The sequence below is a fragment of the Scleropages formosus genome, chromosome 19, assembly GCF_900964775.1.
Source record: "Scleropages formosus chromosome 19, fSclFor1.1, whole genome shotgun sequence".
Lineage (NCBI taxonomy): Eukaryota > Metazoa > Chordata > Actinopteri > Osteoglossiformes > Osteoglossidae > Scleropages > Scleropages formosus.
Window position 1 is genome coordinate 7,080,597 of NC_041824.1, and position 72,089 is coordinate 7,152,685.

The 72,089-nt window shown below is 40.6% G+C and overlaps 1 protein-coding gene and 1 long non-coding RNA gene across 2 annotated transcripts; one reads left to right on the top strand and one right to left on the bottom strand.

Moving 5' to 3' along the window:
* The first annotated feature begins 22,113 nt into the window (after positions 1–22,113).
* On the top strand, positions 22,114–32,232 carry LOC108927761 (uncharacterized). The gene is made up of 3 exons (XR_001965617.2): positions 22,114–22,615; positions 26,965–27,072; positions 32,127–32,232. It is a non-coding gene; the product is annotated as an uncharacterized LOC108927761 (long non-coding RNA).
* Positions 31,708–48,457, bottom strand: LOC108927760 (presequence protease, mitochondrial-like). The gene is made up of 27 exons (XM_018741289.2): positions 48,139–48,457; positions 47,685–47,790; positions 47,485–47,591; positions 46,366–46,517; positions 45,349–45,463; positions 44,621–44,717; positions 43,806–43,966; positions 42,823–42,949; positions 41,902–41,990; positions 41,065–41,193; positions 40,816–40,929; positions 40,322–40,418; positions 39,806–39,940; positions 39,553–39,691; positions 38,245–38,361; positions 37,273–37,402; positions 35,876–35,996; positions 35,620–35,696; positions 34,714–34,879; positions 33,956–34,056; positions 33,677–33,797; positions 33,463–33,510; positions 33,250–33,362; positions 33,019–33,144; positions 32,239–32,384; positions 32,059–32,161; positions 31,708–31,935 (listed from the first exon to the last, which is right to left on the bottom strand). Exons 1-27 carry the CDS (start codon positions 48,303–48,305, stop codon positions 31,842–31,844), a joined length of 3,198 nt encoding a protein of 1,065 aa, XP_018596805.2. The 5' UTR covers positions 48,306–48,457; the 3' UTR covers positions 31,708–31,841.
* Between the last annotated feature and the right edge of the window lie 23,632 nt (positions 48,458–72,089).

Consider the following 72,089-nt stretch of genomic DNA (forward strand, 5'->3'; position numbering starts at 1 on the left):
ATGTTCCTCTTATGAGTACCATTTATTTAACTTAAGAGAAAATCAAAACATGTTTGACATTCCAAATGAATCGAAAGGTGATGCTGCAGAATCTTTCTTGTCTGTAAATTAAACACAGGGAGAGTTCTCTTTTCATACCTTTCCCCCCCCACAAGGAATTAGTAGTCAAAATATTATCTCAATCTGTATAGTATATAGCAATCTGTCTGATTTTTTAATATATTATGCTTCTTTTTTTTACTATCGTATATGTTTTCTGTTTTTTTTTTTTTTTTTTTTATTTATTTCTCTGTTCTTTTGTTCACCTGTTTCTTTGTTGCTAATCCAAGGTCTCTTATGCAGGTGCAGGACTGTCAACTGTGAGCCCAGTGTTACAGTTTCACTTTTGCTTTGGACGGTTTAATCGATTTTTCTCTTCATATCTATCACCCCTGGAAGGAAATAGACGCTGTCCGAAGCTGCGACTTCTGGGTCTCAGCGGACCACTTGGCTTGGCAGGGGTCCGGCAATCAGAGATATTTGAAGACTCCCCGGTGCGACATGTGCTTTTGCACCTGTGCCGCCACTGTTTCCTGCACCATCCTCACTGTGGTATTTGCCCTTTCCTTAGCACCTCAGTCAACATGAGGTTATATCCAAGTTATGATTTGAGGAACGTTCTGAGCGTGTAAATATCATGTGTAAATTCAGAAAATGTATAACGTAAAACGATTCCAGACCAGCACGGAACATCAAAATGTGGTGTTCACATGTTGACCTCAAGTACAGCTTTGCTGGTTTCCCTCACCATCCTCTGCTAATTTTTTTGTCAATAAAAAAATAGATATGCCTATATGGGCTTGAAGAACTCAACTTTAAAGAGTTCCATTTATTACGCTGTGTTCGTTTACAAGGCATTTCTTTGCATTTATGAGGACTAAAATTTGGATTTTGTGCATCCCCCCCAACCCCCCCGACAGCTGAACGGTACAAATCCCACCATGAGCTCTTCTTCTCAGTTACAGTTTGTCTTGTTCTGCGTTAAATTCTCACCCTCCATCAGCCCTTGTTTACTAGTTTCACCTGTTATAATATCAGTGATCATGTCCCCGTTTGGACTGTCCAAACCATGTCCACTTGTCCACTCAGTGTCACTTCATTCCCGTTGTTTTCATTGATTTCTTTTCTCTTTGTTTTCTTGTTTTTTGCTGTATTAAGTGTTGAATACATAAACACTGTCTCATATGTATACATATGTGTTTTGTTTGTGTTTAAGTGTACAGTACATAATAGGTACGAAAGAGCTGAATGAGTGCAGGTAGACAGTTTTACAGTATTATAGAGTAATTAATGAAGGAAACTGCACTGCCACGTTGTTATAACTAATATTAACTCTCGAAGCAACTGTGTATTTTAATGGGAGTTGGTGATACTTCAGTATAAATGGGTGTGAAATTTGGGGCTTTAGAATGCATCGAAATATTTATCAAAATATTTGCCATTGAAACGATTGGTATTTGTATCTTCCAGTTATGAAAATTTACCTTACAAAGGGAATGTTCAAGACTTGATGCGACTATGAGTCCACAGCGTACATCCACAAAACAGCCCTTGCTATTATCTAGTAAGGGCTTGGAGTATCATTAGACATTCCCAGCCACCCCCACCCATCTCGCTGTGTCTCGGGGATCTGAGAGTGTCCCTGGGTAATAATTGCTGACACGTCAAAGCCAACATTGCGGGCGGAGCCTTTAATAGTTTTCATTTTTCTTCTTTACGGGTTGGCCTTTCTTCGTGCCATTATGAGTGATCAGCACATGCCCACCAGCGCGAATATTTGTAGGGCCGCTCTCCCCGTCTGACCTCCATCCCGCAGGACGCCTTGCTGACCATTATTTTCCCCCGTGTCTTCCTCTACCTCCCATCTACACCATTTCCCCACACAGACAATTTATATAAAAGACTTTTCCTCAGCTTTCATCAAACTCAGGTAGCAGGACCCATTTCGTAACATTAATTCTCCCCTTTGCCAACCAGCACATCAATTCAGTACTTTATAAACTATTTCAGGAATCCGATTTATCAGGCCTGACAGAACTTTGCGCAGAAATAAACAGCGGTGCTGCGGCCTGGCTCAGTCAGTGGCCCCTATTTATCATTATTTATTTCTGAGGCCTAAAATTCTCTGACATTATTAATAGTAAGATGAATCGCTGGAAAACTCCAGAATCTGTGACCAACGAGGCTGAAATAATCCATTTCGGTGAAAATGTCTGTGCGGAATTGCATTCCCTGATGGGTCGGCTCTCTGTCATTAGTGTCTCCATATGCATGGGTGGTAAAGTACTGAAGCATGAAGTCTCGAAAGAGTAAGATACTTCCCCAGCAATTCCTTTTTCCCACCAGCCGCCACCACCGCCACCGCCTCCGTAGAGCGGACTGCGGTACGCTTTAACACCTCTGCCGATTTGAATTTAAATGTGCTAATTTTGAGCCTGTTGTACTCGATTACCTTTAACTTGGCTCCAGGTGAACTCGTGTCACGAGGCAGGCGTGGCCGTATCAGATCGCCATTAGGGTCCCATTACTCAGACCCTCGGGTGAACACTGTTGGTCTGCTCGACCGCTCCTTCAAGACCCAATGGATGGATCAGAAAGTTTGGTTTAGAAGCTGAAGTTAAATAGTGAGTAATGGAAAGTCGAAACAACTCAGACTGAAATAAACAGTCCAAGAATCATTGACAGCGGTTTCTTCATGTTGCGTGTATTAAGTTACAGTTAACATCATTTCAGATGGAAGTCTGTGTATCTTTCTATGTATGACACATATACTATACGTGTCAGACAGATGGTAGCATAGCGGTTAGAAGTGCTGCTTGTGGACCCAAAGGTTGCAGGTTTGAGTCTCACCTCCAGCTGTAATAGCCTTGAGCAAAGTGCTTATGCTAAAATTACCTAGCTGTATAAACAGGCAAATGAGTAGAAGCAGCTTTGGAGAAAAGTGTCTGCATTATGAATAAGCATAACTGCTACTTGAAAGTATGTGAACCATTGTGTCCTGTGGTTTTACCACAAAATTATTATTTCATGAAAAGCAGTTTTTCTCGTTTGACATAATAGATGTGTGATGACCAATTCCATATGTTTACATTTGTTTACATATGTTACCTTAGAGGAAATTATGTCAAACACACAAGTAGTGCAGGTGCAAAAGTAAGTGAACCCCAAGTTGCATTGGTAAAACCAAATAGCTCTATCTATCTATCTATCTATCTATCTATCTATCTATCTATCTATCTATCTATCGATCTATCTAATTGATACTGAAAAAATCAGCCAAGAGATATACGTTAAAAATTTGACTTGGTTAACAGCCAGACAAAAAGATTCATGTGAATCATTTTCATATGAGCAGGTCAAGTTGCAGCCTGCCTACCGCAGCCTGATTGCTGAAATAACAGGGCAGTTAATTCCAGAGGTTTCCTTAAAGATTGATGGGCACACTTGTAATTTCTTCTAATTTCCAGTTCACATGGGAATTTGAATGGAAGTAGCACTTTTTTCCAAGAGCCAGCCAGGATTCTTTTATTTCCATGTAGGCTAAATGGGAGGAATCTTAACAGCCCATTAAGCAGACCGTCCGTGTCATAAAAGTGCGCGGCTCCAGTGCAGTCACTGCCGAGCAGCAGCCTGTCTGACGCCAGCAACGTGCTGACAAAAATCACGGGCTCATCAGCACAGAAAAAAAAAGTTTCTTTCATTGGTAAATTACCCTCAGGCTGTCTGCTTTTAAGTCCAATGTGCAAGTAAACAACTAACGTGGAAAGAATCAGAAAACCAGCAATGCAACATTAGCTTCTGGCAAACAAAGCCTCAAGTTGTCTTGGTCAGATGATAATATTATTTTGAGTCCCTAATTGTATCACATTTCATATTCATTTTTTATAAATCTGTAGCAGCCCAGTGTAAGCTTAGTTAGTTGAGTTCACTCATTGCAGCTAAAGATTCAGTTCAGCTTAGTTTCCTACTGTTTGTCTTTTTGAGGGTCACGATGGAAGCAAGTTGAACAGCAGGCCCAGACCTTCCTTTCTCCAGCCACAGTCTTTAGCTCTATTTGAAGGTCTCCAGGTGTTCCCAAGCCAGGCTCTACAGTATGTTCTGGGTCTACCCTGTGGTCTCCTCCAAGAAGATCATGCCTGCCTCAACTCCAGCAGGACCCAACGGGAGGTGCTCTTACAACATGCCCACTCCACTTCAGCTGGCTCCTCTCAACCCGAAGGAGCAGTGATTCTATTCCGAGGGTCTCCCAGTTTGCCCAACTCCTCACTCTGTCACGGAAGGTGAGTCCAAAGATCCTGCAGAGAAAACTCCTTTTAGCTCCTCGTATCTGCAGTCTCATCCTATTAGGCATTCGCCAAAGCTCAAGACCGTAGGTGAGGACAGGGATATAAACAGAGCAGTAAACAGAGCTTCGTCCAAATCTCAGTTCATGTTTCCCCACCAACAACTGTTACAGTGAGCCCAAAACTGCCGGCACTGCACCGATCTGTTTTTCAGTCTTCTGCTAGCCTTTTCCATCACTTGTCAATGAGACCCCAAGATAGTCGAGCTCCTCCACTAGGGGCAGTAGCAGCCCACCGTTTTCTGGGAGAGGATTATGACCTCTGATTTGAAAGTGTTTATTCTTATACCTCCTACTTCATACTTAGTAGAGAACTGTTTGAGTGGCGTCAAACATCATGATCGGATGAGTCCAAGAGGACAATACCTTCTGTAAGCAGCAGACATGCAACCCTTGGTCCTCCCACCTAGACACCCCCTAAGCTTCAACTGCACCTTGACATCCTGTCCATGAACATCAGAAACTGGAATGGAGACAAAACTCAAACATGGTGGTGTTTGATACCAGAATTGCCTGAGTTCGAGTTAACATCAAGAACACAGACACAAGTCATATGATGATCATGGTGGCGGTGGTGACGATGATGATGGTGATGGTTGATGGTGATGGTGTGTGCGGTTCGGTTTGCACCTTTCGGTCTGCTCGAACCCCGTCCCGTTCGCACGGCTGCCCTCGCTCCTTCAGTCGCCCTCGTCACTCTTTTTAATGAGCTTTTTCCCTGCAATGGAGATTTCCTTCAAGTGATTAAAACATTTAATTAATGGAGACTAATAAATCCTCTTCTCCACAAAAAGAAGGTAAATCCTTCATTGCTCTGTCACGTACACACTTGGAAATTATAGAATTTCGACAGCGAAAAAAATGAGAAACTGTTTCAGAAAATATTGTTATCCTGATGTGCGGCACAAAAGTTTACCGCTCTGCTTCGGCAGAGGTTCTTAACACGATTTAAAAAAGTGAAAAAAAAAAAAAAAAAAAACACAAACAAGAAAATAGAATGAAAATTTAAACAAAATAAATAAAAATGTAACTTAATATAGCTAATAATATAAAAATAAATAAATATATCACACACAGTGTCTAACAACCACTTGTCCCAAGTGGGGTTGCGGTGAACCAGAGCTTAACCCAGCAATGCAAGGCGCAAGGCTGGGGGGGCGGGGGCGTGGGACACACCCAGGATGGGACGCCAGTCCGTCACAAGGCACCCCAAGCAGGACTCAAACCCCAGACCCAAAAGAGGGCAGGACCCAGCCAAACCCGCTGCACCACCGTGCCCCCATTAAATAAATATATAAATAATATAAGTAATTTTTATGTATCGCAAAGCATTTACAGACTGCCAACTACTGCCATCACAGTACTTCCGAAAAAGAGAGGACATTCAGGATGCAGGTAGTTTTGTTCTCTTTAAGGGGGGTGTTCACTGTCCCAGTATATATAATATATGGAAGAGTAAATAATACCATATAAGCACCACGCAAACATGTTAACATGAGTCTATCACAGGTTCTGCACACTGCTGTGCACCGTCAGGAGCTCAACAGAACCTGGGCTGGAGCTCATAGTTTCCAGTCTTTAGTTTCCCTCCCTACAAGATTTCATTTGTAATTACAAAATGAAGTTTACAGTTTAAAACATGAAACATTTTTTGTTTTGGATGTAAGTTAACGTGTGAGTTTTGGAATGGGATATAATATAGGTTTAAATACATAAATGTTTGTGTATTTCAATTTAAAAAAAAAGTATTAGTCAGAAGGCGATCAGGAATCATTGATATTCCGAGTTTTATACAGCTACTAGTGTGATGAACATTGGTTTATATGGTAGAAAGAAACAAACTAACTGCACTTAAGTATCATGCATCTGCACATATGCCTCTCTTTCTCCGAATGCAATGAACACATTGTATTTTCCATGAGATGTACGTCGCTTTGGAAAAAAGTGTCTGCTAAATAAATACATGTAAATATAAATGTACATATACATAAATACAGATAAATTACTGTTCTTGCACTTCTGCGGTAGAACAACATGTATTGCATTTCACAGTTTGCTATGTAATAGTAATGCTGGTGATATGCAGAAATTCTACATCTCACATTTATTCCCTGTGTCTTATAAAACAGGGAAGTTCTTTGATTGCAATTGATTCAGATAACTAGCCTTGTTTATGCAGTAGTAGCAGTGATAATAATAATAATAATAATAATAATAATAATAATAATAATAATAAATGCTCTTTTTTAGACAAGGACACACTTCTGAATACACCCCAATCCAGGAATATTACTTATCATTTAATTTTTTTTCAAATTTTCACAGCAAATTCACACAATTTAATCATGTTCTGTGATTTGAGTTATTGCAAAGATGGTAGAAGAGTTTTTATTGAAAGAATTACAGCTGCAGCAGAGTGTCTGCCTGCACATTTGCAAATTTTAATGACATGCCCAAATTGTCGCACGATTGCTCTGTTGAGTCTGAAAGCAATTTTTCCAGAAACTTTCCCTGGAGTTCCATTCAAGGTGAGGGAGAAACTGTGTATGAACATGACACTGTACTTTAAAAGTGCTGGAAAAATACACAGGCTGCAGCAGTTATTAATTCCTACATGTACTGTAGTATTGAAGGAGATTAATTTCAGTTAATGATATAAAAGTTAACCGTGAATGGTTTTGTTATTGCCGCTATAAATATTTTCACCAAGACAGAGACCACAATAGATACATAGCCCAATGCAGAGTTGTATGGTTGAAATTTTCATTTACTTGTATTCATTTCACAGACCCTTTTCTCCAGGGTGATGTGCATCTAAGAGAACAATAGAAAAAGTGCATTACATCGACAGAAGGAGAAATTTGGATGCAGAGACGTGATTGCAGAGCACAGTTTATTTGTCACAATTAACCATATGATCCAGTGGACATGACACAAGTCACTTTATTATAGGCTTTCCATTATTAAACAAATTGTCACGAAATATGCTTGAAATACATCCTTCATAAATCGAGACATAAAGCAACTGGCTATGAGATGGAGTTTTTAATTACATTTTAATCAAATTTTTAGCGTGGACTTTGGTAGGTAAAATAGTACCGCACTTTTCCTCGCCGACACCTTGTTTTTAATGTTCTGCTCTTCACAATCCCCGTCTTAGTGAACATTCAAAATGCCAAAGTTATGATTCCTTCTCATCTCACGATAATATACCTTGTAGTACTATTCCTTAAATTCAATATTAGAATGTTGAAAAGTATGCCACAATAATAGCCAATATTTAAAATGGGTAAATTAATCATAAGGCCCTTTGTTTTTCTTATAATGTGGATTCAGCGCCCCCTGCTGGTAGGACGACGTACTCACATGCCCACCAGCAGCCAGATTATTGCTTTCTCTCATGTAGTCAAATACCATGTATTTAAATTTGTACCACAGGAACTGACAAAAGTGTGCAAAACCACATCCATGCTCTCATATGGTCTTTGTTCAAATTCATTTTATTAATTTACTTTGGTTTTACATATGTACACATGCCTCCTTTTTTTCCAGAGGTTTATATACAAAGCGCTCTTCTACAAATGAAATAAATATTTGTGTAGAGTCCTTGCTGTGTGTACCCGAAAGAAAACTGCATACTAACCATGTCTGCAGGTACCTGGTAAGCACCTTGACTGAAAGCACCACAGCAGGATGGGGATTAGAAACAGGGACCTTCCAAATACACATCAGCAGCACCGACCACTACGCCCCCTGCTGCCCAGAAATTTTAAGCTGTTCTGAACCTTTAGCTGACTTTATTTGAGATCATATATATTAATTTTAAATGAAATCTTTCCAAACATCTTTGAATATGTTTATGTGTGTGAGAATGACATATTTATACACATAACTTTTCTTGCATCTACCTTTATGTAAATTTGCAGTGCACCTTGTTATCCGTACTATGTTCTGTTTGTGACATTTTAACTTAAAAAAATAAAAAAACACAATTTTTTTTTTTTTTTTTTGACATAGATTATTTTTTGACGTAACCAGTCCTCGGTGGTGCTCAGCAGCGCACGGGCTCTTCCAGCTCAAACGCTCCTCTACCACCGAGAAACACGGTTCGCTTCCGCTGCATCACGAAGTCGGCCTGCAAATGGAAAAAGGGCAAAAATGCTGCTTGAGGTCGAACGAAATTTTCCTGCTCGAACAACAGAAGCGTACGGATCACGTGATCCGCCACATCCCGCCCCCCGCTCTCCGGGCGCCATTGCAAAATAAATTAAACATGAGTCGTTGAGCATGCTAAATGGCTTGCAACACATAATCATCTAAATAATAATGAGGCAATCATTAAAGTGACCGAGATGGATGGTGTAGTATGGCTTTTTATGGAAAAGGTAATGGTGCAAATTTGATACGGGGAAAAGAAGGGTAAAAAGCGGCTTTCTGGGTAATTCGTCCTTTCAAGTCACCCCTTTTTACCCCGGAAGGACCCGCAGTGGAAGCACTATAAGGACAATGGAGTGATTAACCTCATCAGAGCCATAGTGAGAGAGAAAGGGGCCAAGCAAAGTAAAGCCATTTTTTACCCTATGCGCAGCTCTAATAGTCGGCCTTCTTACGGAAATCAGCTGGGCAATTTTCTGTGCCTGCCCGCCACCTCCGATAGATCTGAAGGCGATTGGCAATCCAAAAAAATGAGAAGTCAGCCCGAATTTTCTGCTATTTATGCGTTTACCCTGTAGTTCAGTTTTTTGCTTTCTTTTTTTTTTTTTTTTTTTTTTTGTGATACATTTTAATAGAGATATCCCTCATTTAACATGGTAAATTCATTCCATGAAGTCACCCAATTAGATCAATTCCTGTTATCGGGTTCCAGTTACAATTATCCCTTATGGATAAAAAAAATAAATCCATTCCCGGATGAATTTTGTGTCACCCAAATTAAAAAAATTGTCCGGCAAACAAGGTATCTTTGCATGGAAATGATAAAAGCGAGACATTTTATAACATTAGTAACGAAAACTATTCATTTTCACATTTATTCATTTCGCTCAAGTTTTTCTCTAGATCGACTTACATTTTTTACATTGTTACTAACTAGCTACCTACAATTATTTACCCATTTACAAAGCAGGGTAATTTTTACAGGAGAAATTTAGGGTAAGTGCCTTGCTCAAGAGTACCACAGCAGTAAGTGGGATTCAAGTCTGCGACTTTTGGTGCTAAAAATGGTACTTGTAACCACTGCGCTACCAGCAGACCCATCTTATCATTTATTATTCTATCATTTATTATTAAAATGATTAAAACTGGTACCATGAACAGTGCAGCAGAGGGAATCATTTTTGGACCTTCCAGTCACTTTTAGACTCTGGTAAACCATGAGAGAAACAATTTATTTAGAATAGCGTTGGGGTTCTTGTGTTATAAAAGCCTTTTGTATGATTTTAATAACGGTGTTAATATTTACATGTTTCTGTAATCTGTTTCTTAAAGTTTGCTCCTAATTTTCTGTTTTATCTGTGATTTAGATTTACCATAACTGATCTTGTGATTGGTTGAGATTGTCTTACATTTTTTTTTATTTATTTTTATTTATTTTGTACTTATTATTTTATTTTTATTTATTTATTTATTATTTATTTTAAAAATACAAATTTGTGCATGACATTAGCAGAAAGAGACATAGTTTCAGACATGTGATTCTTAAGTAAACCTAGTTTACTTACTTGTGGGAGGAAAGAGAAAGTAAGAAGTATAGGAAGTACAGTATTCTCTGTAAAGTCTGCACTTACGATACACCATTTATTATTTCCTTCTGTTTTTAATCTATATTTCTTCTATATTCCATATTTTATCTATATTCATCTCAAATCTTGGCACAGCAAGGGTCTTCACTGGGCTGATTTGATGGAGTAATTTTATCTCAATCCTCCTTAGCCTTATTAATTACATAATACTTGTTGGAAATAGATACAGCAGTAAGTGTTGCTGTGGAAGAAGTATAGAATCCATGTGCTTTGCAGAGTGAAACACATAGTAGGCAGTGAGTGAAATACCTGTTGCGGATGCAAAATTACTGTGTTTCAAGGGAAAAATGCCAGTGTACTGAATAATATACCTATTGTATAAAAAGTGATTTTTTTTCATAGGTTGTAGTGGTGGTTTTTCAGTGAACTGGACACCATTATGTATGAGGGAGGGTGTACACAGCTTTACCGTAATACCTAGTGGAAGAACCACAGCCTGTGCTCTTTGACCCATTGACCCAGTGTAAATAGTGTACCTAGCAGTGTAAGTCACCCCGGTGAATAAGGTGTGTGGGCTGATAACACTACATAGAGTCCACTGGAAGTCGCTTTGGAGAAAAGCATCTGCTAAATAAATGTAAATGTAAATGCACTTTGTAGTTGCTCATTGAAGTAAATATGATTTTTTATGCAATTCTGTATCTTACTCATACTGTATTTTTCATCACAGGTAGTTGTGAAATATGACCTGTAAAATATAACCTCCAATAAATTTGCGTCGCACTTTAATCGAATGCAGCGTTCAGACTTGCAAAGAATAGACAGTTCAGGAATCTGACATAACGGTGGTTTGAAGGAACAGCTTTGGAAACGCAGTTTTTGGATGACAGACGTTCCCAGCGAAGGTATCCTGAGGAAGGGACAGCACGTTCGTAAGGTAAAATGCCGCTCATGTATCAGCGTAATTTCAGTTGGCCTCACCGTCAGCAACACCGCACCTGAGTTCCGTTCCGGAGGGGTACATCATTTACGTTTATCTGCGGGCCACAGACACTTTCAACAGCCTTGCGACTTTATATCCATTTTCCCAAGGGATTAATTGCTATAAATGAATTTTTATACCTATTCTTTTGTCATTGGAAGGGTCTTTGTGGTAATGATAGTTTTTATATTATTAATTCAAATTATATATGGTCGTTTTTTTCTCAGCCTGCCCAGATGACCTTCTTTGCTAAATGTATAACTTTTTCATTTTTAATGGCATTGCTTACTGCTGAGTAAATGAAATAACTGCATCTTAGCAGACGCGTGAAGCCTGAGGTTCATCTTCACTTGCACCTTTGACAGCTCTTCTAGGCAGCACGTACTGCCTTATAGCTCTTACGGGAGATTTATATCTGAAAAGATGCCGTTCGAAGAGGGTCCCCTTCTGTCGATGTTTATTTTATTTCTTATTATTTTATTTTAATTTTCTGCAAACATCATTTCATGCTGGAAAGGTTTTATTTGGTTTTGAAAGGTCTTAATAACAAAACATTGTTTTTTTTTTTTTATTATTCGTGTTCTGCATCTTTTTTCGATATTTTGTAATACTACAATTATGCAACTTCCCTTTGTGGGTTAAACTGTAAAGGAACAATACGCATCAGTGCAAATGAAGTTGCACTTTATACTTCATTCCGCATTTTTTTCTCAGGAGAGGTGCATTTAGAAGGCAGTTTTTTTTTTTTTCCAAAACAGCATCGTCGGCACTGGAGACACAACTTTAGATTTCAGGGCAAATGGCGAACAAAGGGGGACTGAGCTGCTCTGGCTGCGGCAGTTTGGGAACACAAGACAATTACAATTAATAATTAATTCAAGCAAATGTCACAGTGAGGATTTACAATTAGCTGTTGGACATTCAGTGTCAGGTTGGCGTTGGGTGGCTTATTGGGTCCGGAATTAATAATTTGCTAATTGGGCCCATTTTGCTAAAAAAAAAAAAAAAAAATTTCATTTATATTGATTTATTCAGGTGGCACTTTTCTCTAAAACAACTTACAACTATTTACCCGTTTATAGAACTGGGTCATTTTTTTTAACCGGGGCAATTTAAGATAAGTACCTTGCTCAGGGTTATTATAGCGGGAGGTGGGATTCAAACCTGCACCTTGGGGGTCCAATGGTAGCAGCTCTAACCACTACGTAACCAGCTGCCTCTCTTATACTTGTTGATGCAAAAAATGTAAACATGTTTATTTATTAAAGAAAATGTTGTGCTGAATTGCCAGTTGGTGTTTTTAAAAAGCGAAATATGCGCATTACAAAGAATGTGCGGCACCGTGATGGCGATAAAACTTGGCAGCCAGCACTCGGCTGTGTCTTTCCTTACCGTTACAGCATATTATTCCCGTCAAACCTGCAGCGCATTTTTGTTCGAAACAAGGTTCGTGTGCGAGCGTCTGATAAGAAGGCCTCCGGAAACCGTTTGGCTGCCACGCCTTGGAAAAGCGATCCCTCACGTGTCCTAGAGGGATTCCCATGGCCTGGCGGCATCGACCCTGTCAGTAACGGCTCTCGCTCGTTCGCCGAGCGCAGGAGACACTTCCCAGTTACCGTTCTTCTCCAACACTCACTTATTGTCGGCTTCAAAATCCACCAAGACGTGGAAATGGAAACTTCCCTCCCTGTAATTTTTCGTCCTTTTTTTTTTTTTCCTGGAAATTAATTGTGGGTATTAATATGAAAGTTGGAAGAATTTTAACTCACACACAGAGAAACTGCTTGTCCCAGGCAGGGTCTCGGCGAGCTGGGGCCTAGCCTGGCGGCGCAGGGTGCAGGCACCCAGGACGAGATGGGACGTCGGTCTGTTGCAGGGCACCCCAAGCAAGACTTGAACCCCAGACCCACCAGGGAGTAGGACTTCCCCAAGCTTAACAAGGAAAATTAATTTGATAAACTGGGCACTTCAGTGTGAAGCATTTTCCAAAAAAACAAAGACAATGAAGAGGAAGGGGTCTGTTCAGTCTTGAAGTGTTGAAGGCTCACCTAGAATTACTGTTATAATATCATAATTATATTAGAATTGTTACATCGAGAGCACTTTCCACTTGTCACTTTCCTCAGTCCTTCCTAAATATATTAGTGCTGGACTATTCCTGTGTACTCTGCACCATTGTTATATAATAATAATAATAATAATAATAATAATAATAATATGGGACTATCTTATGTTTGATTCTAGGAAATATCTTTTGGAACAGGATTGATTGGTAGGAAAATTTCAGTATTGCAGCTTCTCCTGGTCACTACACAACAGTGCAAAGCTTTTATAAAGTGTCATTATGTAAAGCAAAAGAATGTCTAACTTTATTAAATCCCATTATTAAATTTTCCCCTGATTTTCCTCATTCAATACGGATGTTAAAATCAGGAATAAAAATGTACAGAAAATTCATAGAAAACTGGCCAGAGTATTAAACCAAATGCACTTTTTGAAAGTGTGAAAAAGCTAAAAGTGTGATTTTTGCACGTGGAGGAGTTTAATGTTTTGGGTTCGACCCTAAGCTTGTATTTGTAGGCAAATAATAGTAAATAAAGGATTCACGGCCAGGCTGCTAATGTGCTGATGAAGTTATCCGATATGGGAGCCGCAAACGAATGGCAAACCCAGCGCCACCGGTGATTTCCCAGCGGTGCGCCGCCAAGCGCTCTGCGATAATTCTGTGACAGGCCATATTTATTGCATCGCCATGTTGAAAAAGAGCCGACGTAATTTTGAAGGAAGACCAGCGACATCCCAGAAGGCCTCAGCAAATGGGTTAGTATCATTCAGGAGAGATGGAGAACAGCCCACCTGAGAGTCGCCACCTGTCAGACCATCAGACCCCCGGAGAGAGCCTCTCTCATAGATGCCCTACAGGTAATTTTTTTGCTTGGCCACATCGGGGGAACCTTCCGGCATAAATTTTATGTTTTTCTTTCTGATTTTGATGTTTTGCTGTAGATTTTCATACTACTTTTTAATTTCATCTATAGCATCAGTAGATAAGATACATGACCTAATTCTTAATTATGTTAATGTTACAAATATTATCTGTCCATCCATCTGGACTGATGGTACACCAGTCTGCCTTATTATTATTATTATTATTATTATTATTATTATTATTGTTGCTGTTGTTGTTGTCATTTTATCTTTTTCCAAGGTGCCTTCTGAATAATAAAATTTGTAAAATAAGCGACATGGAATTATTTATGCATTTTTACAGCACAGCGATTTCTACTGGAGAAATCAGGGATTAGTACCTTGCTCAAGCCGAAAGAATAAAGTTCAGGGCAAAGATGGTTGGTTCATTTTTATTCATTACAAAAAAAAAATATATATAAATAAGCTCATTGAATTCATACACGTTCACAATCATTATTTAAAATTTGGAAAAGTATATAAAAATTTGTCAGAGCCGTATGTTGTAAGCAACAGGAACATCTTCTCTTTTATTTTGAAATTGTCCTGCTCTTTATGTATTTATTTATTCATCGTAGCTATTCCCAGGTGATGTGCTTGACATGCAAACTCCCACCAGATATGCAGTTTTCCTGTAAGACCATCCACCAGCTTCCTTCCCATTCATTCCTGGCACCTGCCTTTCCAGGTACAGGACCGCACCCACTGAGTGGAAGGGACCGTGTTAAGTTTCTGTTTCGGAGAACTGCAAACGTGACATTTCCACACCCTACCCATGATCAGTCAGTTACACTCACACTTTTTGTAAATTCATAATAAATAGTAGCTCACACAAATACATGTATCTGAAAGCCTTATAATTGCCATGTTACAACTTTACACACACTGTCAGAAGCCGCTCATCCTAAGCAGGGTCCCGGTGAACCGGAGCTTAACCCGGCAACAGAGGGCTCAGGGCTCAGGGCTCAGGGCTGGAGGGGGAGGGGGCACACCCAGGATGGGATGCCGGGTGGCTGCAGGGCACCCTAGGCAGGACTTGAACCCCAGACCGACCACAGAGCAGAACCCAAGCAAACCCGATGCGCCACCATACCCCCCCCCATTACAACTTTACATCTAGGCAAATACATAATTACTGGCAATTACAGCCAATCAAGTGCTATGCAACAGATTATGGGGTTCGAACCTGTAGCCGTTTAGTGCTACTGGGTTCAGTAATTTTTCAGTTACAGTAATTAAAGGCTTTAGGAAAAGAACACGTTTAAATAGGTTAAAGGTCCTGGTATTTTCACAAACAGTTACTACAGTATCTTGTCCTTCTCTGTTGTAAACTGTTGTTTTGCATATGGTTGCATTATATTTCTTATTATAAGATGGGTCTTACTGTTATCCCGGTAAAGGCTTGGGAAAGACGAACCAAAACGTTGAACGAAAAGGGCAATGTGACACACAATGACATTGCAGATCATTACAGAACGTCCAGAACATTCAGCCCATTAAATCCTCCAGCCTACTCCTCATGCGCACTGTCCTGAGTCATTGCCCCCTTTCAAATAGCTGGGGGCCAGTGTCCAGTGTGTGCTTAAAAAATGAGTCATGAATTATGAATGTTTGATTTCCAAAACGCCTTGCTGGCAGACACTGTCCTTCATTTTCCGTGAAGACTCACCTTTTAATTCTCTGTTTAGACCCCTGTGTAACATGCACATATATTACATTGGCCTGTGCTCTTTCTCCTTCTTTTGTGTAAGAGGCCTCATCATAAATAAGCAACAATTTTGCTCATTCATATACCTACGTTAATCAGTATAATTCATTGTAATTAAAATTAAACTCTTAAAATTGTAATGTTCAGTGTCAAAGTTCTTTTGAGTCTCGATGATAAGGCACAATAAAGCTTTAAAGACTGTTTATTACAGTTCTGCAGAAATTTCAGGTGTTATACATTGCAGATATAGGGGCTCTGTCTTCCCATTCTTCACAAAACTTGCTTATACAAAACAACAAAGACCATCCAACGACTCCTTCATCCAATCCCAATTAAGTATAATTTGATCAAATAATAAAAGAGGTTCTTTCTTCTGGATCTTTCTATAGTAGGTCATGTAACAGGAATATAAGAAAAAAGCATACAAGTAGTATATAATGGGGAAAACAATAAAATGTACGAAAAAGAATACCATATAGTGTTAATAATATAATAAAGAACAATCCAAGAAGAGCTGATTAATAAGCAATAATCAATATATAAGTAGTCACATTGATAACTGAATAGTAATAAAGAGTAGTACAATTAAGAGTAAATAATAAAATTGTACACTGCAATATAATATTTAACTTTTGTGCACATGCTTATGAGTCACATGTAGAATGGATGTTCCAAAGGTATGTGACATAAATGAATAACAAGCAGTGTAGACACATTTATTTCTTTATTTGAAACCTTTGTATATGATGACTTACAATGTTAGATTTGTTTAATTACCTCCACTTGTTTGCCCATTTCTATAGCAGGGCAAATTTTACTACACAAATTTACATTTGCATTTATTCATTTAGCAGACACTTTTCTCCAAAGCGACGTACATCTGAAATTCTGGGTAAGAACAATGATAACACTGGATAAATGTCATATTTAAATTACATTTATTCATTTAGCTGATGTTTGTCTCTGTCTTTGTAAACTGCTATTTTAAGGTTCTTACGTTATTATTATTATTATTATTATTTAAATGGAACTCTTTAGGATCAGTACCTTTCTCAAGAGTACTACAGCAGGACATGGGTCTCAAACCTGGGACTTCTCGCTCCAGTGGCAGTTGCTCCAACTCCTATGGTACCTACCCCTACCCCCACAGGTAAATATCAAATTTTTACCTTTTTTTTTTAATCAAATAAAAAAGATTAAGATATTTACCAATCAAACACCTTTAGTATAATCCTGTCCCCTGAATAACTGTTTGCAGCAATGGGCTCTTTCGAAAAATGTTATTGATATAGAATGGTCCACAGCTGTATTTTACTTTGTAAATGAACACACGGAGCTTTAGACAAGCTTTTGCAAACCTGCTTAAGGTGTCTCTGGTTGAGGAATTTGACTTTCGGACAGTGAGAAGTGGCTCCTGTTATGTGGCTTCAGGGAAATTGCACTGTATTCCCTCGACCTCTCGCACCCGTCGCCTGCATGTTGACACAAGCTGTTTGCTACGTGGGCAGGAGAAGGAAACTTTTTAAATCCTACACCCACTCACAGCACATATTGTTCCTTGTTTGTCGGATTGTTATGGTTACTGTGGATGTGCCTTGTGGTGTTTTTTTTTTTTGACATCTGTCCCAGCACCCAGATGATTGCCAAGACTGCCTGCTAAAGTAACGTAACCTGAAATACCCTTGTAAGATATTTAAAAACGGACATCTGAGTGAATAGTTAAATTTGTAGGTTTCTTTTACACGAAGGTGTCAGCATTGCAAAGAACTGGTAATAATAATTCACCCATGCGTCCATTATCCATGACTGCTTGTACAATAGAGGTCATGGTGGTCCAGAGCTTATCCTGGAAGCAATGGGTGCGAGGCAAGGTACACCCTGGACAGGACACCAGTCCATCATACGGCAATCACACACACTCATTAAATCATACACGCAAAGGGGCAATTTAGAGCAGCCGACCCACCTGAAACATCTTTGGACCGTGGGAAGAAACCAGAGCACTTGATGAAAACCCACACAAACACGGGGGAGAACATGCAAAATGGACACAGCTAAGCAGGATTCAAACCCATATCCCCCTGCTGCGTCACGGTGTGTTAATTCAGTTCTGTATTTTGCTGTGACAAAATATTGGTTTATCGTGTTACACGTTATATTTTCTCATGCACATACAAAGTAAAACTAATGAAGGTGAAATGGAAACAGTGAATCGAATTCTGAAATCACGTGATTATCTGTGGTGGAAATAAAATGAATGAAAAGCACAGGATAATGTCATTTCTCCTACTCACTGCCTTCTATACGGTTACTGTATGCACCTGCTCTATATTTCCCATCAGCAACGGAGCCCTTTTACGGTTCCTCATTATGCAATAGATGACAGTTATTCAGTAGAATTGGGTTACAAACTATTTGCCCCTTTGGCAATGAACCAATCAGCTACTGCAAAGTATAGAACTGCAGGTTAATAGTGCACATTCGCTGGCATGTCTTCAAAAGCAGGTATTCTTTTACTTTCATTTTCACTTTGACACTGACAGTTTACATTTCCTGCGCAGGTAAAGCATGAGGAAACCCTAGGGTTGCTACCGATGCCAAGTTGACATGATATTGTCATCAGTGATGGAGCTCATAGATACAGGCAAAGTCTGTGGCCAAGTAAGCTTGAAAATCTGTTAACAGGTGCACCGATACATGTGTATAATTTATCAGAATAATAAATAAATGAATAAGAACTAAGCATTAAACAAAATATTAAATATTAACACAATAACAATTAAACCAAATAATTTAAAAACACTAATGTATTTGGAGCGATGTAATATCAACAGCCCTGCTGAAATTTAAATATTGCAATAATGCCCCCTTTCACGGACAGCACTTTGCCGTGGTTTTTGCTTCCATTGTAGTAAATAAAATTAATTTGATTTTCTTTTTCCAGAAACTTTTTTCAATGCCTTTTTTTAGCTTAACAGAAATATATGAAAAGTTCATTGCCTTAATTGAAATCAGTTCTTCTGTTTTATTACTTGCTTTCATAAAGCTTTACATATATTTAAATATACATTTTGCCATTAAAAGCTGTATGTATGTTACCATTTTAGTCTCCACTGACACTAACAGGTGTCATCTGAAATGTAAATTCTGATTATATTTACTCATTTAGCTGATGCTTTTCTCCAAAGTGACTTACAATGTTCACATTATAATCATTTACCCAGCTGGGTAACTTTAAGAAAGGTACCTTACTCAAGGGTACTACAGCCCAAGGTAGGGATCAAACCTGCAACTTTTGGATGCAGAGGCAGTAGGTTGAACCACTACACTACCAGCTACCCCCACACAGATAAATTTTGCTTTGGGAAATGAAATCACCCATCCTGACAATGCTTTGGCATTTTTGTGACCTCATTAGCCTAATAACCCACTAAACAGCCTTGACACTGCCACAGTTTTCCATCATTCTGGGATTTCACACCTGCACACAGGTGTGCCTCATCAATCACAAATGATGCCACCTGGTTTCACAATGTGTAAGCAAGATAGTTGTGATGTCATCAAAGATGCAGCACATTGATTATATAAAGTAGCAAGGCTGTACAGCTCATAGTACTACAAGCCATTCAGACCATCTGCATACAAGCAAGACAGAAAGAAGACAATCAACAAGGTAAATGAGTTTTCTGATACTTTATAATGTAAAGTTTAGTATGTTATTACTTTGTGGTACATTAGTGTATGTGTTTTCTTTGCAAAGAACAAGTGTAACTTATGCTAATTGTAATGCAATTAATGTCTACAATAAGATGTTACCTTATTCATAGCTAATCAATATATTTATTCACTGTAGGAATGATGTGCTGGAGCCGGGTTGCCCTCATCTGTTTTCTAGTGTCTGTGCTTCAGGCACAGAAAGACTGCATGGAAAAGATCAGATGGGGTGATCTTCTGGAGGACTTGAACAGCTTGGTAAAAATTTGGGTTCAAATACATGAGGTCTCTCTCTGTGTAGCTTTTTTTTTTTTAATATAACTGTAACTCTACTCCTTTCAGAGTGACAGCATCTCTATCGACTGCAGTGTTCACTATGATAGGGCGAGCCTCTGTGATCCTCAAGAAATGTTGAAGAAGGTAAGAGCTTTTTCTTGTAAACTTTAATCAACTTCACTTGGCCAGCAGGTAGCTAATCATTCACAGCCTAAGTGTGAAGCTTCTGGGTTTGAATCCCTTTCCTGCTGTAATGTGCTTGATCCAAGTATGTACTTGGAAGCTATGTCTACCATGCAGTACAAATGATTAGCTCTACAGTGAGTCATCCATGATAACATGGAATGTTACATGTCTGAGACACTGCAGTGCTGGCCTTCATATTATACACTCCTTAAAGGATACAAGAGAACATACTTGTGTGGTCTAAAATTTGCCTGTACAAATGGTACAACATATTGTACCTCTTGCAGGTGGAATACAATGCAGTCTTGTTGGCCAATGTCATGAAGAAAGCAGAGATCACCTACAAGAAACATGAGAAATCCCGTAGCCTTGTGGATGGACTGATGCATGCTCGCAGCACTCTTGACTGTGTAAGCTTTTTTTTTCTTTACCAAGATGAGCTTGTTGCATAATTGTCATATGTGGCCTTTGTGAACATCACCTTCTGTGCCTCAAGGTTCATATTTTAAGAAACTGAAAATGTTCCCTCAGGCACATCACTTGCTGGACACAAGCCTTGAGCCAGTCGATGTCTGCTTTGAGAAACTAGATCTTTTTCTTGAGGCAAAGCAGGTACAGGTATCTTCTGGTCACTAACAAATCACCTATCAGTGTATGGTTCAAGAACTCTCGAAATCATATAACATATGAAGTATACCCTTCAGTGATCTTGGCTGCATTGCCCACACCTAAACCCTGTTGCCTTTAGATGTGACTCAACTGAATGAGTCTCCAATCTGACTGGACTCAATGGCTTTTGCATGACAGATCTAAATTGATACCATCTTAAGCTGGTTTAGATCACTTTCATATCTAAATATGAGCTTGATTGTGTCCACTGCAGGTGCTGCCATCTAAGTCAGATGTAACTGACTTTTTTTTTTTTCTTTCTCTTCTCCATCCAGAGCCACTCCCGCTGCGCCTGGGAAATAGTGACGGCCAAGATGCGGGAGATCCTGCAGAGACTCGAGAGGCGCGCGATCAGGAGGCGCTGACGCGGCAACGACGGCCACGCGCACGGAGACACCGTTGCCTCATCTTACGTAGCCAGTCGAGTTGAGGAATGCAAACGTTTTAATTGATGTTAATCTTATTTTAATCAGTTTTAGGTGCCTATAGTTTATGGAATATTTAAAAGCCAATAAAGTCTCGATCTGAAGAGCAATATTGCGTTGTCGAATTTAATTTGAGCGTAGCGCGAGCCGCGTACGCAACTCAGTGCCACTGCACCCCCACCTCCCCATACAGTATCTTCAAATTTCAACTCATGTAATGAATTGAAATATTTGGCGATGCTAACTTATCGTACAACTTAATCCACCAGGCACTTTTTGCAACGCGAAAAACACCAGCGGCGCAAGATCAGACGCGAGAGTCAATTCACAGGCGCCGCTGATCTTCGCTGTCCAGTTGCTGGAAGTCACAACAGGAATACCTTCCTTTCACAGTAAGGAAGGGTGAAAGTTCACGCCTTTACCCCCAGAAAAAGGGCATTTGCTATTTCTGTCAAGCACCTGCTCGATAACAGCATTCGCAAATCGTCGAAAAGCTTTTCCTCGGACTTTTGCCAAGTGCTGTAAAGAGCAGTTCGTCTAAAAGCGCTTTAGCTGGACAAACAAGTTGCTTCAAACGTCCATAACACTCATGACTTCCCCCTTGAATATCTTCAACACAAATCTTACACGACAGAACACAGCGAACGGTTGCATCCTCCTCCGTCTTTAACTCTTCAGTCGAGGGGAGGGCCTAATTCTTCTTTCTGTGAGAAGGTATATGGTGACGTCACGTAATCCGAAACTGTATTGGCTGGTGACGTGTCAATCACTGTCGTAGAACACAAGGATTCACAAATCCGGGATCTCGCTCAACTGCAAGCGCGTGGCGAACGGGAAGGAACTACAGTCGGAGGGGGCGGGGCCTCGGGCACCTGCATGGTTTTGTCCTGGTGGGTCCTCCCGCTGACTTAATACCCGGCGTGTATCGACATCGCCTGTTTCATCTTTGAAGAGCAAGAACTATAGCGCAAAGCGTGACTTATATTGATGATAATGAGAAGTTTTTTTCGAGAACCAATAGGAAAAGTATGAGCTATACAAGTGCGGTGACGCGCAAGGTTAGAAAGTTCCGCTGCAGCAATGTGATTGTCGGCGGGGCGCGAGCGTGTCATGCGCCGCTGGTCGGCAATACGTATCGTATCGCCGCTGGTAGGGGGTGTAAAATAATAACGAAGTGACGTAACTCGGTAAAATATAGTGTTGTGGTGTATGTGGGAAAATGTCAGCCGTATGTATGACTGTGTGCTCCGTTCGCACTCATAACGGTTGAAACGTGTATTCCAGCAACATCTTTGACTGAGTTGAGTTGTTGCATCGTAGGAAACTGGACGTAACTAATGTTCAGCTGAGTTAAACTTGTCACGTCCTGAAATAAGAACACTTTTCATCGTTGAGTGTGAACTGTGAAACAGCCTACAAACCAGTTTTTTTTTTTTTTTTTTTTTTCCTCGTCCAACGGACCATTTATTCCGTATAACGGCATTTTTTTTCCATTGATGGCCGTTTTACTTCCACGACATACTGATACTGTACTTCCCTCTTCACTAAGGGGTTCTTCACTGTGAGGTGAGCTTCCCAGAAAACTTATTGCCTATGCTTTCTCATTAGGTAACTACTCTGAACTGTAACATTTTAATGATGATTTTAAATAAACGTACCGAGAGCCAGTTTTCATCACGAGGGGCCGTGACGCCATGCACCGCCCCTCCTCCTCCCGCCACCGGGTATACATAGCACCGGACCCCCATGCTGGACCTTGCGGGTGGTGAGCCCACACGGCCCCCCACAAAGCCTTTTTGGACTGAGCCCGGCCGGGCTACGTGGGCTGCCCGGCCACCAGGCGCTCGCCTAGGAGCACTACCCCCAGGCCTGGCTCCAGGGGTAGATCCCGGTGACCCTATTCCGGGCAGGGTAAAGATTTTCTTTTTTACTTTTTTCCTGGAGGTTTTTGGATCGTGTTAGTCTGGATCTTCACGGTGGGGATGAGGATCAGCACCTCAAAGTCTGAGTCCATGGTTCTGTCACCGAAAAGGATGGTATGCCCCCTCCAGGTAAAGGGAGAGAATTTGCCCCAGGTGGAGGAGTTCAAGTATCTTGGGGTCTTGTTCACGAGTGAGGGAAGAAGGGAGCGTGAAATCGGCCGCAGACTGGGAGCAGCAGCAGTAATGCGGTCGCTGTACCGGACTGTAGTGGTGAAGGGGGAGCTGAGCCGTAAGTCCTCTCCATTTACCGGTTGATCTACGTCCCTACCCTCACCTATGGTCATCAACTCTGGGGGATGACCGAAAGAATAAGATCGCGGATACAAGCGGCCAAAATGAGTTTTCTCCGCAGGGTGCTGGGACTCACTCTCCGTGACAGGGTGAGGAGTTCGGACATCCGGGAGGAGCTCAGAGTAGAGCTGCTATTCCCTCACATTGAGAGGAGCCAGTTGAGGTGGTTCGGACGCCTCCCTTTGGAGGTATACCAGACACGGCCAACTGGGACGAGGCCCCAAGGTCGGCCCAGGACCCGCTGGAGGGATTCATATCTCTCAGTTGGCCTGGGAACGGCTTGGGATCCTCCAGGTTAAGCTGGAGGAAATTGCGGCTGGGCCTCTCTGCTCTCCGTGTCGCCACCGCGACCCTTTTAGAACAAGTGGGACAGAAGATGGATGGATGAATAAACACTAATTGCTTATTCCTTAAATGTACCAGCATACCTAAACAAATCTTAAGGAGTCTTAACTGGTTCATTGATAAATTTTGCGAGGGACCAGAGGTCTAATCGTTAAGTTCACTTTCAGGTAAGGTGGGAGGACTGTGCCAGATTTCCCATAAGGCATTGCAGTGGTGTGCGGATATGAAACTCTTACTGTCTTTATTGGAAATTTTGCAGGTGTTTTGAAAACACACATCTAAATGGGTGGCAAAGCGAGTAGCTCTGCTGTCTCACAGCACCTGGGTGGTGCGAGAGGACATGGGTTCGATTCCCGCTCAGTCGGTGTGGAGTTTGCATGTTCTCCCTGTGTCTGTGTGGGTTTCCTCCAGGTACTCTAGTTTCCTCCCACACTCCAAAGACATGCTGTTTAGATTAAGCCCTAGTGTGTGTGTTCCACTGATGTGTGGACGAGTGACCTAGTATAAGTAGTGTATTTAGCAGTGTAAGTCACCGTGGTGAATAAGGTGTGTGGGCTCATAACACTACATAGAGTTCATTGGAATTTGCTTTGGAGAAAAGCATCTTCTAAACAAATAAATGCAAACGCATACAGAGTCGGGGCCTATTAGAAACCAGATCGTAAACTTTCAGATGTAAGTATAAATATCTGTCCCGTTCTAGGATGTTGCCTGCATTTATTTAATCTGCATTCACTGAGAGACCCTCTACTGTCAGCATATATTTGATCAATGCTACAGTAACAGGTTTACTGGTTACTGCTTTGCAATGTTGCTTCAAAGCTTTGCGCTCGTGGTTCATTAGCTGTGTACCCATCGCAAAAAATTGACTACACATGAAGCGTTTGTATTCCACTCATCAAATATATTATGTAGCAGACAGTCGGTGTAAATTTCCTGGTGGCTCTCTGCACCTACCAGGTTGGCATGGACTGTTTTTTGTCTCGCTGTTCTCCGGTGCCCTTTCATGTGATGCACTTTTCTGCTTTGCCAAAAAAATATGAACAGAAATAGTTTATTGCACAGACAGCCTCTTAAAAGTTAAAAGTTAATTTAAAAAGTTCCCTTTCTTTGCTTGCAGCAGTTATTGTATTTTATGGGACCTTCCAGTGTCTCTCTTCTATTCTGTTTTTCTTCGAACTGGATATTAGGTCTTTTTGTAGTATGTTAAATACAGAAGTAGTATATACTTATCTACAGTTTTTATCATATAGAAAGAATCCGGAGACCATTTGACCTAATTTTGTTATAGGTTCACACATTGAAGGATACATAACTTTCTTGATCGTGAAGGAAATTGCACAAGGCTTCAGCAGAATATAAACCACACAGTAGTGACTGGAAACAGGAGTAACACATCAGTAAATAGAGTGTAAATGATGGTAAATACTGGAAAAAAAGGGCAATAGATGCAAATAAGTTTATTTAAAAAAAAAAAAAAAGTTGGGGGGTGTTAGTAGCACTGACAGTTTGATATCATGAGAGGTCAATACCTACATGACAGCATGTTGTTGGTATAGTGTTAATTTGGTCCTAAATGTGCGGTAGCACTGTTTTCCCTTCAGTCTTGTAGTGTAGATCGTGAAATTCCAACTATATGCCACAAATATGGCAAAGCGCTTCTTCGTCCTTCTGCTGTTCATGTTATTTTGTTCCACTGCGATGCTGCTTAACCTGAGAAGGAGATGCAGGTGATGCACACTAGAAACAAGAGGTGTGTTATATGTGCTTGCCACTACTTTGAGTTCAGGACAGCTCAATAGGAAATGCCTGTTTCATGAGCGCAGGTTAACATGGGGAGGAATTTGGGTATAAAGTCTAAGTCTTTTGTCATTAAATAACAATTGTACTGGACTCCCTCATAAGCAATTTAGAACCTCTGGAGGTTCACAAGTCATTTATTGCTTTTGCATAGCACGAGTCAGTGGCAGGACAGGCTTAATTATTCAGCTGCTTCTTACAGTAATTATGGGAGAATCTGGTGAAAGAGCTCTGGCATGCTGTGAAAATGCTAATTGAGTGTAAACTGCTTTTCACAGTTTATTTCTTGCTGTGCTGAGGAAGAGGCTTGTAACGGTCTCCCGCTGCGGACACGAGGCTGAGCCAGCAGTCTTAGTCAACTCAAGACCATCTGGTCAGAGCTCGGAGATCTCACCCGCAGCTTGGATCCCTGTTTTTGGTGGTTAGCATTTATTGACCTTGTGACATATGACACGGAGTGATTTTTCCATTCACATTTAATTTAGCTGCTGCTTTTATCCAAAGCAGTTTACAATGGTTTAATCACTTGTAAAGTACTGTGCAAAAATTTTAGGCACTTGGAGGGGAAAAAGCTATAAAGTGAGAATGATTCCAAAAATAATGCTTTTAATTAATAAACTTCCTACAAAGCTCAGTAACCATCCATCGTCAACAAGCGCTTGTCCCGAGGATGAGCACCTCATGTCTTGTTGCTGTACTCTTGCCGTGGTGTAAGATCTGAGAGTCAAACTGCCACATCTGATGAAACCTCAGTTTTTCAGTATAGGTGTCCCTCGCCCAGTTTTATTGCCTCTCAGCTCTTTCCGTTTCAGTTAATCGGTGTGCCATACAAAGACCTCAAGTTCTCTATTTAGGAAGTGATTTATCACTATTTTACTTTCTTTCTTTAATGACATACAAAACCCTTACTGTAATACTGTAACTTTTTGCAAAAGGAACTGTAGACTGTAGATACCTCACCAGCTTTAAGGAGCCTTCTGGGGTGGTGGAGCCTACATCTATGAGGAACTTATTCAAGACTGGCAGGTAACCAAATTCATGCATGTAATAGGGAAAGTCATTGATTTCCACCCCACCTTCTAAGCCAGACTGTTGTTTGGTTTTTTGTAATAGTTGTGCCCCTTGTGTAGAAATACCTGAAAGGGATCCTCAGGTTACGGATGTTTGAAGATAGAAACATAATTTCCATTTTCATTCCATGCTTTTTATTCAACTCACACCCATGGTGTTTACAGGTCATGTCTCACATTGAGTGTGCCAATTCTAAGAGCAGATGTACTTTTACCACTGAGACAAGTGTGGCTACCAGTAGCATGTTGGTACGCAACCCTGATGCAATTACAAATATAATATGTTGGTTCACGATCTAGCTTCAAGATGAGTATTATTACTTTGTGCTGTAGTTTTTTTTTTTTTTTTTTTTTTTAACTTGCAAGAACTAGTTTTACTATAGCTTTTTATTTGGTATTTTGAGAAATACTGTGCTTAATATTGCAGAAATGAGAAGTGTAATAAGAACTATACAGCTGATGTACATCAACCGTATTCTGAAGAAGGGATGGGACATTTGACAGCAGAAAAAAAATGTGCTGAGATTCACAGCAGGTAAGCAAATTCACATCTATATCACAAAAGGGTACAATAAAATAATCTGACAGTCACTTTTTACATGAAGATTGTTTCTGATATTGAGGGGGTGTTTTATACTGAGCATTTAATCAGAAAGCTGCATAAATAGGCAAAGTTGTCTTTGTTTAATAAATGACAGTATCACATTCTGTGCATGCTAATGGTGTAATTTTTGTTAATCTTTATGCAGAGGGGGTGCACCATCACAATTTGACAGTAATTTGGGCACCAAGATATCAGCTAAAGCTGTGAAGTGTATTTTCTAGAAGCGTATATATAGACATGGTACCAAGTTGAGTGTTAATCTTATTTGGGTTTACAGATCAAATTAGCATATTCCAAGTGATTACTAATGTTGAATTCATTAATGTACTTTCTTAAAATGGATAGCAAGATGTGTTCATTAATGAATACTGTACAGTATTAAAGCATTCATAATCAGCTGTACTGCAATTCACTTTAACTGTTGTATATTCTTAGTATAAACATTATTAGTGGGCAAAAAAGAATCAAATCCCCATTATACAACACAGCACTCATGTAATTGTTCATCTTTAGGGCTCATAATACAGTGCTTTTTTAAAAGTATATGAACCCATCAGCATCTCCATTTCCTCAGGTGTCTGAAGAAAGTCAGGATGCCCACTAGTCCTCACCACTTTCTACAGGTCAAGTCAAGTCAAGCTTTATTGTCATTCCACTACATGTGTGGACATACAGTGGGACGAAATGTCGTGTCTCGCAGGACCACGGTGCTGTGTAAAATAAGCATAAATATAAACATGCAACACTAGACCTAAGGACAGCTTTTAGACCTACATAACTAATTTACTAAGTCGATAATCTGAAATTAGTGCAAATATACATATACTATAAACAGTTAACTATACAATACAAGTACTTACATAATAACTGTGCAGTAGAGGTATTTAAGAAGGAATAGTGCAATATGATTTGTAGTGCATTCACAAGTAAACATTTGTGTTATCTTGTTAAGTCCTTGTAACATTGGAGGTTTTATAAGAAAGTGTCTGGTGCATATAGAGAAAAGAAAAAACAGTTGGTTTGCATATGGAAAGGAAAAGAGTGTGTTTCCACAGGAGGTATCCAACAGTTTACATGTGGTGCGTGTGATGTGGTGGGTTGGGGGGGGGGGGGGGGGCGTGGATCCTGGTTTCAGGAGCTAAGGTTGTGGATGAGGTTTCAGAGGGTGGCAAGGTAATTGCAATTGAGGGCTCTCACAGCCTGGGGGAAAAAGCTGTTGAGCAGTCTGGCAGAGCGGGCTCTGATGCTCCGATACCGTCTTCCTGATGGCAAGAGCAGGAAGAGACTGTGAGAGGGATGAGTGGGGTCTTTCACGATACTGGTGGCCTTTCTGGAGCATCGTGCAAGGAAAATGTCCAGAATGGAGGGGAGAGGGGCACCGATGATCTTTGCAGCTGTGTTCACTGTCCGCTGTAGGGTCTTGCGGTCTGCTGCACTGCAGTTCCCGTACCAGACAGTGATGCAGCTGGTTAGCACACTCTCAATTGTTCCCCTATAGAATGTGGTGAGGACTGGAGGAGGGAGACTTGCTCTTTTAAGTCGGCGCAGGAAGTGGAGCCGCTGTTGCGCCTTCTTGGAGAGTGATGTAGTGTTGGTGGTCCAGGTGAGGTCTTCTGTAATGTGCACTCCCAGGAATTTAGTGCTGCTGACTCTCTCCACAGTCGAGCTGTCGATGGTCAGTGGGGGGTGGTCAACAGAGTTCTTCCTGAAGTCCATCACAACCTCCTTTGTCTTACTCACATCGAGGGACAGGTTGTTTGCACCACACCATTCAACTAGTTGTACCACTTCCTCTCTGTAGGGTGTTTCATCATTGTTGCTGATGAGACCTACCACCGTTGTGTCATCAGCAAACTTGATGATGTGGTTGGAGCTGAACTTGGCAGTGCAGTCGTGGGTCAGCAGCGTAAAGAGCAGCGGGCTGAGCACACAGCCTTGTGGGGCACCTGTGCTCATTGTGGTAGTGCTGGAGGTGTTGTGGCCGACACGGACTGACTGAGGTCTTCCGGTTAGAAAGTCCAGGATCCAATTACAGAGGGAGGCATTTAGGCCCAGCAGGTTTAGTTTGCTGATGAGCTGTTGTGGGATTATTGTGTTGAATGCTGAGCTGAAGTCGATGAACAGCAGTCTAACATAAGAGTCTTTGTTTTCCAAATGGGTAAGAGCCAGGTGGAGAGTGGAGGAGATGGCATCGTCCGTAGAGCGGTTTGGATGGTATGCAAATTGGAGCGGGTCAAGTGTGTTGGGGAGGTTGGATTTGATATGGTGCATGACTAACCTCTCAAAGCACTTCATCATGATTGGGGTCAGTGCTATGGGACGATAGTCATTCAGGCAGGACACAGGTGACTTCTTTGGTACTGGGATGATGGTGGTGGACTTGAGACATGTGGGGACAACTGCTTGGCTTAATGAGATGTTAAAGATGTCTGTTAAGACATCAGTCAGCTGTTCAGCACAGTCCCTCAGTACTCGGCCTGGTATGTTGTCAGGACCTGCAGCCTTGCGTGGGTTAACCCTAGATAGGGTCTTCCTAACATCGACTGGAGACAGATAGAGCACCTGGTCATTGGGAGGTGTGGGTAGTTTGTGTGCAGACTTGTCATTTCGCATTTCAAACCGTGCATAGAACTCATTAAGTGCATCTGGGAGGGATGTGTCGTCATCACAGGCCTGTGGCAGGGGCTTGTAGTCTGTGATGGTCTGAATAGCTTGCCACAGACTCCGTGTGTCTTTGCTGTCACTGAAGTGGTTATTGATTTTTAGTGCATATAACCGTTTTGCTTTCTTGATGCCACGGGACAGGTTAGCTCTTGCTGTTTTGAGGACTGCTTTGTCTCCCGATCTGAAAGCGTCATCACGGGTCTTTACCAGCCCACGGACCTCTGCTGTCATCCATGGCTTCTGGTTGGCACGTGTAGTGATGGTCTTGGTGACTGTCACATCATCAATGCACTTTTTGATGTAAGCAGTCACTGTTTCAGTGTATTCTTGCAGGTCTGTGTGGTCATGGTAGGTGGCTGCCTCAAAGCACATGGTAGGTGTGCTTTGGAGTCCGTCCTCACAGTGTGTATTACATCCTGGTGTGGCAGCGGCTCCATACAGGACAAGAAAGCCCTACAGAGGGTGGTCAAAACGGCTCAGGAAATCATTGGCACACAGCTACCAGCAGTACAGGACACCTACACCACACGCTGTCTCAGAAAGATGATGCACATCATGAAAGATCATAGTCACCCTGCAAGGGTACTTTTCTCTTCTCTGCTGTCTGCAAAGCGGCTCAGGTCTGTTTGAACCCGCGCAGCTAGGTACAGGAACAGTTTTTACCCCAGTGCTGTAAGAGTATACAACAATCACCAATGTGCCACCTTTATTAACTAGAGTTGGACTGCTCCTTCCAAGCACATTGGTAAATTACATTGTCACTTTAAGCATTTGCATCCTCACTCTCATGTTCTGAGTTCTCTGGCTGTCTACTGGTATTATTATTACTGTTACTTGTTGTCATTGCTATTAGCATTACTCACTGTCATTTTGTTTATACAGTATTTGTGTTGTCTCTGTCTTGTCCATGGTCTGTGGAGAAGCATTCAAGAAGAATTTCATGATACTTGTACCTATGACAAACTTGAAACCCCTTGCATCCCTTAATTTTACAATTTTATCTAACATACTAGATGTTTAGTGACCATTGTCCTATGTTGCTTTAGAGGAAATCATGCTTGTAGTAGCAACACAGAAGTAGTGAAGGTGTAAATATGTGAACCCCAAGTTGCACTGGTGAAACCAAGTAGGTAAGTAGAATCAGGTGTGTAAAATTTTTTTTTTTTTTTTTTTTTTAAACAAAACAAGAATGACCAGCTTTGGGATTCACATACTTTCATGGAGCCCTGGATAAGGGGATTTGACCTGAGATGGGGTCACTGGAACAGAACCCTGCCCTAAGTGGAGGACCACTTGCATTCTGCATTTAGAAAAAAAATTGCTTGTTCATATGTTTAGCAAGTGGTAACAGCTACCTTCAAGCAACAGGGGACAGAAAAGTTGGGGGCCCTACTTTGACCACGTGGGGCTTTGTGTTCGCCGTTTGCCAACACGGAGGACAGGTCTGCACACACTATCCTCCCAGTCTGCAGCTTAAAGATCAAACCAACTGTGTAAGATGCCCTTAAATTTCAATTAAATTTTGCATATGCCCTTCCTACCACCTTGCCTCAAGACCTTAGTACAAAGACATGCATTATGGCATGAGTAATGATGAAAAATATAATGGGAAGTGCCAGCGCTATAAGAATGTTTTTAACAGAAGCTACAGGGAGTGTTCATGCTGGCTGTGTTGATGTTAGATTGATGGGGTGGGAAAAAGGTATGTGTACCCCACATCTGACAGCAGCAGACAATGATTTAGGAAAAACATTTTTATTCAGTAAGGTTGCATTTTATTGTAGGACTATTTTAAATGTCAAACTTCAACAACTCAAGTTAGGATACTGAAGGTGCTGAACGGAAGTACAGGAAACAGGTCTGCAGTTAAATCAGATAAAGTAGCATTTGTGCATATAACGGAATTGCTGTAGTTGTACAATCAATACTGAACATTATCAACTGAGCACTTGATGTTATGAGGAAATAAATGCTCTGCAAAGGTGAATTAAATGATACCACAATGTTGTTGACTAAAACTTTTAGCTGTAGTGAGATTATCTTATAACCCATGATGGATCCTTTTTGATAATTTCATTTTCTGGTCCAAGGATGGCTACTCCACCTGTGCTCTGGCCAATGCCAAGGTACCTGTAACAAGAGACAACACTACAACAATAACTATGATAACACATGCAGCTTGTGTTTACTGACTGTATTCGGACTGAACGTGAACTGATATTTAGCTCTATGCCAGTGTATACGTGCACATACCTGCCAGCCGCATCAATCAAGTCTTGCTTGGTGACGGCAAAGAGCTGCTCTCTGTGCTTCTGCTTCAGTTCGTCCGAGACACCGCTCAGGAACTGATCCATCCCTACAACCCAGAGCGCATCAGGCTGGCATTCGGGAACTGAGCAGAAGAAGAGCCGGAAGGCACTGGTAGTCACTCACCTTTATCTGATGGAGCTACTGGTGCGTCGACAGCAGAAAACACTGACAGTTTGGCCTCATCAACGTCCTGCTGGCAGAATTTTCCAGCCTTGGCCCATTCTACTCCAGCACGAAAGGCACTCAACGTCTGTGTAGAGTTGGGGTCTCTGTGGGAGGAGTTTAAGATGTTGCTAGCATGGTTCTTGACTCACATATGTTCATGTTTTTCTTGAAAAAGCTACCTTTGATTATTCACCCATTTGTAGAGGTTTGTCATTTTTAACGTGCACTCCAAGGGATACATTTACATTTATTCATTTAGCTGACGCTTTTCTCCAAAGCAACTTACAATGTTAAGGTTACAATTATTTACCCCTTTATACAGCTGGGTAATTTTACTGGAGCAACTGAGGGTAAGTACCTTGCTCAAGGGTACTACAACCAGAGGTGAAGCTTGAACCTACAACCTTTGGGTCCAAAGGCAGTCACTCTAACCACTTTCAATAACTACATTATCCATGTAGTTATTAAAGGTATAAGTATGGCTGCTGGCCACGGAGAAAAAGACTGGAGCCATCTGCGCTAAGTACCTTGCCGAAGGGCAGGATAGCAGGCCATGGGCTGCAAAGACATATCGCAGCAGTTCTAACCACTGCCCTGATTATTACAGAAGATTTTTTTTTTTTTTTTGGCCATAACGAATTGGACAAAATGCAATTCGTTAAGCAAACAGCAGCCTATTTAAGCACTATTTAAATAAGGGAAACGCACAATTTAAACAATGTTAAATGGCCTGCATACCTGTAAGAATAGAATGAAAACAATCCTCCATATCCCATTGTTGCTCCGCCACCATAAGCTCCGCCCTTTTCTCTGATCTCTCCGTGAAGGAATTTTGCGGTCATCATCCGGCCCAATATGCAAAGACTAAATTTAAAAAAAAGAAAACAAAACAAAAAAAAAAAAGTAAAAAAAAGTGTGTGTATGTGTGTATATATAGTGTCAATTTTTTAAATGCATAATTATATTTACCTGCCATAATCCTGGTGGGTGAAAGGGACCGTACGAACACACTCGCCAGCATAGCTGACAGGAAAAGGAAGCTCAAAATACGTCTTCATCTGGCAGGGCTTGAAACCGGCTTCCTACAAATAAAAAAGCCTTTTCTCACCACAGTGTCTTTAGCAGAGATGGTGATGCACAAGGCTTGGAAAAGGATAACATTTTGAGTTTGGAAGTACTTACTGAAATTACTTTCCGACTTGCACCGAGTTTGGAAGTTCTCAGTGGCCTCTGTGAAACCCATCAGTTAACCAACAATTACACAAATATCATTCAAAAGGACACAACTTAAATGTTTAAATTTAGCTCCATAAATTCCTCATTCCTGATTCATGGCTTACACCTACTACACCAGCAGCGATCATGGCCTTGTTCGATGTTCCTGGAATGTCCGTACCTCCATAATAGTGGCCCGGCTTGGTCTGCGGTCCTTCTTAATGGTAGGAATCCTGTCTACGAATTTCTCTACCTCGTGTGATGCTTCCGACATCTTTTCAGATGTAGCATTAATTGCACACCTATGAATATTCAGTTGTGTAAGTTGGAAGGAATACAGGGAATACACTCACAGTCCCACAAAATACATATATATATATATATATATATATATATATGCGGAATACTGGAGGCCGCTAATACTGCAAGACATGCTGGTTACTTAGGCTCGCTCTCTCACCTCATGTTGTCTTTGTTAAGGACGTGTTTCTTTATCCGAGGCAACTTCCGGAGCACAGCACTCAGGTCTGACATCTCTGCCAACCTTTTCATGAATCTGACCTAGAATTATTAAAATGCTGATGACAAGTGATGAACAAAATGGTACAAATAATCCACATTAACCCATTCTTGCTACATATGCTTCCATTTTTCCTCATAAAAACCAACAAAAACACTAAACCCACCCATACTTCACACCTTGGCCTCATTTTAAAATGTGTAATTTCTCTCGCTCAAGTCATATGATGCAGAATGTAAGCAATATCCTTTAGCATAAAATACCAGGTTAATTTACTCAATGGAATATAGATTATTGCACATAGTGTTTGACTTGCCTCATAATAGGACATCCATGTACATTTTTGTTTCTACCTCCACCACAAATACTGGAAAACAGTACCTTCTTGGTTTAAGTTACAAGTATATTGTTTTAGGTCTTTTTTGTAAATATCAATATTTACTCATTGTGCACATGGATGAGCTGTGTCACCTGAACAGAGGCCAATATTACTGGTAGGTTGCATAGGTTTAGTCTTAGATGTGGTCATTAAAAACATACACTGACTAACACTGTCCCCAAGTGAGCACTAGTGAACATGGTCCAAAAAGTGGCAGAGTTGTAAAAGTGCGCTGTAACTGACCTTGTGTATCATTAACCGGGCAATAAATGTATATGTTCTTAATAGCATATTGCTACGTATAAGTGGTCAGTCTCACCTGATCCAGCCCACCAAACATTTCGTGAAGATCTCCAGCTGGCGTCAGGGTACGGCCAGCCCTGGTCATGGCGTATCTATGGCCGGAGTTGGAGATCCCATTGGACAGTTCTTGGGCCGCCATCATCACCAGCACCCGCAAGCGCTCAACATCCTCAAAGTGCGGACTGGGTTTGCCACAAAGAACAGACCGCTGTTAGTGAAATGCAGATCAAGGAGAAAGATTCCATAACAAGGTTCATTCACATTCATGATGCCCACCTGAAATTGAACCATAAATCCAAATTCATGAGTGTGCCCAGTGCTAACACAACATTCAACACTTGTGTTGTGAAAACTGTTTACTCAGCACCATTCTGCAAGAAAAATACATTTGTCGTTTACTAAATTAATCACCTCCAAAGTAAAAGATCTTGAGATTTGTTTCCAGCTCCAGACAGGTCTTCACATTGGCATTTTATTGAAGTGACTTTTACCCAACCACATTACCGAAGAGGCCAATATCTCCATGGGCAGTTCCTTAACCATGTGATGTTAGACCCAAACTGATCTGATGCCATTTCAGACCATTTTTATGAAACCTCAAAAAACTAATATTCATCAACCATTCATTCAGGAGAAAAGTTGTTTCAAAGAGAACAGACGGACCTCGTTTACATTTTTGTAAATCAAGAAAATGGAATAAGTCTTGTCCAGTTTAAAACAAAAGTAGTTATTTTCTGATTTTTTTTTAACTTTACATTATGCATATATAATAAAAATCCTATTTACATGCGGGTACATTTTAACTTGATCCTTTAATCCAGCGGAAGAAATAATGAGCAGGAGTGAAAAATTTCTGAACGCACTATCCATACACTCCAAAATAACTTTTCAACAAACTACAAGAGAAGTGAGGACCACTCACCTGTTGAATATTTTACTCCAGAGGTGAAACATGTCTGACATGTTCCTTTCCAGGCAGGAAGACGTGAGAAGAATTCCCTGGAAGTGAGTTCCATTGCATTATGACTGTTTACCTAATTGAATATCTTTGTACCATTTTCAGTGAAAGCACAGAGAAATATGTCAAAAAGGATACTTGCAAAATACTGTGAGGAAAATACGATCAACAGTCATGTTGCTGTTTAACCGTAAAGGTGGACGGTCAGCATGTAACCTACCTGTTCATAAATATCCAGATCGGCAGAATCGGTGATGACCTGTGGAGACGCGACCATCCCTCCGGTCTTCAGCTCCATCTGCTGAGCCTGCTGTCTGTAGTCCAGTGTCCCACAGCCCAGTCTGTAATGACACAGTTCCTGGTCATTGGCCCAGAACACACAGAGAAACTGAAGCGAGGAAAAGCTAAGATGACAGATGCATAACTCCAAATTAGATGGTTAAACCTGTCATACACAGCAGAGCTGCTGGAACTGAGGGGTTCACACAGCACTCGAAGACTGACTACATATAACAAGTTTACTGTTAAAACTTTGAGGTGTGGTACCATAAGATTATGCTTATTACATTAAAAAAAAAAAAAATTTGAAGACCCATTTCTCACATTGCAGAGTTAATTCATTCTATGAAATCACTGTTACACAAATTCCTGCTGTGATGAGGTTGAATTATCATTTCTTATGAAAAAGTAACATTCCTCAGGGAAAAAGTTCTTTAAAATTAATAAAAATAGCAAAATGAATTTTTTTTTTTTTTTTTTAATGCATGGCAGTGATAACACCAACATTTCTATAATATTTGTAACAATGTGAATCTTTCTTGCTGGTCTTTTTGTTGTTACATTTTCATTCATGTGTTCATTATCAATAAAATCTTGTATCGTGCAGGGTCATGGAGTTCCACACTCTACAGGAAACACAGGGTGTGAGGCGAGGTACACTCTGGATAGAGGACATTTTAACAGTTTGGTTCACGGATGTTTACGATACAAAGAGATAAAAGTTAATAAGGTTTCTGCCCGTGTGTTTTCCTGTGCAAAGTATGTGGACACTATGCGTTGTTAATAGGGCTGCCAACAAATGACATTAGAGCTTAAGTGATCACAAGATTATTTATGGCAGTGGACAGGTATTCCTGCAATAAAAGATCTTTAAGCAACTAAATTTACTTATACATTTAGTTTTTTTTTTTTTTTTTAATCTCAGGACATATAAATCGCCACTCCTGCTTTAGTATCCTCGATCAAGGTATTTACCCTAACTTCATACAATAAAATTTACCCAACCGTATAAACAGGCAAAACACTGTTAGTATCTTAACACTGCAAGCTGCTTTTTGGGAAAAGCATCAGTTAGATTAATAGTAGTATTGAATGTACAATTTTAGTTGTGATATTTCATACATAAATATTTATGTCAGTCAGAGGTTGTGATTGGTTAAGACTGTCCGTTTGACAGGAAGCATAGAGTTGGCTTTGTTGGTCTCTTTTGTTAAAAAAAAAAAAAAGAAAAAAAAAAAAAAAAACCTCAAGGAATATAGCCAGACTGCAGTTTGAAAGGTGACGCAAACATTGAATTATGAACACATTTCTGCTTAGATGTGCTCAAGTCATACTTACTTGGTAATAACATTGCAGAACAGAGGAACGTAAACTTTGAGTTCATCAGGGAGAGTGTTGAGGCTGCACATGGCGCGGAAATACACCATGCCGTTGGTAGGCTGAGGGCAGTACTGCACAGGAACCTCCTCTTTTCCAAGAGGAGCCAACACAGGACATAAAAACGTGAAGATACTGCAGTGTTCCTTTTGGCGTTAAATACAGCAGCAATCAATATTCACAAATCAGAAAAGGTGCATGGAGGAAAATTCACACACTCGAGAATACAAAAAAAATACAATAGTTTGCCAATATTCCTATAAAGCTTTTATATTCATAACTCCAGCTCCTTTATGTCCTCTTTTTGGCCACAATCATTATCGCAAATTGGTCTGAGGCCCACAAGTGTAAAAATCATAGTAAGTGACATAATGAATTTTAAATGTGTTAATTGAAAAGTTATTTTATTTAGGTGCGGTGGGTGGTCAAGGGTATGTAATTATAACTATGCCATTGCATGATTCCACAGAATTTGTCAATATTAATAATTTTACAAATATGCTTGCAGGCTGCATTCCTCAAAACAGTAGGTCCCACCCCCCCCATCTTAAAACAGTGCAATTCCACAACTTCTTAAAACGTCTCACCAGCTGACCAAACAATTTCTCTAGAAATTTTTCCTAAATAATTTCTCCCCAGTATTATGGACATGAGCAGGCAACGAGACAGCCTTAAACCTGAACTGTTGGGTTTTTTTTGGCCTTTTCCGTCAGCCTAATGTCTTTTCTCTTACCCTCTCGGTTTTATTCTTTTGTTCTTTATCGCATATCACTGCCGTTACAACTTATGCCAAATGTTGTGCATTGCCTCTGTCATGTTTGTGTTATTGTCTGTTGCCGTCCGAGTGCCCCGAGGCGACATGTTGGAAAAGGCTGTACACAGAAATAAATGAACTTGAACGGAAATGTTTCTGCTTTGCAGCAGCGCACGTACCTGCATTCCCCATTTCCACAGGTGTAGGAACAAGGGTTGGCGCAATGTCGGAAACCTTCAGAGCAGGAAGGCAAGATGCATCCTGAGACGTGCTCTGAATGGATAAAAGTTGTAAACCTAGAATAAACAACACAACACAGGCAATGAACACAGACATAAAATTGGTATAAATAAATAGGCAACTCCAGACCCCCGCAATCCTGCCTTAGGATAAACAGTTATGGATAACAAGCGAGTTAGTGATAAAAACAACATGTGTGAGTAATGTGGCATTGAGTTATATAAATAATAAACATCTAGTTAAGTGGATTTCTAAACATAACTTTGCTCTCATTATATAACATATTTCTATATTTGTATCAGAGCTCAAAGTCTTGCCTGGTTCTTCATTGCTCATGAAAGATATACATGAAGACCTGCACTGCAGAATGGAAGTACATCTTCAAGTTTATTTTTTAATTCTGTTTTTTCCCTTATTTTCTAAATTTTTTTGAGGAGCAAGAGAGACATAATGTATGTTTACACAAACAGACACTACCTGACACCAAAACACTAATTCAACTCATTTCCAATGTTTTCAGCTTGTGTCCGGTGTTAGTAAGCGCTGGTGAGGAATGGCAACATGACAAACACGTTTACGTGCGGCAATCGGCATTCAACAGCAATCTGTGGAGACAACATTTTCAGTTTTATAGGTTTTAATTTTAACATAGCTCAAAGTTAATAAAAATCTGAAGTCAGAGTGGATTTTTCTGAAATGTATTATAGCTATATCCAAGACTTTTACAGAACCCACCCAGCAAATAAATCGAGGCACATATCTATAATACTTTTTAATAGTAGAGAGGTTAAAGTGGCCAAATACTGATGAACACTAATGCTGGTTAATCGGCACTGAATATGAGGGAGAAGGGTTCCCCCTCCATAGTAATTTTAATGATAATTCAAGTAAATAAAAGACATTAAAGTAAAAGTCCACTGTCTACCCTGCCTCGTGCACTGTGTTTACAGGAAGGGCCTAGAAGACAGCAACCCTGCACTGAGAGAAGGGCAGATGAAAATAAATACAAGTCTTAAAGTGAATCTTTAATTCATTACAACTTGATCTGGGTTTTCTACAGAACCCCTCCTGAGAATAAACTGAGGAATGCATATCATTAAGCTTTTATTGATTGTGATGTAGTGTTGGATTTACAAACAAATCCAGTTAAGACCTTACAGTCCCAGTCCTTTTTATTCATAAAGCTGAACTGGAGAACACTACAGAATACATGGAAGAGATGAAACGAACATCTGAAAAGGTTATACCTTTATCATAGATCTCCTTCCTGTCACTGCCAGACAGGGACTGTATTTTCTGCTGGAGTTTTTCCTGCTCAGTCTTGGCCCGCTTCTCAAAGTAGGCCTCATCTGGGCTCATGGACAGCATCAGCCTGTGGGTGTTGTCCTGCAACATGGCCCCCCACCACACACACAGTCATTAAATACACATCATACATTTACAATGATGATGTAAAGGTCAGGAACACATCTGCACAAATGACTTCACTGTGCACTTTACCTTGAAATACTGCTGGACCTTTTCCTGAAGGTATCGGGGATTGTCTTTCAGGCACTTCTTGAACTGTGCGACACTGTCACTGATCTTCAGCAGCTGTATGGGGTCACCATCGTGATTCCAGCACGGTGCAATGTACTGTATTCAGATACAAAAATAAAAAAAAATAAATTTTTGTAACATTAGGGTAAATGTTACAAAATATCTTTTTTAGCACTCTAGGTACGTCCCTAGAAAACAAAGCACTCAACGACAACACTAAAGAGTCATTACAAGTTGGAAAAAACAGATAGTTTTGACGTTCAACATGATACAGCTGTAGTACTGTATACATCCATGTCATACAACAGGGTCCTGTACAATAAAACATGCTTATAATTCACGACAGCTGCATTTTTGCCTTGTTCGCAATAACCCTAACAGGGTGGGGGGGGGGGGGGGGGGAATTCAATCTGCAACTCAAATGTTCAAAATACTCAAAACCAGAGCTATTTTCAAACAGAAAGACCAGGTACTCACAGAAGCTAAGGACAGCCCAAAATTTGTGGACTGATGCTTCATTTGAACTTCGATTTTATGTAGGAGGGCCTCAATCCTCTCTTCTTCAAAGCCAGCACTATAGTCACACAACGCATTGATGTCCAGGGGTCAAACACAAACACATGGACATTTCCCCCTTGTTCTGTGCTTCCATGATTTCTCCAAAACAGTTCAGTAAACTCCCGTGACTTAAAAGCCATAACACAGTTCACATGAGGTAATACAAGCTCTCAAGAGTGGTTACGGTAATCTTTCAGTAAAACCTAAACAGTATGAATATGCCTCAACAGACAGCATGTTTTTCAGTTTTAGACATGGCAACTCAACGTGCAATATCAATCAGGTTATAAAAATCACATAAAATTTTCCATTGTCTTATAAATTATTGCCCTAAAAATAATGGTAATGGCCTCATCTGGATTCAAATATTAATTTCACCCACTGCAGAATAAAAATAAACAAATTATTCTTACGCAATGATTTCATCGATAGTTTGGAAGATGATTTGTTTAACAGTTTCCATATCTTTTTCGGCCACCCCCTGCAAGCCGACGGAGAAGGATGCCTCTCTGGTACTGCCATCATACCTGGAAAGGATAACAACAATATTTGTCAATATCTAAACATCTAGATGTATGGCTTATACCACTGACATCCCAAAACATGGACTGTAACACTCCAGTCGCAAAGGACAAAAACTTCAAGGATCTCCTCAAACGTACCCGACAACTGAGCAGAAGTCTGTTCCGATCTTGGGCTCTATGAGTGCCTTGTAGAGAGGAGAGTTGGGTCCGTTCACCATCAAAGAAGACAGAAGGCTCAGAGTGAAGGACTCAAATGAATCTGTAATGCTGCACAAACAAATCATTTGCAGCAAGTGACACCGTATAGGAACAAGCATCTTGTGGCAGCATTTCAACTTTCTCAGTTCAACTTAAACCTGTAAATACAAGTGCATAAATATACGAAGATTGGCTGAGAAGCTCTGAAGTGGTGGGGAAAAAGCTACAGCCACTGCCTTGACGACAAAGTGCAAAGATGTGCTGCTGTGCGTCTTTGAGCACCACGGCAAGAGTGTAGAGTGTGAACGAAGGTACTTTGAGAAGGTGTCTAACCCTGAGGAACCCTCCCATGCAGAGTGGTAGATTGTAGAGGCTATTTTCAATGAACCCTTGCACGTGGAATATTGGATAACACACACACACACACACACACACACACACACATTTTCAGAACCGCTTGTCCCATACGGGGTCGCGGGGGAACCGGAGCCTACCCGGCAACACAGGGCGTAAGGCTGGAGGGGGAGGGGACACACCCAGGACGGGACGCCAGTCCGTCACAAGGCACCCCAAGCGGGACATGAACCCCAGACCCACCGGAGAGCAGGACTGTGGTCCAACCCACTGCGCCACCGCGCCCTATATTGGATCACAGACACACCAAATTCAATGACTGACTTTTCCAAGTAAATGTGTTAAAATGCAAAAGCAGTACTTTGACAAAGACGACGAGTCACTCAGCTCTAACAAACAGAGACCACCAGTTCAGGTACTTACTCTCCTAGGAGGTAGCTCACGCACAGGGAGTTCTGTTTGGAGGGGTCAGGGGCCAAAGGATCGGGGCCACATGTGACGTGGTGCTCCCTCTGCAAGGAAAAAGCCAAACGGAAGAACGTTAACCCGGACGGTCACCAACCACGCTGGGGGCACAGCCATCAAACCACATCCACCTGATACAACACAGCTGGGCTCATATGTCATATACTGTACATGGTACTTATAATTTCAAGGTCCCTACACTTCCCTACAGTCTATAATCTTTCTAATGTACACAAAGGGAAACACCTACTTACTGACAGTTGCTCAAAGTTAAAAATCTATTTTTTACTATATATAAAAAAATAATAAAAAAAAAACAAAAAAAACATGCCCTTTGTCTGCACCAATTTTCATTTAATGAATGTTTTTTCTCCAAAGCAACTTATAACATTAGGCTGCTTACACTGATTTTTCCATTTATACAGCAGGGTAATTTTTTTTCAACATCAATTCAGGGTAAGAAACTTGATAAAAGGTAATACAGCAGAAGGTGGAATTTGAACCTGAGGACTGCATGTGCAAAGGGACAGCTCTAACCACTACACCACCTGCTGCCACTAATACACCACATGCTGAAGTCAATTTAAATGCATTTTTTAAAAAAATGCTCATCTCAATGTGACATGGGGTGCTGAACAGCTGAACACAAATGATCAAACATAAGCACAAAAAAAACAGATAAGGGTACAAACACCAAGTACAGAAGCCAACTGGCAGCTGAGGAGAGGAAGAAAAAAACTCTCGGCAAGAAAAAGCGAAAAATAAACTTCCGGGGGTCCAACTCCCAGTGGACGCCAACCCTCCGGGACATTCTAGACTACGTTTATGTTAAATGTAATAATGTCCTTCAGTACAAGGCTGGACGAGGAAGGAGCTTACAGGCTGGTTCCAGTGTGGCTGTGGGGGCACCACGGTGTGGGGTTCGATCTGGTCAAATCTACAGAGCGCCTCCTCGTTGATCTGCTGCAGGTGTGGCTCCAGAGGCATGTCTCCATACGTAAAGAACCTGGAAAACAGACCATGCCCAGGAAAGAGAGCGTTGGATATCATTTCCCAACCGGCTTACTTTTTCAGAGCCTCTGTTCACTTTTTACAATAAGAACCGTTTGAAAATACAATCAGTTCTACTATAATTCCTATACAAATAATACAATTTGGATGTAAAACAATAATTAAATAGAATGTAATTAAATAGACTTTAGCCAGTGTGATTTGGGAATAATAGAATTCCATTATAAAATTCAAATTCACACCACACGTATTTTGCATTAGTCTTTAATTTTATTCTATTGCATTACAGTTAAACATGGTTGGCTAAAGAGAAAAGATCATAAGGGAACTTTCTAGAAGTCCAAGCACTGATTGAGAACTAGTGATAATGACAGAAAGGCTACAATGCTGCCACAAAAGCTGGATATTATAAAGTTCTTTGAAGGAAACAAAAAGAACAGTGTCATAAGCAGCAGATTCATTATATTACATGGTATATAAATTTTTTGTAAATTCAGTTTTTGTAGGTGTAGATTATTGTTATGTCCTCTGCATATATAATATTTTGTTATGCAAATTATAGCAAATTATTTAATGGGAACACAATTATTGTGACATAGCAGAACTGACTGTGCAGCAAACACTGGCAAAAGAGGTATTTAAAAAAGCACATAAATGTAAACATTTCCTTAACTAGAAGTTTCTATTGTTCAGCAGTTATTTCCCTGTTATGACGCAACCTGGAATGTCGGGTCTGAACATAAAATATGCTGCAGCGTCCAGATAAGTTAAATCACAATATTCACGCATCCAGATGAATTAAAGCATCATGCGTGTAAAATGAAGGCCCGTGCGATCTGCTCTGACCGTACTTTGCGTTGCTGGGATGGTAGTGGGTGGCGTGGAACTGCTTCAGCTGCTCCCAGGAGAGGTCAGGGATGGCCAGCGGCTCCCCGCCAGACACCACCGAGTACGTATGGTCAGGGAACAGCTTGTTCTGAAGGTGCTGCGCGTACACACTCTCGCTCTGAGCCTGACAGTGCATCCAGAACAAATGTGAACAGGAAACAAGTTAACAATCAGATCTGATCATCTACGTTTCTTAGAAGGGAGTCACCATGCGTTACAACATATTCCAACATAGTATGACTGCACCATTATCATTTTTTCTACGTACCACAGAAGAGAACCATTCTACTGCTCAACGTTAATTTTTGGTGTCCGGTTGTCCACAGGACAGGTACATGGACACATTAATAGCCTTAAAATATTTCCACAATAGATTAGTGACGTCAGATGGTTTCTTCCTTATAATTTGCCTCAAATTTCTTCATATTTTAATTTTTTGGCCACCTGCCCATCAGAATAATTCTTCTTGTCCAGCTATAAAAATTTAAGCCAATTACTAGCACCGGACAGTCGGACAGCTGTTAACGTTAAACCCCGATGCATTAACGAAACTGCAAGTCAATGGCACAACAACCCAAACCTCTAGCGTAACACAGACATGTAGCACCTCTATTTCAATTGACCACCTGTATATTTAAAAACTGAATAAGTTTAATAAGCTAAGCCTATCTATACTCTACACACTGCATGTTATTATACGTATAAAAAAAATGTGTTCCAGTATTTTGTATTTACTCTGCTGAGGCTGGAGAGATAATAGTGCATTCCTTCAACTTACGAAGGCCCCTTTCATTTCATTGAAGACGATTCCTTTGAACACCAGTGGGGAATTTAGATCGGAAGGATTTTCATGTTCCAGTCTCCACCCTTCCTGCCTGAGATAAAGGGAAAGTGGCTTGTATCACCTGACAGTTTCAGGGGTCCCACCTCTGCATTATACATGGTTCTGACAAGTGCTGGTACCTGCCCTTATGACACAGTGTGGGGGGGGGGGGGGGGATATGAGGGCATGGCCTCAACTTGATCATCTATATGTGCTAAAATTTTCTGTATTACTGTATCTGAACTGTACTTTCAGATTCTCGTTATAGAGTTTCTACCTCTATGTTGTTGTTATTCTGTTGTTACTTTAAAAAAAAATAATGTTCATAGTATATATTTCCTACCTGTGACAAACTACCCATTTACAACACAGCAAGCAGTGCATCACATATTTAGACAGCTGTGAGACATTTTTTACACTAAATATCACTTTCTCATAAATCCAGTAAGATCTTCTGCTCTCCATATAACTCCCAGGCAGAACTTAAATTCTAAACATTTATAGTTTCAGTTTTACTTCTAACTAAAGCTTTCATAATTAAACATTTAATACTACACTTAATAAATGTTTATTGTAGCTGCAAGAAAAAGCATGGAGTTAAACACCAAATATAGAAAATTATTCCACAAATATAAATAAAAGATAAATAATAAATCTAGAAAGTTCACTTGTGTGAGACTTACCAAAAATCAAGTTCGCGGAGACATGGGAAAAACACTGCGTCCAGGTAAACAGAAAGAAGATTCTGGAAATCTTTAGCGTTTTGTGTGGAAAATGGATACATTGTGTAGTCACTGGCTGTGGGGACACGGACACACACACACACACACACACACACACACAGAGTAAAGTTTAACCCAAGGGTCTGGTTCATGAACTTTAAACCAAAACAGATGAGAAAACTGCCAGTTACAGTAATGACAATCCTTAGCACTTTTGCTCACAGTGAATGCAGGCATAAGGATTTGGCAAAAAAAAAAAAAAAAGAAACCTAACATCTTAGGCCCTTTAATGTCTTTCAAAGTGATCGGTTCACTTTAACTTTCATAAGATTTTCAACAAGATCCTGTTACATCATTGAGAACCCTTGATGTTTTAGGGTTTACAGAGAAAACAGGAAATAGTATGAAAAACAAATGAACTCATCTTCAGTCTTCTTTAATCTTATTTATTGATGAGGCATTATGGAACAATGAAACTTTACTAAAACCTTACCTGTAACTATGACAGACACGAACAATGTAACAATGAGAATTATCTAGATGATTTCACTTTAACTTTTTATAAACTATTACTTTACCATTCTAATGTATTTCCCCATTTTGTAAAGGCTTTCATTTGAGTTGCTGTTAAAAAATATAAAATATATAAATCATACATCCGTGTGGATGTATTTGATTATGGCCTATTAAAAAAAAAAAAAAAATATTTCAGTCAGATTGATATTTTAAATCTGGACACAGTACTGTAATGCTTTTTTTAGGAAAAAATGTGACAATACATTTTAAAACATACATTTACAAAAATTACAAAATATATATTTAAAAAAAAAAAAAAAAAAAAAAAACTTTGGTTTACAAAAGAGTGTTAAAGACTGGTAGCTTGTTTAAGGCTAAGTAACTGAAATCCCAAAAAATTTCATTTATGATTAGTTCATGAGCTTGACTCCTGTGTAACTAGCTGTAAGACTCAGGACACACCTGTGAAGGCATTCATGAAGGTGGACAGGGACCTGTTGAGCATCTTGAAGAAAGGGTCTCTGCACGGGTATTTCTCCGAACCGCACAGCACCGTGTGCTCCAGGATGTGCGGGACGCCCGTGCTGTCCATGGGCGTCGTCCTGAACTGTACACTGCACAAGACATGGCATATGGATCAACACTGAGTACACTGGTGCTACAAATTTTCAGAGACACAATTTTACGTTGTATTTTCAATAGGATTTTTTTTCCTATGTTCTGTTTTCTAAAACTGCTGTCTGTTGAAAACTGCAAGCAACCTGCATTTCCACAGGTTACCATTAGTTGGCAGTAAAACACACTCAGGTGTAACAGAAAGAAGAGTGTGGGACCACCTCCTTTCAATTTACCTCCACAGGATTTACAGCTTGCATCAGATGCTTCTATTGGTGATCAATAAAAAGATGAAAAAGCTTATATGTTTATGGAAGCAAACAATCAACAACTAAATTACCTTCGGTAAAAATTAAGGGAAATTTTCATTAAACTTTTATTCTGCTGTCATTAAGCTTTTGTACTGTGGAAGTTTCTGTCACCAAGACAAAATTCCTTGTATGTGTGAACATTCTTGACAATAAAGCTCGTTCTGATTCTGATAAAGCGGAAAGTGATACAAAGCTGACAAACATTGGACATGTTTATGTGATTAATGTCAATATTATTAAATGATATTAAAAATGAGACTTCAGCAATTAAAACTCTTTACTGAAAAAGTATTAAATGAACATGACTACACTAAAAATAAAGTGTTACACTGTAATGCAGCAGCATCCCCTCCAGGGTGTACCCAGCCTCATCATACCACATGGTTCTTGGACAAGAGGATAACTAGCTAGGATAAGTACTTCACTAATCCCTGCAGGGAAATTCACCGCGATTATTTATGGATGTTAGAGAATTTCTTTTTTTTAAACCTTTGTCTGAGGTTACTACGTAGAGCAACATCCATAATAGTGAGACTTCAGTGATTGAGAATTAATGATCGATCTGACTTCTTCGGAGTTACGAACAAATCAATTTATGAACTGCTACCCAATGTGTTCTTAAGCTGAGGATGCAGACAAATGGGGAAACACCCACCTGAAGAGGTTATTGGGGTCATCCCGGGCCACGTGCAGATACTGGGCACCTGTTCGGTCATGGGTCAGCTTCACAGCTGTGAGGGACAGGTCAGGGACTGGACTCACCTGTGGTGGAGTGACGTCACAAAACAGGCAGTTGTTATTGGTCACTCAATGTGGGCGGGGCTAAACCTCCGGAGGCCTGGCAGTGAAACCCACCTGTTGGACTGTGAAGCCGTGGAGCTGCTGTCCGGGTTCGTACTGCAGGACCTTCTTCTCCTGGGCCGCACAGCTGCTGCGGAACCGGCACCCCCGTCCCGCAACACTGCGCTTCCAACGACACGAACGAGTGTGAAATGGGAGAATTTCACCCATGAGCTTCAGCACCCCACGTCGACGTCACATGGACGACGCGGCATGATTCATTCGGCACTTACACAGTCTCCTCAAACACGTCACGTAATGATCTGACGTTACATTTAAGCGACTTACAGTCAGTGTAAGTGTACAGTAAGTTACACTGTTACAGTTACGTACAATTTTACACATGACCTCAGCTAGCTCGGATAAAATTGTTCGATCAACCTGCGTTTGGATCCAAGCAGTGGCTCGCTATCAGATCCCCCCCCCGTTAAAACTGTAGCTACATGTATCACCTGAAGCACATACTCACGCTAAACAGCGAAGTTTCCATAATAAGCTTCTTGTTTGGCGGAACATGACCGCACACCTTCTGTCCGAAGTCACCTTTAACAGACAGTTATTCCGCGCACGCGCCCCCCGAGCCGACTCACGCTGATGTTGCAGTTTACCACGTGACCTCACTTGATTTCTCCACATCCGGGTCTTTCAGCGTCCCTGCATTGTCTGTCGAAAGGGGTTCGCTGGTTGACTGCTTTTACAAAATGCGCGTTCTATACGGCGTTACACAAAATAATACGCTTGACTGTTAATTTTTTTTAGACACCTGGCGGTCAGTGTGAAATATACTGCAACCGCAAATGCCGATCGCAGATTAAAACTGCTCTCATTGGTTCGCGGCGGTGCTTTGGCGTAGTGCGGGCGCGTGCATGTCACGCACACGTGGTTGTCAGATGTGGCTGCAATGAGTCGCCGCCTTATTAATACACACAGGCGAGTGTCCTGGACAACGGCCTTTAACAGTTTTTATACACTACATCTGGCGACAGATGTCTGCATCAATAATTTAAGATGGCAGGAAACGACCATTTGTGCAGGGACTGGCCTGTACCTGTACTCCACGTCTCTGTGTGATGTGTGTGCGGACCAGTTTTTATGTAAATATTTTCTGTTGTTCTTCGTGTGGGGTCCAAACCTTTAGGACCACCTGGTAATGTAGTGGTTAGCGCTATTGCCTTTGGACCCACATGCACAGGTTCCGTCCCCCCCTAGCCTAGCTGTATGCTTGAGCAAGGTTCCTACTACTCTCAATTTGCGCCAATAAATATTACCTCGCGGTCTAAAGGAGTAAGTTATTATAACTTTAACACCATAAATCGCTGTGTAGAAAATCGACAGACAAAAGTAAATGTAACGCAAGCTGTACTAACCGGTAAAATCCTTTCAATTTATCTGTATCAAACTTTTATGTAATGGCAACAGTTGTGATGTACTGATTTATGGTCTCATATAATTTATTTCATATAATAATATCTACTCTCGTTAATACAGCTTTTTCATTCATTCATCCATTCATCCATTCATTAATTCAAAGGGCCACAAGGTGGAAGCAAAGGGCTGTGTGAAATACATCCTAAATGAACAGTGCTCTTAAGGTTCTGTCTTTGTATGGAGTTCCTTAATCGTTATGTAATAAATCACGTGCACGAATACAACAACAATCATGATATCAAATGTGATATGAGTAATTAGCAATATTTTAAAGTCAATAACAACTCTTTAAGGTCAGTTTTTTTTTTTTTTTTTGCCTGCAGTCTGCAATAAGTGTGTTCTGATTAAATACCATCTACGATTTTTATTACATTTAACTTTATATTTGTCTTAAGGGGTAATTTCTTTTCAGTAAATGAAACTGATAAAACCAATATTTGTGATTGATTTAGGAACACATACATATCCTATATAATAAATAAATGAATGAATATTATTGTATACATTTATCGACTTTAGCTCTTTTCTCCAAAGTGACATACATCTCAGGGAAAAATACAACAATCTGATCTCAATGCTTTGACTTACAATTTTTATTTATTTATTTATTTTTCATTATAAATCAAGGCAGATACTGCCTTTGAAAGAGTCTTTCTGTATTGTTAACTGTGTCCTCTCTTATTGACAGTTACATGTCTAAGTTAGACATGTGGACAAAGACATCTTCAGATATTCTTGAAAGCATACAAAGTATATTTTTCATTCTGTATTTCCTGGGTATGTCATCGACATTTTGAATGATAATATAATATTAATTCAGTATACATAAAAATGATTGTACTAGTTGGCCTAATTGCTAGAAATTTATTAAAATAACACTATCATTAAACAAAATGTGTGTATATTTTTTCTAGTGGATAAGTTATGCATGTGGTTTATGTGGTGAATGAAGATTTATGAATATAGAAATACGGTACATGTGCTCATAAACAAAAACAGCATTTCAGTGGTCTATTTAATTAAGAGTGAAAGTTATGGCACTCAAGTAAAATGCTGCATTAATTTAATATTTTAAGCAGGCTCAAGCATATGTGCTCCTTTTGCCATAATAAACCCTTGATCTAAGACTAAATCACAGCTTGACATGATGTTTGACAGAATGTGGGAGTTGAACTGGAGCTGAGAAATGCACGTTTGCCGTACTGTGACCCGTTGTTCCGCTGCAAGAAATGCACCTTATTTGCTAAATCTAATAGATCCCATATATTACAGTTAATATCAGGTTACATTTTCAGATTTTAGTTCTCCTGCCGAGCTTTGATTCATCTATATTTTTGCTTTCCCCTTGATATATAACTTGAAAAATATATTTATTTCTTGAAACATTACCATGAAACGCGTGAGGGTTTCGGAGATACATTTGCTGATGCCGAATAGCAAAATGAACTGTGTCACTGATGGAATTGGCAATACTTTTACAGAGGGGTCAGTGACATGCACAGTTTCTCACAGTTCACAAGATTAGCATAAAATCCTTGTTAAAATGCATGGCAAGTGCTTAGAAATAAATATGCACCTAAAGTCACTTGCATAACTTTGAGGGGGCTTGCCACCTCTGGGTTATTTGAGAATATATTTCATAAGGTACTTCTAACTCTGAATGCAATTCAGTAGGGTCATACCCTGATATGCACCTATCTGAGTTAAGAGAATTTGCAAACACTTTCATTTAATACCCTTACTTCAGCCTAAGAGGCATTTCTTCACATTTACGAGGACCGAATTTGGATTTTGATCCTCCCGACAGCTATACGGCACGAGAGCAGAGCCACCATGAGCTCTTCTTCTCAGTTATAGTTTGTCTCATGCTACGTTAAGTTCTCACCCTCCATCAGCCCTTGTTCACTGGTTTCACCTGTTATGCTGTCAGTGATCACGTCCCCCGTTTGGACTGTCCAAACCATGTCCACTTGTCCACCGAGAGTCACTTCATTCACATTGTTTTCATTGATTTCGTTAAAGTTTGAATTAATATAGAAAGGAAATGTCATATGTATCTATGTTTTGTTTGTGAGTATTTGTTGTGTACAGTACATTAAGTGTACGGTATGAAACAGTGGAGCAAGTGCAGGTAGACAGTCTTGCAGTAATTAATGCAGGAAAGTACACTTTTATGTTGTGTTATGATAACTAATGTTAACTAATGAAGTAATTGTGTCCATTTTAATGGGATTTTGTAATATTTCGTCATAACTGGGTGTCACTGCTGGGGCTCAGAAACCCATAAAAAAATGTACCATTGAGACTAATGGTAATTATGTCTTTGAGGTATGAGCTTTGGTCCCTGCATTGGCTTCCTATAGCTGCCCGGATCAAATTTAAGACCCTGGTCATGGCCTACAAATGCATCAATAGACCTGCTCCCAGCTATTTACAAGACTTGATCAGCCGCTACACCCCACCACTACACCAGACTGCTTCGCTCTTCTAACTTCTGCTCTCTTGGTGGTCCCACGCACGAAAGGTAAAGCACGGCGGTTCTCGGTTCTGGCTCCGTTGTGGTGGAATGACTTCCCCCTTTCACTCAGAACTGCTGAATCTCTGTCCACATTTAAAAAGGGTCTGAAAACTCACCTCTTCCAGACTCACTTCACCCATCATCTTTTAAATTCATGTAGGATGTAAATGTTCGTGCACCATAACTTTATGATCATGCCCAGATAAACCTTCACACAGCTACTCCTGTAAAGTAACATAAATGTTTATACATATATATCTCAAAAAAAAAATTACTAGGAAAGTGATTTGGAATCGTGGATATTCGGATGAAGTTGTACGCAGCTTCTCGTGTGATGAACATTGGATCATGTGGTGGATAGAAACCAACTGCACTTAAGAATCGTGCATCTCTATCTAAGTCTCTCTTACTGCTAACGTGATGCGCAAATTGTATTTTCCGTGAGATGTTCACTGCTTTGGAGAAGGGCGTCTGCTAAATAAATACACGTAAATGTAACGAGAATACACATTGCAAACGGTTTTTCAGGAACACATTAGCTTCATAAGGCAGGCGAGCCTCTATTATATTCCTGGGCTTCGTACTTCCACAGCAACGCTGAGCCGATAGGAAGCAGCACATTCTATGAAAATCAACTCTGGGTTTGTCTTGAGTCTTGGAACAGATAATGGCCATTACAAATTGCCATCAACACTAATGAAATACCGCTTAGCTTGATTGGAGCGCTAAGGTCAACGGCGAAATACTGACCACATCCCTCTCTGACAATTATCGATCGGCCGCAAACAATGTGTCGCGCAACTGGACAAACACGAGGAGTGACAGCAGTGGAGCTCATATTGTTAACAGAGAGACTGACTCACTCTTGACTGCATCCCACTGAAAATTTTTGGTTTGCTTGCCGGCAGCTTCCACAGGGCCAGGTCTTCTGATACCCTTGGAGAAAGACGGCTGTCTTTGCCATGCGGCTTGGTGGCGGCGCACAGTATGTAGCGTGTGACACAGAGCCCTCCCACGTAGGTTGTGTTCATCTTGCTCAAGTCTCACACTGATGCCATTTCAAAATCGCACTTAAAGCACAACTACTGTATACACACACACACACATACAGGCTGAAGTGTTGGTCGTGGTAAACCGGAGCCTAACCCGGCAACGCGAGGCATAAGGCTGGAATGGGAGGGGACACACCCAGGACAGGACGCCAGTCCATCACAAGGCACCCCAAGCAGGACTCAAACCCCAGACCCCCCAGAGAGCCAGACCTGGCCAAACCCGTTGCACCACCACTCCCCCTGCTAAAACAACACTAGGGGGATGCAATTACATAATATTATCATTGTGTATTCATACATAGATAGAAGGGGAAAGAGAAGGCTTTTATTTGAATGCTTTTATATTAAATCTCATTTACAGCTACATTAAAATACAAAAAAAAAAAAAAAAACCCCTGTAAAATGTATTGTATTGAGTTTTTTTTTTTCATTTTATTGTCACGGCAGTGGCGTGTGTGTGGCCACTTCCGTCCCGTACAAAGTTTATGGCTTTTGACAATGTTTAATTATGGCATTCACTGAGTTTATTCATTGTGTAGTTGTCTGTCGTGCGTTCAGGTTCGCAGTCACGCTTTCATTGGTGTTAGTTTGATAACCATGGGGTGAAACTGTGGTGTTTCTCCTGACCTCTGAACAGTGCTGTGTGTCTAGTAGCTTTGACAAGTGTTTTCACACGTTCCATTCCAAGTGTTCTGCCAAAACACGCAGAGATGCAATAAAGCCCAGGTTCCCTCACTCTTGCTCCCGAGCCCTCCTTTGGTAACCTACCGACAGTGCAGTCGAGTTGGGATGTTACAATATTGACTTCTAATGACATTAAAATGAAAACATTTTTTAAAAAATTATTGAAAATAAAAATATATTATTCTTCCAAATTCTTATTAAATTCCAGTTGTTCACTGTTTCATCCAATGTACACATGCAGTGCTCAGACTTTATTTTTGTCAGTCTTTATTTTTACCTCCTTTCTCTTGGTAACAGCACTGTTCTACTTATAGGTGCTATTAAAATTGTCAACACTGGAGACAAGCTGTAAACAGTGAGGAAAGGGGTTAAATTAGGATTGATTTTATTTGGCTGCATTTTACTGCTATCTAATGGCTTGGTGGGTAAACCCAGGTGGTGCTGGATGTCAAGCAGACACAGAAGTGCCACTACTGAATGAGCTTTTGAATAACAGCATGTACCTTAGAAAATGTCTAACTGGACCATCCAAAAATTGAGGAGGCAGTTTATCTGAAATTGAAACAGTGATTAAATTAATGAATACATAAATATGTAAGGCATGAATTATTTGTGAAATACTCCAATCATAGCTCTGGTACATTATGTGCAGGTGGTGTAGTGGTTAGACTTGTTCCCTATGGATTTGGCAGGTGTAGGTTTGAGTCCTGCTCTAGTGTCTGTAATCAAAGTACTTAAATATATCTGTGGTTGATTGTTTGACTTATTAATTGTTAAACACTAAATGGGTTGTGCCATAAAATCATTGCCCCTGTAATTCCTAACTAAATGCTTAACAAAAAATATTTAAATGACAAATACAAATGAAAAATTCCCAAAACTACTAATAATTTCAGAATTTATTTGTGAGAAATTCAGGTGACAGAATTGTCCTCGGAACAGTCGCAGATTACAAGAGATATTAAAAAGACTGATATGGCTGCCTTGAGTAATATTTCCTAGTAGTATCTGGGAACAACACATAGATCTTGAGAACATGCCAGGGATAGAGCCCCTGGAGAATGGAGTGTGGTGGTGCTGTGGGGCTGCTGTGTAGCCGGTCTGGGGTTCAAGGCCTGCATGAGGTACCTTCCAGCAGACTGGTGTCCCTTCCTGGGTGTGTCCCCTCCAGCCTTGTACCCTGTGTTGCTGGGTTAGGCTCTGGTTCACTCTGACCCTGCTTGGGACATTGTGTGTGTGTGTGTGTGTGTGTGTGTGTGTGTGTGTGTGTGTGTGTGTGTGTGTTTGTCCGTGTCCTCTAGATATCTGACACTCATTATCCAGGGACACAACATTCTAGCAAGGTGTGCTGATACATTCCCATCCCCTAGGGGGCACCAGTGCTTCTAGCTGGGTAATTACATAGCAATAAGAAGTGTTATCTGCACTGAGAGGTTTCTCTCCTTCTGTCTTTGCAAAAATTGTCTTGTTTGGGGGAACAGTGTTGATTTGTTTGCATTGAAAAATATATATATATATATATATATATATATATATACACACACACACACACTTACCTTAGGCCTTCATTAAATGCACAGCAATCAGAGCATGAAACGGTATTGTCATGTTTAACACAATTTTAATTACAGACTGTTGCCTCAGTCCCAAAGAGAATGCTCCAATAGGTGTAGAGTGACAGCAGAACCTTTCTAAGCGGAAAAGCAGGGCTGTAAAATACAAGCGCCGGGGGTATTGTAAAAGGCACAGGACAATTAAAGCCGGCAGAGGAGCTAGTGTGCGAAAGTCCCGAAAACACATCCTCATCACTTCCTACCAGGGAGTGTCCCTTCTGGAATAATAAAGGCAGGGAAATGAAAAGAGAAACATATTTTAAAGAAGCTTCATTTGCATTTAAAATGCAGGGCTTAATTGAGACTGGAAGGATAATTGGGTGGGGAGGAAGTGGTGTTTCATGGCCATCATACACATACATATTTTTTCCTTCCGTGTTTCAGCGAATCCCACGTCTCCATAGAACCCAGTGGATTTCTTTGGATTTTAACCAAGGTTAATAAAGCTAATCTAAGTAAACCCATTCGTTTTATTTCCCTTTCTGCTCCTCGCCTCTTGGCAGACTGTATATAGAGCCCCGTTAACCAGTGTGATTCATAGCTTAATATAGATTGCTTCATCTTCTAACAGATCAATTAAGGTGTAAAGCCATGAGAACGAACAAGAGGAGACGCGTCTCACACTCGAACCAGCCCCTTATAGGACGAGGGGCCACACATATAGCATCAGAGGGAAATTAGCCACTGTAAAGAAATTTACCGTCATTGACCTTGTTCTGAAAGCCATTGCGTGCTGTGTCTGTTATCACACAGGCGCTCAAATTGAATTATTTCTTGACGGTTCACGTTGGCCGCCTGTGGTCGCACTGTGCTCCGATCAAAATTGATGAAAACGTAATCCTTCATTTAACGAGCGAAAATAACAAGTGTGCCCGTCCATTTTTATAGTACATATTACGTTTGTTGTCATATTAGTTTTACATGAACAGAATACAGTAACAGTAAATCCATTCCTGTTTTTGGTTGTCGGGGGTTTGCTTAGAAGGTTCCGTTGTCTTCAGGATGTGCAAGGGCAAGTCGAAAGTACCCACAATATATATAAAAAAAATGCGGTTAATTTTTTTTTTTTTTTTTTTTTTTACTAGGACCTGCTGTGGGCCCTTCTACACAGTTGTATTCATCTGAATTTCACACAGATCACATAACTGCATGCAAGTGATCTCCATTCAGACATTCAAATTATTAACTAACTTCTAAAAACAACTAGCCACAACACACCTGATTTAGGTTATGCCCCAGTAAAGAGGGTGAATACTTATGCACTCGGTTATATTCTGTTTTATATTTGCTGTTACTTCAGAATTGATTTGTAAAATTGTATTTTCACTTTGATCAAATCTGCTGATCAGTGTCAATAAAGCCTAATTTAGTCCACTGGGATTCATGCTGTTAATTTACATATAGCAATATATATATTCTGCATATAAAACAAAACATGAAAAATTCTAAGGGTGTGAATACTTTTATAGGCACTCTACAATCAGGCCTTTTCTAAAATATACTAATAAACGGTGTCTACCCAACTGGTAAAGGCGAGACTGTTACAATAAATTTGGGGATTAATTCATTTTGCCTAGCATAATTTATGAGAGAATATGTTAAAATGTGTCTTAAAGCTGAGATGCATTTGATCTCTACTTCTTTTCCCTTCCCTGCTCTACATTCATTATCTTGGTTCACATTTTCCTCTGGGATTTCAATGTGCCCTCTTTCTAACTTACAGAAAGAAACTGTCTTATCACCTTCAAAGCTTAGTCACTTGGAAAAGAAAGACACATTTCAGCAGACCGAGATGGGCTTCCCTGGCTTCGATGCTATCCGCATACTTCTGCTTAGTCATCTGCTGCTCGAATTCCATTAAAAATGCAACAAACAATAAGAAGTGCGTTTAAGTTATTATTAAAACGATAAATAGCCACAACCTTAACGTGTGTCAGTGCCCGTCTTGTGGAATACCGATTCGCGCAACTTAGTCTTCATCTACAGTAATTTACGGATGGCATAAAGGCTCAGGATGTTTCACTGGTAAAGGGATATTTTGGAATTTATGTTTATGGCAGATGATGTGGAACTCTTTTTAATGAAATATAAATGTCATTGAACGATGAATTCGAAAAAGACAATTAAAGAAACGTGCAGCATTTTGTTTGCTTGAACCTTTTATTACTGCCAGTACATTTTCCCCCGAGTTTCCATGGCGACAAGCTCCGTTCTGTATACGAGAGCAAGGGCTGGCGTGGGCCACGGAGCAGGGTGGGCCAGGGGATGGGGGAGGGGGTTGTCTGCCACAGTCTGGGAATTGTCTTCCTGTCCCTTCACTTCCTCGTCCTTGAGTCTCCCCTGCAAATGACACAGTCCTGTCCGGGATGGCATTAATTATCATCAAATTAACGACTCCCTTTGTGAGTTCATTGTGATGCGGCGAAGAGTCGAGTTTCTCGCACTCATTCTGGAATTTCAGTTTGTAGCATGAGCGTGTGAGGCCCATACAGGCATCGCTGCCATCGCAGCACGAAGTCAGGAATACCGAAAGTAAATGTTTATACTAAGCATTGAAATGACTGAATGATTGTGCATTAATGAGCCGGTCAATTATTGCAATTGTTTTGGCAAAGTTTGAGAAAGCAGAGCAAATTCCCCCACCGATGACATTATCCAGGTGCCTGCAATTATATAATATAATATTATGTTGCATTCACTGACTGCTAAAATAGTAAATCAATAGTTCACACACACACATTTTCTGAACCGCTTGTCCCATACGGGGTCGCGGGGAACCGGAGCCTAACCCGGCAACACAGGGCGGAAGGGGACACACCCAGGACGGGACACCAGTCCATCCCAAGGCACCCCAAGCGGGATTCGAACCCCAGACCCACTGGAGAGCAGGACCCGGTCCAACCCACTGCGCCCCCACGCCCCCCTAAATCAATAGTTTTTTATTTATTTATTTATTATTTTTTAATATTACTGAAATATGTTAGTTAATGTGCACACATGCTGGTAGTGATACTGCTCATAGGATCCTAGCATAAATATAGTGCAACACACACAGCAGCGGAACTCCAAAAATGACAGAGAGAAAAACAGAAAGAGATTTAGAAGAGTGTGAGAATGTCAGAAAGTGACCAAAATAAATTGAGTGTGTGTAAGGAATACCCGACAGTACCGTACTGAGTGCTGTTGCCCAGTCCAGCTCCGCTTACTGGACCGGACCCTTGGACTGGGGCTGTACCAGCTGCGCTCTAAGGGCCACTTGGATGCGGTTTTCTCTGTTTAGTTTATGAATCCGCAATGTTTATTTCATAAATATTATAATAATCTGCACAGTGCATATTTTGGACACATTTGCAGATTTAATTTGGACATTTAAGAACCGCTTATAAAATAGGGATTGCATTTTTACATAATTGCGTGTTACTTTAACAACAATTGTTAGTGTAAGCCTTTAGACCTGAGCACATTTATTTTGTTCTTTATACTTGCAAGGCCCAAACCTTTTTAGTCACATTAACCCTGGTATTAAATCATCAATTAGTTGTTATTTTAACGAGCTTGACAGGCACAGAGCGCAGCGGGAGGTTGGTGGATAAATGTAAACATTATTATAAAAAGCCCTCTTCTCATAATCTTGCTTATGTATTTTATAAGACTGCTAACCACCAAAGCCCTGAAAATAACATTTTCTGCTGCAAACATCTCTGTTGCCATGGATACCTTGGTAGTTCAAAAGTGCGTTCGCAGTTGTCCTTGGTATTATATAGTATATTGAAAAATCAGGTCAACAGCCCCCTCCCCCCCCTCCCATACTGAACCTAGAATACATTTTCTGGAAAAAGTGAAAGTAAATGTTTGCAGCCACATTCACAGGTGACCTTCATTTGCTGTAATGCGATAAAACAATCCAGCATATTGTTAACGCAATCCAAGTGGTTCAAACTGACTGAATAATTCATGAAGTGGGGAGTAAGATGAACACGATGTTATATTTAAAGGTGTTAAAGCTGTGCCCAAATCTGTATCTATTTATTCATTTATTTCAGTTACACAATCATCTGTTTAAACATTCAAGATACGCAGGACAAGATGTTACACCCCATGCATATATTACAACGGCCGTACACCAGGACCCAGTCCAACCAACATCACCATGAAGCCTCAGAGAACAACATCCAGCATTGCATTTACATTTGCATACATTTGTTAATTTAGCAGACGCTTTTCTCCAAAGCGACATACATCTCATTGGAAATACAATGTGTGCATTACATTAGCAGGGAATTGCCAACATCGATCTCCATGACTCAAGATCTAGAAGCTTGACTTCCTTCCCTAACCATCACAGCCACGGGGTACCAACATGGGTATTTCATCGAGGCTGTCAAGTGGGCACCTCCTTCGTTGGTGTTTCGCTGAATAACAATAATCATGAATGCAAAAGATATTTGGTGTCATGGGGATGAGCTGAAGAATGACTTGAGACTGGTAAAGCTAAAGAAAAATGTCTTCACTGATAGCTGGTAGGGAACTTACTGGTGCTGCATGTTGTATTTTTCTTAATTACAGTTTCAGCATATTAACGGCCAATAATTAAGCTCTGAAAAATGAGCATAGGTAAACATTATTCCATTCATCTGCAAAGAGATATGAATGCACGTTTTCATGTACAGCTCTCCATTATAGCTTCACTTCAGCTTCTCAGTCTAAAGTTACTGGAATGCATTGGTCTTCTTGAGACCCCTTTTTGCACCAAAACACTGCAGTCGGTGGGAATAATGAGACACACACAGACACTGGCTGAAGCTACTTGTCCCGAACGGGGTTGCGGTGAGCCGGAGCCTAACCTGGCAACACAGGGCATAAGGCTGGAGGGAACACACTCAGGACAGGACGCCAGTCCATCGCAAGGCACCCCAAGTGGGACGCGAACCCCAGACCTGCCAGAGAACAGGACCCAGCCAAACCCGCTGCACCGCTACACCTCCCGGAATAATGAGACCAGACATTGCATTTATTTAGCAGACGCTTTTCTCCAAATCGACTTCCAATGAGCTCTATGTAGTGTTATCAGCCCACACACCTTATTGACCGCGGTGACTTACACTGCTAGATACACTACTTACACTGGGTCACTCATCCATACATCATACATGATTAAACTTATACTGTCTGAGCTCCTCAGAGATGAACTGGATTTGAGAGATCAGCTGACACTCCTCCCCTATCACGGTCAAGCAGCTGTGACCGTGCAGTGAAATGTTTGCCTGTCCGTTCATGGTCCCGTGTTCACCTACTGAGCGTGCAGTGTTCTTTTAAACCAATTTCCTCAAGCTGATGGCAGGACACCAATGTCTTCCTTCACACTTTTTTTTCGACACAACTTTAAATGCGATAGACTAGGATGAACCCAAAAGTGGTTGTGTTCGACACTAGGTTATGTCATACATATTTTTGTTTACACTAGACAACCGTCTATTTTTGTGTATCTAATACATAAAGCCTTTATAAAACACAGATGATTCCCTAATATTGTGTTACACCTTTTAACAAACTTAATTTCTTAACCATAATCACAAGTTCTGCACTTATTTTTGGAATTTATGCTCCGCAGACCTCATTTACCTGAAGCGTGTGCGTGTGTGTGAACTTATCAGGCATCAGACACTCTCTGCTCTTTATTAAATTCTCACCGTTTATTTCCTATGGTTCGAAGATCTGAGCACACACACCACAGATGTGGGAAATGTGAATGAAACAGGTAAATAGCTGCGAAACTGGTGATCGGTAATTTTATGTGCCCGGATACCAGGTGTGGAGGATCTCATGAAGCCTGATGGCAGTTAGATGATAGAAACCACATTTATGATACGTTAAAGTTGTAGATGGCTCAGACATGACCAGAACACAACCTGAGGGTTAAAAACAATGAACCGTTAACACTTCCTTTGTGAAACATTAGGCTTTTCACTTTTGTTTTTACTGTGTTTACAGCGGTTGTGACTGAAACATGGAACAGAGGCAGACAAACTGATGCTGCGCCCCTGATAAAGGCAGGTGAATCCAGTTTGGCATTAACACATTAAATGAGAAAAAAAAAAACATCTAAATAAAGAAAAATATTAAAAAAATCTCGGCTGAAAATGAAATGATAACAAAACAGAACTTGCCGGACGGTGAACTTTGATCTTTGTTAATATTACAGAGGGCAAGTGGGAATATTATAAAGACAATGAATAATGTGAAGAGAGTAAATTATGCATATAGAATGAAAATTGAGGTGGGAGTCTATTCCAGGAGAGGCAGCTGTGAGGGGATGGGAGTTCAGACTAAGAGTGCGGAGGAAACCTTCGGAGAGGAGCAGGGGAGTGTAAGGAAGACAGAATCAATGGATTACAAGATAATAACACGAAAGATAGAGCAGTAGTACAGTGCGAGGCGAGCACCTAAAAAGTCCTCCTGAAAGCATCGCGGGGCGACGGGCGCTGGCTTTCATAAAGACCCAGTTACGCTTGTTAAAGGTGTTACTGAGCCCTGCGAGAGAGAGAGAGAAAAAAAAAGGAAGCAGATAACTAAACAAAAACACGGTGTGCACTTGAAAGATATCTGGATGAATAGTGGATGCGAAATACATTTCTCTTACCTTTATCCAGTGTGTCACTCCTCCGGAATATAAAGCAGCGACGAGTGAAAACGGAGGAATTTCCGAGCTGGAAGAGAAATTATTCAATAGGCAACAGTGTTTTAGTTAGCAGGCAGCATATATACATATTTAATATTAATGGAGAGATACCGTTTTCTAAATTCCTGCTCATTTGTCAATGTGCAGCATCTACTAAAAGCATAGAGGTGCAACTAGCATAGTGGTTAAGCACTGTTGCTTTGCACTTGAAGGGCCTGGGTTCAAATCCCTTGGTGCAGTAAACTAGTATATACATCCAACACCGTAAGCTGCCCTGAAAAAAGCATCAGGTAAAATGAATAAGTAATAATGTGGTAAGTGATACCAGTGCAGTAGCTCAGAAGAGTAAGGAATGGCTTCGTTTGTATTCAGCTGAATAATTTTCCACGTTATGAATGTAGTAGAACTGGAGTGAAGTCAGGGTATGAATTTATCCTGTTGCCTTCGTTGTAGGAAGGAAAGGAATTAATATGACAGCTGGAGATGGTCGGAGAGCATGAGCTCTGGAAAGGCATGAATTTGAGTTTTGGTATAACGAGTGTGACGACTGCAGTGTGTACAGTAACCACCGAGACCACTGGAAAAGGAAACCATTCTAAGTGTAACTGTAGCCCTCCAATCGGAGGTAAACGACACAAGGTAAAACAGGGCAGCATGGTGGCACAGCGAGTAACGCCGGTGTCTCACAGAGCCTGGGTGCTGCAGGAGGATGTGGGTTTGTGGGTTTCATCCCCGCTCAGTCTGTGGGGAGTTTGCATCTTCTCCCTGTGTCTGTGTGGGTTTTGTCCGGGTGCTCTGGTTTCCTCCCACAGTCCAAAGACACGCTGTTCAGATTCCCCCATAGTGTGTGAGTGACAGAGAGAGTGTGTGTGTTCCACTGATGTATGGATGAGCGACCCAGTGTAAGCAGTGTACCTAGCAGTGTAAGTCACCGCGGTGAATAAGGTGTGTGGGCTGATAACACTACATAGAGCTCATTGGAAGTCGATTTGGAGAAAAGCGTCTGCTAAATAAATACTTTTAAAACAAACATCACTGGGTGATTTGAAAAGAATGTAGCGCCATGAACTCAGAACTTGAATGTTACCAAAAGCCTCTGAAAGTACCTGTAGGGTTTAAAATGATTGCAAGAAGACCTTGAGATCTGGCAGGTCTGGAAAAAGTAAAAACCTTTCGTATGTCATCTCCTGATGTGTGCCCCTTCAGGTTACGAGGAGTTTCATTAAATACCCTACTTTGGTTGAATTGGCATCTCTTTGCATTTACGAGGGCTGAATTTGAATTTTGTTGCTCCTGATCACTGAAGGTATGGAACCAGAGTTACCATGAGCTCTTCTTCTCAGTTATAGTTTGTCTCGTGCTGCATTAAATTCTTACTCTCCACCAGCCCACATTGTTTTCATTTGATTTTATTGATTTAAATTAAATTGAATTAATAGATAGGCACTGAGTACCATATGATGAGGGTGTGGTGGCACAGTGGGTTTGAGTGGGTCCTACTCTGCGGTGGGTCTGGGGTTCAAGTCCCGCTTGGGGTGTCTTGCGATGGACTGGTGTCCCATCCTGGGTGTGTCCCCTCCCCCTCCAGCCCTGCGCCCTGTGTTGCCAGGCGTGGGACAAGCGGTTTCAGAGAATGTGTGTGTATCATATGTATGTGTGTTTTGTTTGTGAGTGTCTGTTAAGCGAAGATAAGTTTACAGTGCATAATATTTACAAAAGAGCTGAATGAGTGCAGGTGGGCAGCCATACAGTATCATGAAGTAATTAATGAAAGGAAACTACAATGTAATGTTATTAGAACGAACGTTAATGCGTGAAATAATTTTGCCCATATTAATGGGATTTGGAGGTTTTTAAGTCAAAAATGGGTGTTATTTTTGAACTCAGCAACACACAAGAATTCTTACCGCTGAAAATAAAGGCAATTACTTCAATGTATGAGAATTCACCTCTCGAAGGGTTTATCGGCAACACGTCGCCATTTTAAGATGAACGCTATAATGCAAAAAAACACTTCTATTTTTTAGAGAATAAAAGTGGATAGCAATGTAATAATGAAAAGGCAGTGTAAAGGAAAGAACTCGTACGGTACAGAGACGAAGCTGAAAAGGGGCCGAAGGTGACAGATGAGTCCAAAACCTCGGTGCACCAACCGCACTCAGCACTTTCGAGATGAGGAACCCACGGGCTGCATATGAGGCTTCATTAAGAGCAGTGGAGAAACTGAAAGCTTTAATCCGTTTATTCAACAGGAAATGGTTGGGAATTCCACGCTGCCTCAGCACAGCTAGACTTTATGGTAAAGGGGTTTGTCAGCATCCAGACTCAGCTCTGACTAAGGAGATCAAGCATGCCAGGGTCTGACTGGAAGGAACATTAATACAGTCATGTGGGGGAAGCCAAAAGGATGGCGAAGCAAAGGTGGAACGCTGGGAAGGTGAAAAAAGTATGTGATGAGATTGGTGATATCATAGATCACATCCATATTAGAATAACCATGAGCGCGCAAGTTAAAGACGTATTTGCAACCTCAAGAGTGTCGGCCGATATCCAAAGTGTCTCGTCTTGCACCCTTGAGAAAAGTGCTTAACCCAAATAGCTTCAGTAAAAATAATATCCAGCTTTAAAAACAGATAATAATGTAAGCCGCTTTGAATAAAAGTGTCAGCTAAGCGACATGTTAATGGTAATGAAATGCGTCTCGGGCAGCCAAGGTACTTAGCCTGGAATGCTCTTTGGATAATAGTGTCAGCCAAGCAACAAAATAATAATGTGAAAATAATAGTTCAATGAAAATGGTGTCGAGTAAGGTGTTTCTGAGTGGAACGGGGCAGACCTAGCTCCAGGGAAGAGGCTTGCTGTCAATAACACGCGAAGAGGCCAGGAGAAGGGCTGAGCGAAGTAAGCTACCTGCATTACAGTTACATTTACATGTGTTCATTTAAAGATATATTCTTTTCCAAAGCGAAGTACAGTGATTTTTGACTGTCAATGATTAATATTTAGCTAATGTAACCACGACGTTGATGTAAGGTAGAGTGCTCTAATCATCTCTGATCCTCACTCATGAGGATGGAGCCTAGCATAGCACAGCATTTCGCTAACGCCTTTATCCACGTTGACTTATAGCGCTACTTGCACTACAGTAAACTCCCTGCAGTCAATGACTCACGTACCTACCAGGGAAATGTAACACACACACACATGCGCACACAATGGGGCAATTTAGAATTTACATTTAAATTTACATTTATTCATTTCTCCAAAGCGACCCACATCTCATAGTGAATACAATTTGTGCGTTACTTTAAGAGAAAGAGAGACTGAGATGCAAACATGTGATTTTTAAGTACAATCGGTTTGTTTCTTTCCACCATATGAACCAATGCTCATCACACGAGTAGCTGCATAAAACTTTATCCAAATATCGACGAATCCTGATCACCTTCCTGCTTAATTTTTTTATTATTATTTCTGATATACGTATAAACATTTACGTTACATTACAGGAGTAGCTGTGCAAAGGTTTATCATGGCATGATCTTAAAGTTATGGTGCATGAGCATTTATACCTTACGTGAACTTAAGAGATGATGGGCAAAGTGAGTCTGGAAGAGGTGACTTTTCAGATCCTTTTTAAAAGTGGACAGAGTTTCAGCAGACTGGGGTTTTAAGTCTTCCTCGCATCCAGAAGACTTAAAACCCCAGTCAGCTGACACCGGCAGCAGCAGCCTACGTGTTTTGATAGGGTTTCAGCAGTTCTGAGTGAGAGGGGGAGGTCGTTCCACCACAAGGGAGCCAGAACCGAGAACCTCCGTGCTTTACCTTTTGTACGTGGGACCACCAAGCGGACAAATGTGGAAGAGCATAGCAGTCTGGATGGGGTGTAGTGAATGAACCATGCTACCTGACATCAACATCGTGGAGTTGCCTGTTCAGTTGAAACACATATCTCTGGACCATGGGAGGAAACTGGAGAAACAGCGGAAACCTACGCAAACAGCGGAAGAACATTCAAAGCCCCCACACACTGAGCTGGATTAGAAGCATTAGAGTGTATAGGTGAAAGCTGAAGAAAAGGTGAAACATCTTACATTGGTTTCCTCGCTACGCTATCAACATTTGGATGTGAAGGAACCTTGCATACATCATTCCGTTGTCGATGACGGCGCTCTGTGAAACAACGGAGAGTCTAATCTCATTTGGTTGACTGAAATGTGGAGTTCAGACCACCTCCTTGCCATTTTCTTACGTAAAATGACAAGAGCATCTTGAATGACGTGCAGAATTTATATGCTTGTCACACACAATGAGAGTGAAGCAGACTCACTCAGTCAGTGTGTTCTGGAATTTCAAGATAACCATTAATGTGGTTCGACTGCTATGGTCTGGTGAACATGTACAATAATTGGATGTCTGAGAATGGAACGGTATGAACTGCAGGCGTGGTATCTGCACCATGCCACTGTTGCTCTCTGCTAAGTTCCTACCGCAGTATTATCAAGCGCTCTTTAAATTGCGATGAAGGTGCACATGCTTGTCTGTGCCACAGGCCTTTGAAAAATAAAAATAAAAATCTGCCTGTGCTTTCACAATGGTACACTAAGAGAATGTGACTTTGAACTGTTCAACAAGCATGGTAAAAACAGAAGTGCACTTACTGAGTGCTCGTATTTGTGTTTACTTAGTGGGTTGTCGAGGGTTTGTGACACAAGCTGATATTTAGACCTTTGTTAAGGAAGTAGCTGTAGTGAAACCATCATAAAGAAATACTTATCTTCCTAAATGTGGAATATTTATATTTTATCATTTAGCTGCCACTTTTCTCCAGAGAGACTTATAGTATTAAGCTGCCTATAATTACCCATTTATACAGCTGGGTGACTTTATTGGAGCAATTTAGGGTTAGTACCTTGACCAAGAACACTACTGCAGTTGGTGGGATGTGAACTTGTGACCTTCTGCTACAGAGATGACAGCTCTGTCAAAAACATCTGGGGATAAAATTGGGGAAAATAAGTGCAGGGGCTGATGGAAGGAGAGGACAGAGATGAGAAATAAGGACAAAAGTAGAGAATCTTTGCTAACATCTTATCAATAAGACATAGATGGTGAAGGATGCCTGTGCAAAGACCCTGAAACTATAAAATTTCCTGCTGTAGATCTTGTCTTAGAGGTGCCTTATATCTTATGTAGATGTCTTATAGATGTTCTTAGCAGCAGCCACCTGCCTCCATTATGCCAGCCAAGGCCCTCTTCGCTCCTCAACATATAAAGCAGAGGTGCCTTCAGAACCTCTAAATTTTGCACTGGTTCATTTGATTTATTATCTAGCATGATGGTAATTTGCAAATGTTAATTTTGTTTGGCAGCAGGTGGTAGCATGGTGGTGAGCAGAGCTGCTTTTGGACCCAAAAATTGCAGGTTTGAATCCCAACTCCATGTTACTCTAACCATGTTAGCCTAAATTGCTCTAGCAAAATGACCTAGCTATATAACTGGGTAAATAGCGGTAGGTAGCTTAACATTTTAAGTTGCTTAGGAGAAAAGTGCCAGCTTAATGAATAAATTCAATAAATTGTTGTTTAATGTTTTATATTTTATTATTTATTTATCTATTTCCTTTTTTATTATTTACTTGTTACAGTATGCTACTTGTTATTTTATTGTTTATTTATTTTATTGGTATGACTGTGCACCCAGTTGTTTTGTGTCGCACTGAGATGTTTCCAGCAATTTGTTTTGTTTTCACCAAAACCATTTAACATTTTTATTTTCACCCGTAACGTTACAATCAGTCCAAACACAGGGCCACACATTTCTCATATGCTTATTTAGGCGCAATAGTAAATGTAAAAAATTGTTCTGAAGGTATAAATGATTCTGTTTTAGCTCTTAGGTAAAGATCAAATATGCTGAAACCTAATTCGTGTAGTTAATTATGCATAATCATATCTAATTATACTTTTAGCCACAATATACCTATTCATAGAATAGGAATGCAAGCTGCCTTGACAATTTACCAGATCAGATAAAATGCACTGCTTGATGAAAACAAACAAAATGCATTAGGTTTAATTTAATCCACACAAGCTGTTGAATCCCTTGGGACAAATGCTGCAAACCCTGCGAATATGCTGCATGTTTTCTGGGCCTTTATAGGGTGAAATATGCGCTACCTTGAGTGTATGGTCACTTGGATCTTTTCAGCAAAATCATTTCTCTAAAGAACATGAGAACCTGAGGATCCGAGGTTGCCCTCAGTTTTTCTTTCAATGATGAACAAAGAACAAAGGAAGAAGATGGCTAAGAACAACAGCAACATAATAATTTACATTTATTTATTTATCAGACACTTTTCCCCAAAGTGACTTCCAATGAACTCTATGTAGCGTTATCAGCCCACACACCTTATTCACCGTGGTGACTTACACTGCTAATACACTACTTACACTGGGTCACTCATCCATACATCAGTGGAACACACACACTCTCTCTGTCACTCACACACTATGGGGGAACCTGAACAGCATGTCTTTGAACTGTGGGAGGAAACCAGAGCACCAGGAGAAAACCCACACAGAGACAGGGAGAACATGCAGACTCCATACAGACTGAGTGGGGATCAAACCCACAACCTCTCACACCACCCAGGCGCTGTAAGACAGCAGGGCTACTCGCTGTATTACCCCCACCTTAAGCAAGGATAGCAACTCTTGGCAAAAATAAAAGCACTTTTGTATACCGCAGCATTTTTAACAATTGCTTGCCATCAAAAAAAGATATATATTACCGCTCCACATTCTGGTAATCTCCGCTTCTAAGGAAAGTCATGACATGTGGAAAAGCTTGAGATAACACTGTTTGGACAGAGGGGAGCACCGACCTTTATTTTGTGCTTTTTGACACATTTAAGCAAAGGCTGACATAAAATACTGAAAATTACAAACAAGTGAGCAATCTATTAGATGGAAATGTGAATAGGCACCAGGTTGGGATGGTGCGAGTCTAAAAAATAATGTTTTTGTAAATGGGGAGTGGGAATTCTGTCTACCCAGAAAACGACTAGTCATGCAAAGGTAAATATCCTGGATGAAGGACAACTTCCCATTTCTCCTTTAAACAATGTGAGACTGTTAGACGTGACCCTTTTTGCGGTTTTAAATCTGAGAACTGAGTTATGGATTTTCTATTTACTTTCAACCACCTCAAACCAGTTTTGAAGCAGATTTACCTTTCTTCAGGTTGTGTCTTTATCCTTGACCTTCTGTAATGCATCTGGCCTTGTTCTTTCAAATTAGGACATCAAGTTCAACAGTGAGGACCCAATGGAGGAAAAGGGATATTTACTGCAAATGAATCATTTATAAGGTAATTGGCCTAGTAAGTGGCTACCAATAAAGAACAGAATTTGTCTATGTGCGCCACGGGCCCCGTTGCGATTACTATGGTTGACACAGTGGCGTTCGGCAAACAGAACATCAAATATTCACAGCAAAGGACACACACAATTATTTCTGCGTTAATGGAGTTTTGCACACACCTGGGTGTAAGGATGGATTGAGCATTGTACACCTGAAAACCAAAGGAGTCTCCACTGACTTGCATGACCTTGGATTACGAATCGACGTGGTCTATCCGGCTACTACCTAATTTCATTCATGAAAAGAATCAAGTTTTTTTTTTTTGAGGTTAAAAAGTAAGGTCATATAGTCAGCTTTGTCAGTGAGAGGCTCTGGAAACCCCAAAACCACTTTGCCAAACACAGAAATTGAACCTTTTGTGGCGTTTTTATGGGAATTCTTTTTATTTATTTATTTTTTTTTAAATTTTTTTTTTTATTTATCTTTTTTTAAAAAATTTTTTTGTTCAGTACTGAAGTATAAATAACATTTCCCTGACAAATGGCAACAAAGGAGATCAGTCTCCACCCGGAGCACTTTCTTTAAGGTGTTGGAAGATGCATTCTGTCATGTTTTATGCAACACGGGTTGGACAGTGCCGCATCACTACCCATTAAGATGTAATTACGTTAAAGACCTTGTGTGTACTATGTGACGATTCGGAATGCACATCGAGGTCAAGCTCTGATCGGAGTGCAGCGTTTAGCGTCTCTGAGTGCTTTGTGAGTCCGATAATTGGACTTTTGAACAGTAATGGTGGTGAGTGATTGATGGGCTTTCACAAACGTAACTCATAATATGAGTTGTGTCCATCAAGCAAACAAGTCAATCTATCAAGCACGGAAAGTAATAAATGGGATTTCTGTCCTCGCAGTCCACAGGAAATAAAGCATTTATCTTCGAAAATCGGTAGCGGACATTTTATTTTAAAACTTTATTGCATGGTGTCACTTTTTCACTGGCATCACTGATGCTGCAGTTTTGCTAACGCATTAAACCGATTGGGATAGAGCAGGGATTTTAAATGTCATTGAATAAGCAAATAAATTATACACAGAAACTAATAGTTTAATGTTATTGAACATCATTGCCTATGACTTTGTTACTATATGTATTTGAAAGGTGACGTATTAAACATGGGGGGGGGGCAGGTTTGACTGGATCCTGCTCTCTGGTGAGTCTAAGGTTCGAGTCCGGCTTGGGGTGCCTTGTGACGGACTGGCGTCCCGTCCTGGGCGTGTCCCCTCCAGCCTTGTGCCCTGTGTTGCCGGGTTAGGCTCCGGTTTGCCGCGACCCCACTTGGGACAAGCAGTTTCAGACTGTGTGTGTGTGTGTGTGTGTGTGTGTGTATATTAAACATTAACTTAGTCATTGTTGGCTCTCCTCCTATGTTTTAGAAATATAACGTAATTGGTTGCTGATCAGCCAATGGGTGTTCGAGGGGCAAGACTGTGACCATGCCCACTCCCTGCCTTGACTGACATCTACTTCTGAAGACAGTTCATTGCAAAGAAGCTGATACCAGGTGTGGGCAACCAAGGCTATGGGGTTATGCATCTGTGATGTCTAGCTGTGGAATTTGTGATTCCTAGCATAAGAACAGAAGGTTTTGAAAAGTGCTGAGCTGTTTTGTCCATTTCTACCTTTTACTTCTGTTACTTCTAGATAATTTTGCTGATTTCTAATTCAGTTCCATCTAAATGATTGTTTTCATTGTGTCAGCTGAATTGATAAATATTGGGGGGGAGAGGTCTTGCAAACCCACCCACTATTATTCCCTGCCTGGTGACTTCCCAAAACCTGGCACACCCTATGTGTCACATGCTATTTGCAAGGAAATAAAATATTGACAAGTAACACTGAAAAAACAAAGTAGCAAAGTATCTATTGAGATTCAGCAAAAGTGGGTTTAACAAAACAAAAAAAAGAATATTCCAAATCTAAATCCAATAAATACAGTGAAACTAAATACACCTTTACATAGAGTGGTTTATCAGCAATATGGAACCATAATATGACTGTGTCATTACAGCAAAAAATTTCTGCTGCTGAAAGTTATTCAGTCTCCTTCTACTCTTCGTACAAGCTATAGGTAGTGAAAAACAGTAGAAAATTAAATGCACATTAATCTAACTTGACTATCAACAATACAAAAATGCACATTACTTGCATTGCTGAATATATTTGGATACCTGGAACTCGCTATGACAAATTACTTTTATTACACACATATACAATGTCTACAACTGCTTGTCCCAAGCAGGGTCACAACAAGCCGGAGCCTTGGCCGGCAGTGCAGGGCGCAGGGCGAGAGGACACACCCACAGTAAGGTGCCAATTCCTTGCAGGGCACTCCAGGCGGGACTTGAACCCCCGACCCACAACAGAGTTGGCCCCAGCCAAGCCCGCTGCACCACTGCCACTACCACTGCCATTGCTGGCCCCTTATTATAACTTTTTTTTAATTAATTATCATTTCCAATGATTTTTTTTTTCTTTTCAAAGCAATGTAACACTGACACTATATTAGAGTAATGTAGGATATTAGAGTTTTTCTCTATGGTGCAATGAAGAATCTCATACCGAAAAGCAATCTGATATTCACCAATGTAATTTATCCTGTTTAGATCTGAATACTTGAGATGCAATGTGAAAAATATTTAGTATTAAATATAAGGACATCTATAGAGATATATGACCTTATGAAGGCATAAAGTGCATAATAAATACATTAAAAAATGTATTGATTAACACAGAGACTCTACAAAAGTCCACCCGTGTGCAACAGGAATGTACTGATGATACTAGTGGTTCTTCCCTGCCTTCTAGGACACGCTGATAACTCATATGAGGGGTACCAGGCACTGTGCTCTCTGATCCCTGGGGAAATTACAGATGATGGCTCGGTGCATAATGAGAACAAACCCTATCCCTGCGCAGTGTGTGTTACAATTGCTTCTGTTTTTCAGTCACTCTAGTCTCTCGGCTCTCTCACGTCACACACAAACACCCAGAGAATAAACTCTAAATGAATGAGACACAT

Bases quoted from the DNA above. Each gene is read 5' to 3' on its own strand.
- LOC108927760 (XM_018741289.2), bottom strand. From the start codon at position 48,305: ATGTGGAGAAATCAAGTGAGGTCACGTGGTAAACTGCAACATCAGCGT. The intron at 47,592-47,684 runs GTGGGTTTCACT...ACTCCACCACAG, and splicing joins ACGGCTTCACAGTCCAACAG to GTGAGTCCAGTCCCTGACCT. The intron at 46,518-47,484 runs GTGGGTGTTTCC...TGTCTTGTGCAG, and splicing joins GACCCCAATAACCTCTTCAG to TGTACAGTTCAGGACGACGC.